Source organism: Lolium rigidum, chromosome 3, assembly GCF_022539505.1.
Source record: "Lolium rigidum isolate FL_2022 chromosome 3, APGP_CSIRO_Lrig_0.1, whole genome shotgun sequence".
NCBI lineage: Eukaryota > Viridiplantae > Streptophyta > Magnoliopsida > Poales > Poaceae > Lolium > Lolium rigidum.
Window position 1 is genome coordinate 312,327,834 of NC_061510.1, and position 64,159 is coordinate 312,391,992.

A 64,159-nucleotide genomic window follows, 5' to 3' on the forward strand; every position below is an offset into this window, starting at 1 on the left:
ACAAGAGTAGTTGTATGCACTAAATTATCCACATTACTAAGCCATAATAGCAAAGGAAGAAATTACTCGATGTTGTATGTACTAAATTCTCCGATGATCGAGATTCATACATCTAAAATAATTGTAGAAAAAAAGGAGTACTAAGTGAACTCACGAGATGTGATGATCAAACACACACGAGATATGGGCATATACAGCAATACAAAAGAACAAGGGTGAAGGAGCGACGTTACCTCCACACTCGAAGGGGGCTGCACCACCACCACCACCAAAGAAAAATTGGAGCAACTCGCCAGACATCTCTGTCCCAACACCTAGCCAGCCCAAGCACCAACAAATGTGCAACATCACCTCAATTGGACCAAGCAGCAGCCAATATGAAACATCGGCAAGAATGTCACCCAGCAAATCTAGACCTCAATTGCACCCCTTCTGAGAAAGAAGAAGATGACATGAACATGAAATTTGTAATACAAATCCATACGGAAATTGAAATTTGGAGTTACTTGATCCATACAGAAACTGAAATTTCGGCCACTTGTTTCCCGTACCAGCGGCAGGTGCAGCAGCCCTCCTCCGATCACTGCTTCCCAATCCTTTCTTCTGAAAAAGAATTAACACAGACCAGTCGTTAATCCTTCAAACACAACTAATCGTTGCTTGGAACTTGCAGTAAGGACCATTGAACAATAAATCTTGCAAAGAAACGAGACAAGCATATGCACCTTGAGAAGCAGCCAAGCAAGCGCACCTCGCCGAGAAACTCCCGCACCACCGCCGCGCCTCCGGGACAGCGGCTTCACCGTGATCTCCTGCCGCCCCTCTAGCACGGTCCGAAGCAAAGCGAGAAGGGCAAAGGAGGTTCGGCAGGTTGCGATGTGCTTGCTTGCCTTGTAGACAGGGCGGAAGCCGCCACGGCCAAGCAGATTATGGTCCGAGAAGCTAGCCTGCGGTGGCGGCCTCCAGCACGGCTAGGTCTACGGATTCACTGGCCCGCCCGCCGCGACGCGCCTGTGCCATCGTCGGCGTTCCCCGCAGATCGAGCGCATAAAAGTTTCACCTTTGACCTTGAAAGGAAGATGGGTATTCCTGGAGGAGAAAGGGGGCGGTGGGAAGGGAGAGGAAGATGCCGGCCGAGATCTGGAAAATAGGGGCGGTGGCGAGGCGGGCCATGGAGGGCGGCGCGGGCGACGGAGAGGAAGCGGGCGATCGGGGAGAAGGGAGCGGGGGCGAAGCGAAGGAGTGAGCGGTGCCACGCGACCATGGAGCGAAACCTGCGGTTGCGGGAGGGTAGAATGGGAAACGCGGAAAATATTTGTTCGTGACAAAATTTCAACGTGAATTCCCCAACGTCTTACATTTCCGCACGGAGGGAGTAATAACTAGCTACATAGTGCTAGCCTTTCGGGTCACATCATTTGTACGTGTTGCCCAGCAGCAGCTAGTGGAAGTGGCCGAAAAGCTGCAGGAGCTGTGGCAATGCATGTGAGAATGCGTCAGTGCTGCGTGATCGGAGCAAATTATAAGAAACTATCATAATTGGGAGGATTAGTATCATTTTTGTTAGTATATTTCTAAAAAGTATACCACCTATGGGACATGAAGTGGGTGGTTAGGAGGATGGTTGTACCTCTAGTCCACCAGAGTTCAAACCCCAGGTTTGACATCTGTGTATCTCATAAAGACGGAATATTCATTCAGTGAGAGGCGACGTTCCCGTCGACAGCGAGACGTCTGTGGTGACTTCGTCAGTTTCAAGATCCGATCCGTCGGCTCAGTCTTCCGGAGATGATCATAGGGGTAGGATGTGCGTGTATGCGTTCATAGGGGTGACTGTATGCGCGTGTATGTAAGCGTCTACGTTTGTATTGTGTTTCCAAAAAAAAAATAGCACTAATCTTTGGTAGACTACGTAATAGCCATAGCGGCCCCAGTCCCAGGGCTAACATGGACACACGGCATCACCCACCGTTTAGGCCCGACCCAACCCGGTGCAAGAGCTCCTTCATGGGGTCGATCCATCCGCCGCTCGCGTCCATCTCGAAGACGGTCACCATGGCGGGTTGAGCTTGTGCAGGAATAACACACAGTACACGACCAGTGTCTCGTCGGGGTGTAGTTCGAGGCTCCTGGAATTATGTGGTTCTTATTATTTTCAAAAGCATTACACGATCATCCAGAAGGAGCATCATGGAGGCCGCTTCGGTCCGTCTTCTTAATGTGTGAAATATTTTTACAAGTCCATATGGCCCAATCCCATCCATCCATCGGCCCAGTCCTACAACGGAGTCCTCGCCCTCCTAGCAAACTGCGCAGATCCTATATGGGGTACCACTAGAAAAAGACCAACCTTCGCGAAGGGAAAGTTGCGTCCCGCGAAACGTACCAAAAGCTGACGCGTGTCCGTCCCGCACGATCCCATCCCGCGCGACGCACTGCGCCAAACTCGCGCGCGAGTACACGCGCGGCCGCACGCGAGCGAGTACGTGGCTAGCTAGGCTCATCCCGCGCGAGCACGACTCCTCCCGCGCGAATACGCACTCGCGCTAGCTAGCTCATCATCGGGCGCGAGTACGCGCGGGTTACCGCGTGAGGTACGCGCATGCAGCCAGTCGTGCACATAAGCAGGTACAGTCACGTACAATACACGAGTACAGTTGAACACACATGCAAGTACAGGTACAGTCACGCACACAAGCAGGTACAGTCACGCACAACACACGAGTACAGTTGAACACATGAGCGAGTACAAGTACAGTCACTCAGACGAGCAGGTACAAAACACGCATACGAGCAGGTACAGTCGTGAACACGAGCAAGTACATGTACAGAAGTACAGTGGCGCACACGAGCAGGTACAGTCGCGCGCAAGTACAGGTACAGTCCCGCACACGGGCGAGTACAGTTAGCGAGTAAAGGGAAAAATTACATCAAATACACTAAAAACAGGAGTACTTATCAGTTGAAACACGAGTACACTTAGATACACACCACAGGTACAATCATAATATTATTGGAAGTACGAAAAAAAAGTATCTCCAAACTTATCAACATGGGATCTAGTTTTGAAGATCTCGACGCGAGGATCTCAAAAGTGAAAACGGTTCGCAATTTGGACTTACGGTTCTCAAGATATTTCATTTTGAAAAAACGAATCTAGAAAAAAAAGGGAAAAACTGACACAACCCAGTCTTCTCTCTCCTCCCCCAACCCCACCTTGCTTCCTCGCGACACGTGGCGAGCAGGGAGACCACTTCCCAGGGATTTTCTGGCACCACAGCGCGCCACTTGTCGCGTGCGGAGCGAGTTGCCTTCCCTTCGCGAAGGTCGGCCTTTTTCTAGAGTTTTCGTCCTATATGCTGACCAGGTCGGCGCATACCGCCCGCCGCATACCCCGCGCGCGGTATGGGCTGGCCCAGTCTGGCGTTGCCTGTTTAGTTTTTTGATTTCTTTGTTTTTTTCATTCCTATTTTTGTGATGATCATCAAACTATTAATGTTAAACATATGAGTGCAGGTTGTATGCTTTAGGGATCCGTTTATCAAAGGCTTACCACCCATTTTGTGATTATGTTGCCGCATGAGTTGCGGAAAAGTCTTCTGAAAATGAGGACGGTCAAATAAACAAAATCCCATAAATTAGTATGAGTTTTTTTTAGTATGATCTCTCACAAATAGTACATATGGGCAAACCTCGGGCCGGGTTTCGGGCCAAGCCCCAAAGAGCCTGAAGCTAAAAGGTCAAACCCGAACCCAACCGTCAGGCTTGTAAATTGCACCTGAACCCGGCCTCAACAAGCAAAAACCCGACCCGATCCTTAACTAAATCGTGAAAACTGCAAGCCCGAGCTCTGTCCAGCCTAACGTTCGGGCTCAAATATCAGGCCCAAACTCGACCTGACTTGCAAGCCCGGCCCAGGATTTCTAGGCCAAGGCCGGGTCGGGTTATCCGGGCCGGGCTGCCCATGCCCAGAAGTAATCAATAGTGCCTCGTCAGCCTTATAGATCACTATTCATGTCAATTCTCGTTTATTGTTTCTTTTTCCACAAATTTAGAATTTTTTTGTGTTTTTTGTAAACGTAAAATAACACTATTCGATAAATTTATGGATCAAAGTGGTGGTTTTATGCTATATACTCTACTGTTGTTTGAGCTATACCATGTTTCTGGGCTTGCATTTTAACAGAAAGGGTTGCAGTTTGTCACGTTACCGGTGACATGATACGCTGACGTTATTGTTGTCTTATTTACAAGCAGTTCAGTCTGATCATTTTAGCTGTTGTTTCAGTAAAATTGTCACCCCTCTGTATTTTTTGCAGCATTGGTGCCTGGAAGGCGATGCTTTCCATTGCATTAAAAAATAGTGCAAATTCCGCTGTAAAGATAACTCGTTTGCAAATTGTAGCGACCTCACCTTTTAAGGTGTCGATCTCTGTGTGTATCTGTGCGTATCTGGATTAATCGCTAGCACACACAGTACAAGATGTAATACCAAGATACAAATGTCTTTATTACATCGTATGATCCAGTGATTACATAAAGAATTACAAATTGCATAGCACAATGCTAGCGTATCATCAGAGTTCTATAACGAATAAACTTAGACAGCATGGAGTCCTTCGTCTTCATGTGCCACAGGCGAGCATGTTGAGGATAGACTCGTAACCCTAATCATCGTGTCTTACTCGTCTATCAAAATATCTGCAACAGGTAAAGTTACAGCCAAAAACATTTGGTCAATACTTTGAATGTATTGGCAAGATGACACTTGGTGGACACAAATGGCGCCTATTAGCTACATGCATATTTGGCTGGTGGAGTTTATGCTAATTTGCAGAAAGCCAATTTTTCCCTATCTTTTGCAAATAGTTTTTTTTCATCATCTCATTATCTTTTGTCACACCAAATCCTTTGTTCACCCACCAAGTTTGAACTTAGGAAATTGGGATGAGGAGATTCTCGATCAGTTTCAAAGTCTTGATGCTCAGAATTGTCCGTAACCGGGGACACGGCTAAGTACTTAGTTTTTTACACTCTCGAGAGGTTTGTGCACTTTCCCCACAAGACTCGGCTATTCCTTCATCCATACTACTTAGGTGTGGCATGGAAAAGAGAAAGACGAGACAAGACTTTTCAGAAGCAATCCCTCAGACCAGCACGGACGCGCTCCATCCTACAACACTACCACCCTCTGTTTGCCTGGCTGAGTTCTCGCAACTTAGTTGGTCAAGGCAGAGCCCATATTGCCATGTGGTTGCACTGGAAGCTTCTCAACATTGAATGTCTCCAATCTCTTTGTTCCTGGGCGGCAATCCCCACCTATGTCTGCACTCCGCTGACTGATCTTACCAATCCGCCCAGGTGAAAGTATAGAGATGGTAAACCTAGAGGGGGGGTGAATAGGTTTCTACAAGTTTTAATTCTTTCTTTGCAGTATTAGGCTTTGCGGAATATAAAGGTGAGCCTAATACAAACTAGGTGAAGCAACCTATATGAGGATACAACTAACTCGAGCACGAAGGCTCTCACAAAGCGGTTAAATCACAAGTAAGGAGTTCAGCTTAGAGATAACCGATAGCACGCGGAGACGAGGATGTATTCCCGTGTTCCCTTCCTTTGCAAGAAGGTACGTCACGTTTGGAGGGGTGGAGGTCCCACGAAGGATTCCCCACGCCACGAAGGCTCACCCTATTCTCCGGAGCCTATCCCACGAAGGAATAGCTCACTCACTTGTGGTAGACTTTGAGGTAGCCTCCAAACCTTCACAATCTTGCCCGGAGCAAATCCACGGCCCGGATGCTTCCGGACTCCTCTTGCCCACCTAGGGTTTCCAAGGAACCCTAGGAAGCAAGCTTCTCGATGAATACAAGGGGAATGAGATTTGGCTTGGTAGAACAGTAGATCGGGTCCTCCTCTAACGATTCCCCGGAGGGATTTGAGTTTGGGTGGAGGAGGAGGGAGATCTGAGGCTTTTGGTGTTTCTAGCAAGAGAGAGAACAGCTTGTAGTGTAGTGCCTAACTGTTCAGAGGTAGGAGAAGGCCTATTTATAGTGTTCTTCGAAATATGGCCGTTGGTCACTTGCCACCTCATCTTTTCTCTCGACAAACCCGGTCAACCGGACCACTGACCGGATTGTCCGGTGCAGAGGCCGGTCGGACCGGGCCAGAGACCGGAGTACACTTTGCGTCGTCCAGGAGCTCCTCCGGTTGGCGCTCGGTTGGCGCCCGGTTGGCGACCGGTCGACCGGACCGTACGCCAGACCCGCCGGTATGTAGGCCGGCAGACCGGGCAGCAGACCGTACCACTTAGGCGCCCTTTTGATGCCCGGTTGGCGACCGGTTGACCGGGCTGCACGCCGGACTGGCTGGTTGTGGGGCCGGCTGACCGGGCGGCAAACCAGATTTCTGCTGTAGACCCCTTTTCGATTGTTGTTGAAGTGGGGGGTCTCCTTTAGCCTTCTTGTTCCTTTGATACACCATTTATGCCTCTTTGCCTAATACCTGAGATTATCCTTATAAACATATTAGGCCAAATACTCTAGCACGGTGTCATTGTTACCAAAATAATGGATAAGGGTAAAATACCCTTACAATCTCCCTCTTTTTGGTATACGATGACAAACCGAGCTAGAGTCACATATAGAAATTATGATAAGCTCTAAACCTTGATTCCATATAAGATATTACGACAGCTCCCCCATAATGTGTGCACTTGGAGAATTTGCGTTTGAATGCAAAGTGCACCATTTGTGGAATATGAGAAGCTCCCCCAATATCTTTAGGAAACAAGCATGGTATGGACAAATATATCAAGATATATAAGCATAAAACATGATTATCCTAATAGAGTGATTAAGCATACAAATAGTCGTCCATACACATCCATACACGAATTATTCGAAGTAGCAAATGGTTCTTGATAAATCAAAGCAAATCAGCACAAGCCATATAAGATTCAAATAAAGCAACACCCATGGCTTGTGACAACCAAAGAACCCCGTGGTCCTAGACTCTACTCTCTTCTCCCCCTTTGGCATCGGAACACCAAAAAGGCGAAGAAAAGAGGAGAGATGCTATCGCACCCATCAGTAGAACTGATGCCCGGAGGAGTATGAGCTCTCGCCATCATTGTGTGCAGCCGCATCACCTTCATCCTCATCACCATCATCATCAGAAGGAGTAGGAGCACGAGCAGTCCGAGGAGGAGGGCCACCATGAGCATACATGGAGAAGTCGAAGTTCTGGATCATCTCATCGGTAAGGAGAGGCATCTCCCACTGAGGTCCAACCACAGGCTCCATCTCAGGTCCAGACGGAGGAACAGGGGCATGCCGTGAAGCCATGAACTCATTCCGTCGCCTCCTTGTCTCCTGGTTCAAAGCAAGACTCTGATGTGCAACATCATTGGTGTTCTTGCACATTTTCCACATGCTGGAGAAGAAGCGAGCGGCACCGTGCTTGGAGCGCCGAGAGTAGCTAGAGCCTGCTGCAGGATCATGGTGTTCCTTGGAATGGCGCTCATGGGAGGGCATCATGGAAGGGACTTCGGGCGACCGTCTCCGAGTAGGGAACCCGAATGGTTCCATGATGACTCTTTCATCAAGAGTGTTGAGAGGAGCAGGGAACAATGTAGTTGATGAGCCGCCGAACATACCGAGCATAGTTGGGAGTCATGCGGTCCATAACTGCACGCTTCAGTTCACAGTGAATAAGATCACAACCATCAATTTTCCTTATCCTGGCAGGGTGGCAATAGTACATCAGATTCAGGTTGTAGTTCCTGACTTCACTAGAATCGCCTGACTTGCTGATGAGACTCTCACGGATCATCTTGGCAAGGACAAGATATGAGTAGTACATCCCAGAGATAGTGGGAGGCCCAGCTGTGGGGTTAGAGGGATAGCAAAAGGAGATGTCACCTCTAGTGAGCTTAGGCCGAGAATGAATTCTGTACCCTTGAGCACGGCCACCACCAAAACCCAGGGCCGCACAGAAATGAGTGTAGGTGCAGGAGTACTTCTCCTCGCCAGTCATCCAAGTCATGGTGCGGTCCGCATCATCATGGAAGAAGACAGGTGCAATGGAACTGACGGACCAGAAGGGGACAATAGGTGGGATCTTCTTGCTCATCATCGGGCTTTAGGCACACAAGGTCATATAGTCCCATACCCTTCAAGGTGTCAACCACAAAGCGGTACTTTGTGGTTTCATGCAAGGCAAGCTCGTCAGGATTGATGGCCTTGGGCATCACAACAGCACCATTCTTCATACACTCTCGAGTATCATAGAAACCATCCCATAGGGCTGCTTGTGTCTTGGTCCAAAAGAACTTGTCCCCACCAGTGTAAGTCCGTTGCTCATAGAGCTACGGATTCACCGTCCTCATTTCCTGCCACTCAACACGGTTTGCATCCGCAACATTGAAATCTGGCACTATTTCATCATCCTCTTGGGCGGCATGCTTATCCTTTTTCTTACCACCAACTGACTTGGTTCTTCCCCCAGCCGAGCTGCCAGTGTCAGTGCCCTGATGAGCTTTAGTGGGTACGCGACCACTAGAACGGCGGGGAGGATTCTCAGCAGTCCGTCCTCTCTTGGCAACAGTGCCACGTGCCTCACCACTCCAACTACCTGTGAATGAGAAAATAGAGCGAGGATAGCAGTGGGGTAAGTGTACATGTCATCAATAAGAGGGAAGCCAAAAAGCATAGCATATATCCAAGTGTATTGATGAGATTGTGCGAACCGGGCGATCCGGCGCACGAGCCGGTCCGACCGGGCGGCAGACCGGACGAGCCGGTTGCCAATCCGGTTGACCGGGCGGCACGCCGGGCCGGCCGGTTGAGAGGCCGGTTGACCGGGCTGGTGACCGGATCTGTCGACTTGTGAGGTATTGCCCAGATTTTCTACCACAAAATCATGCAAAAAAAACTCATAAACTTGAATATAGACTATAGCAATAGAGTGGAGTATGTGCATTGTGTTGTGAGACACTCTAAAGGCATGAGGACTTACAAACCCTAACCCTAACCCTAAAATTTCCTCAAATCTTGTCAACAAATTGCAATGTGTGATGAGGACTAGAGAATAGGGAGAAAGGAAGAGCACATTACCCGAAGACATGGTCCTCCTTGATCAAGAGAGCAAGAAGAACACTAGGTAGGGCTTGAAACCCAAAAACTCCAAAATTTCCCAAAATAGCTTGAGAGGGACCAAATCCTTTGGTGGAGTTGTTCCAAGGGGCCCGATCTATGGTTTGGTGGAGTTTGGGAGGATTCTTGTGGTGGGAAGGTCCTAGAACGTGGTGGAGGTGGTGGAGGCGGCGGCCATGGAGGTTTGGGAGTTGGGGGTAATGAGGAAGAAGACCCCAAGGGGTATCCTCTCCCAACACATATCAGGCCGCACGGCCGGTCGGGCGCCCGGTCGACCGGACCTGGCGCCGGCTGGTCCGGCCCAGAGGCCGGTCCAACCGGGCCAGAGACCGGCCGGAGACAAACAACCCAGTTTTGTCTCATTTTTGCCTCGTTTTTCCCCTATGCTTTGTGTAAATGTGTGTGAATGCTCAGATGATGACATGTACATATAGATAGATAGATGATGATGAGATGAGCATAGACATGGGGTTGGAAACACAAAGTTCTCTAGGCATACCCATTGAAGAGAAAATCCAAACAAGATGTAAATAACAACAATGGGCATGATTCGAAATATATATCAAGAATCATAAGTCATTTTGAAATGAATTTTTCAATAAGATCATTTGGCCTTATATAGTCAAATCAAGTTGTAATGAAAGCTCAATGAGGGGCGGGGGATTACTCCCCCTATGTGAAAGCGCAAATGTCATGAGACCTCGAAGAGACATGCTTGGGTCCCACTAGTAGGAAAACCCTTATAGGCAAAGCTTAGTTCTGTGGCGCACCAAAATAAATGCGCCACAGAAAGATTTTTTGTGGCGCACGAGGAAGAATGCACCACAAAAATAAGCTATTTTTGTGGCGCACTACCGCGCCGTGCGCCACGTAAATTATGTGGGGCCCACATCCCGCCACCACCAATAATTAGTGTAGGTATTTCGTGGCGCACATGACTTGCCGCGCCACGTAGATAAGTGTTTCGTGGCGCACCTGGTCCGGTGCGCCACGTGAGTAGTTGATTCCGTGGCGCACTTGTGCTGGTGCGCCACGGAAATAGCGCCTTCTATAACCACCCGTACCCCCTCCCCCGCCCGTACTTCTTCCTCCTCCACCCCTCTTCCTCTCCCTCGCGCGCCGCCGCCCGTACTTCCTCGTCCACCCCTCTTCCTCTCCCTCGCGCGCCGCTGCCTTCCATGGTGAGCGTGGCTGTCGTCGTCGCCGCCGCCGCCTCCTTCCTCCGCGAGGGCCGCATGCCGCCACGCTCCACCCATCCCCGCCACCCGCCAGCACAAGCCGCCGCGGCGTGGAGGAGGAGGGCGGCCGCCGCATGGAGGAGGAGGGGCCGGCTCCGCGTCAAGGAGGAGGAGCCGCCGCCCCGCCATCATCGTCGACCTCCTCGTCCACCCCTACCCGGCCCCTCCCTCTTCCTCTACCCGGCCGCTCCTCCAACAAAGCATCGTCGGTGAGCTCCACCTCTCCCCTCCCCTCCTCTTCCTCTCCCGTGCGGGCACAAAGTGCTCGACGAAATTACTTTGTCGGATTGAGTGATATGGCTACTCGCTTGTTTTCTCTCCAAATTACCAAGTGATATGGCTACTCGCTTGTTTGCTCTCCAAATTACTTTGTCGGATTTAAATGTCCTCTGGATCATTTGCAATAGTCTGGTGCACTGTTAATTATGCATTTCATTTATCTGGTTAGTTTAACTTGATTGATTAGATAAATGCGATGAACTGCTGAGCAGTAATGATCTCATGGATGGATCTGGATGTAGCTAGAGGGTTGCCAATCATTGATTGGGTACCCTAGCTCATGCTCGAGCCCTATTGGGTTATGATGCAGTGGCTTAGTGAATGTTCCTATGGGTTTGAGGTAGCCCCTGACAGCCTTTATGTTGTCCAAGGGTGGCTCCCCTTTACTCGTGGTCGTTGTTGTGACTCTCTCATGCTATCTGGTTGATCCATGACTAGATTACCGGTAGCTTTTGCTGTTGAAAACAAAATAGACATTTAAATGTCTATATTCCGATGGTATAACTAGCCGTGTGGTGCTAGGTGAGTTTGGATGGCTAGTTAGGGATTAATCCATGTTGGATTTCTCCGGTAGTGTCACCATACCGACATACCAATGTTCCCTTGGTGATTTCCTTCGGCTGATCTTCGGCTTGCTTCCACCAAATGGCTTAGTAGCCGGATGATGATACAAACCGGGTATTCTACCCATTTTGGCCCGGCAAGCATGTCGTGACTCACCGGCTCGTGTGTCGTCGTTGGGCATGCACACCGCCCGGTGAGCTGTTTGGTTGTGTGTGTGTAGCCCGGCTTGGGACTTGGGTTGACTCCAATATTAAAAATGTCTCCCAAATATGGAGACAAACATTTTAACATTACCCCAATGATCTTCAAATGTTTTGCATGCTCAGTTAGGCCTTAATTGATGCCTTATGATCCAAATTACTATATTATTGGATTGAGTGATATGGCTACTGCTTGTTTGCTCTCCAAATTACCAAGTGATGAATATATAATCCCTTTGGAGCATCTCCCCCATGCTATATATGTGTATTTGACCATGCTTATGATGGATTTCTTTTAAGGACTCTAGCTAGATTAGAGGGGAAAAAGTTGCTGCTTTGTTGCCTATGATAATGGATCATAAAATGTTTCCCTTTGTCCCCTGGTTGCCTCCTTAATTGATGCCTTATGATCCAAATTACTATATTATTGGATTGAGTGATATGGCTACTCGCTTGTTTGCTCTCCAAATTACCAAGTGATGAATATATAATCCCTTTGGAGCATCTGCCCCATGCTATATATGTGTATTTGACCATGCTTATGATGGATTTCTTTTAAGGACTCTAGCTAGATTAGAGGGGAAAAAGTTGTCTGCTTTGTTGCCTATGATAATGGATCATAAAATGTTTCCCTTTGTCCCCCGGTTGCCTCCTTAATTGATGCCTTATGATCCAAATTACTATATTATTGGATTGAGTGATATGGCTACTCGCTTGTTTGCTCTCCAAATTACCAAGTGATGAATATATAATCCCTTTGGAGCATCTGCCCCATGCTATATATATGTGTATTTGACCATGCTTATGATGGATTTCTTTTAAGGACTCTAGCTAGATTAGAGGGGAAAAAGTTGCTGCTTTGTTGCCTATGATAATGGATCATCAAATGTTTCCCTTTGTCCCTGGTTGCCTCCTTAATTGATGCCTTATGATCCAAATGACCCAAGTCCCTTGCATGATCCCATTTGTCCCTAATGTTGCTTAAGATGAATAAATTCCCTCTAATCACCATTTGGAGATCAAGACTAGTTCTTGATTTCCATTAGCTAGACTCCAATATTAAAAATGTCTCCCAAATATGGAGACAAACATTTTAACATTACCCCAAGTGATTTACTTGTCGATGATTAGATGGTTGGTCGATCACTCGTACACTCGGGGGTGGAGCAAGTGAGGCTTGGTGTGATGGCACAAATATCAATATCTTGTGCATCCTACCTGGCCTCACTTACTCCATCCCTGGATGTTAATATTTGTTTCGACCAACAAAGTATGAGGCATTCCATTTAGTTGATACCACTTGGCTCTTTCTTCCATTTTAGTGCCGATGATTAGAATGTTCGGTCAATCAGTACACTCCGGGTGTCGCTAGTGAGCCTGGTGTGATGGCACAAATATCAATCTCTTGTGCATCCTACCTGGCCTCACTAACGCCATCCCGGGATGTTCATATTTATTTCGACCAACAAAGTATGAGGCATTCCATTTAGTTCATACTAGCTACTTCTTAATTGCATTGGCCTTTCTTCCATTTTAGTGCCGATGATTAGAATGTTTGGTCACCTATACGCCGCAATATACTTTGTAGACGAGCCCCCTTTCCTCGGCCGCCGTTCCGTGAACGAGTCCTTGATGAGACAACAACGCCGACATGCCTCTCCGGCGCAGCACCACTTTTCTTCTCTCGCTCGTCCGAGTACGTGAACGAGTCCTTAATGCCAAGACGGTGCCGGCCTCCCTAGCATCATGCCGACCCTCGTTGTCGCGCTTCAGGCCGTGTCGATCATGCGCCCGCACTCTTCGCCTTCTTGCCCGGTGAACGAATAGACTAATCGTTGGAATAAGGAAGCCGATGACGGCCGATCGCAATTTAATCTTGCGACCGGCTGTCATCGGTTTCCTTATTCCAACGATCAGCCTATTGGTTCACCGGGCAAGAAGGCGAATGCAGGGCGCGGACACACGGCTTGAAGCGCGGCAACACGGCCCGGCATAATCGTCGGGCAGGCCGGCACGGTCTTTGCATCAAGGACTCGTTCACCGGACAGCGAGGGACCGGCGTGGTTCCGCGCCGGAGATGCGGATCGGCGTTGTTGTGTCGTCAAGCACCCGTTGACGGAACGCCGACCGGGGAAAGGGGCCCTTCCGCAAAGTATTTGTGTTGACCAACAATGTATGAGGCACATATTCTATTTTGTCATTCCATTTGCTTTGAGATTTTCAAAATGCCGATGATTAAAATGTTTGGTCACCGTACACTCGGGGGTGGCGTAAGTGAGCTCGGTAAGATAGCACAAATATCAATCTCTTGTGCATCCTACCCGGCCTCGCTTACACCATCCCTAAATGTTAATATTTGTGTTGACCAACAATGTATGAGGCACTTATTCCATTTTGTCATTCCATTTGCTTTGAGATTTTCAAAATGCCGATGATTAAAATGCTTGGTCACCGTACACTCGGGGCGGTGTTAGTGAGCCTCGTGTGATTGCACAAATATCAATCTCTTGTGCATCCTACCCGGCTCGCTAACTCCGTCCCGGAATGTTAATATTTGTTTCGACCAACAAAGTATGAGGCCCTTGTCATTCCATTTGCTTTGGTATTTTCAAAATGCCGATGATTAAAATGTTGGTCACCGTACACTTGGGGGTGGCGTAAGTGAGCCTGGTAAGATAGCACAAATATCAATCTCTTGTGCATCGGACTTGGTCTCACTTACGCCATCCCTAAATGTTAATATTTGTGTTGACCAACAATGTATGAGGCACTTATTCCATTTTGTCATTCCATTTGCTTTGACATTTTCAAAATGCCGATGATTAAAATGTTTGGTCACCGTACACTCGGGGCGGCGTAAGTGAGCTCTGGTAAGATAGCACAAATATCAATCTCTTGTGCATCGGACTTGGTCTCACTTACACCGTCCCCGAATGTTAATATTTGTGTTGACCAACAATGTATGAGGCATTTATTCCATTTCTCTTGTGCATCGGACTTGTTGGTCTCACTTTCTTCCATTTTCATCATAGTAGGAACTGGATGGAAGGACCCCGATGCAAGCGAGCCCGGTGGGTAGAGATGACGGAGCAAAGGAGGAACCGGATGAAGACTACTTTGTATCTCGAAATTGTGAATTTTGTATGAATTAAGAGTTGTATGCAAAACATTTGACACTTGCCACTATATATGTATCTCGATCGGGCTCTAAGTAATGTGATGATGATGTCTATGTTATATCCGTGCAATGTACATGATATTTATATTATATCTGAATGTTGCTGTATATAACTCGTGTATACGTATTGTGTATCCGTATTGCTGTGTATAAACCGCATATGTATAGCGAGGCAGCACAAAATCGTGTATAATACAAGCAAATTCCGTGGCGCACTAAGAAGCAATTCGTGGCGCACGCTTTTACGTGGCGCACCTAAGAACAAGTGCGCCACGAAACCTTAATTCTGCGGCGCATGGGCAGGTGCGCCACGTAAACCTTATTTTTGTGGCGACGTTTCTGTGGCGCACCTCCCATGCGCCACAGAATCCATTTTTGGTGCGCCACTGATGAGGCTTTTCCTACTAGTGTCCATATAATGATATTGGGTCTATTTATGTTGCACACATAGGTATGCATCATACCAAGACATGGTAGGATGACTATCCCCATATGTGCTATGCCTCTAAGCTAGATAGCAAGATAAACGCAAGAATGTAGTGCAAGAAGTTAATCAATCCAAGTTTTTAGGATCAAGAATACCAAGTTCTCCTCTCAAGTTAACAAACCGGGCTTCATCCAAAGGCTTAGTGAAAATATTCGCCAATTGGTAGGTTGTTCCCACATGAGTGAGATCAATATCCTTATTGGCAACATGATCACGTAGGAAGTGATGGCGAATGTCAATATGTTTGGTGCGACAATGTTGAACCGGGTTATTGGCGATCTTAATTGCACTTTCATTGTCACAAAGAAGAGGCACCGTACCAAGAGACACACCATAGTCTTTCAAGGTTTGCTTCATCCATAACAATTGAGTGCAACAAGATGCCGCGGATATGTATTCGGCTTCGGCGGTGGATAAAGCGGTGGAGTTTTGTTTCTTGGATGACCAACTCACCAATGACCGGCCAATAAATTGGCAAGCCCCGGAGGTAGACTTCCGGTCAACCTTATCACCGGCCCAATCGGAATCCGAATAGCCGATGAGTTCAAAGGTTGACCCCTTTGGATACCATAGCCCGAGAGTAGGAGTGAGAACAAGGTATCTTAGAATCCGTTTGACCGCCATTAAATGGCTCTCCTCGGGAGCGGATTGAAAACGAGCACACATCCCTACACTTAGCATGATATCCGGCCTAGAGGCACAAAGGTAGAGCAAGGATCCTATCATGGAGCAGTATACCTTTATGTCCACATCCTTCTCACCGTCAAATGAGCCAAGTTGCCCCTTTACGGGCATGGGTGTCTTCATTGGGCTTGCATTGGTCATGTTGAATTTCTTGAGCATGTCCTTCACATACTTTTCTTGAGAGATGAAGGTGCCTTTTGCAAGTTGCCTCACTTGGAAGCCTAGGAAGAACTTCAACTCTCCCATCATGGACATCTCAAATTTCCTAGTCATCAATAGCTCAAAAGCTTTGTTATGATTGGGGTTAGTTCCACCAAAGATAATATCATCAACATATATTTGACATATAAATAGGCCACCCCCTTTAACCCGCTTGGTGAAAAGGGTGGAATCGACCGTACCCATGCAAAACCCATCATGTAGTAAGAAATCCCTAAGGAACTCATACCAAGCACGTGGAGCTTGCTTGAGACCGTAGAGTGCCTTATGGAGTAAATACACGTGGTTGGGTCGGCATGGGTCTTCGAAACCCGGGGGTTGAGCCACATATGCGGTTTCTTTTAGGGGACCATTCAAAAATGCACTTTTTACATCCATTTGATATAGTTTGAAATTGTGGAAAGATGCAAATGCAAGCAAAAGACGAATAGCTTCAAGACGGGCTACCGGCGCAAAGGTATCCTCAAAATCCATACCTTCTATTTGGGCAAACCCTTGCGCCACTAACCTTGCTTTGTTTCGTATGACAATGCCATTCTCATCTTGCTTGTTCTTGAATACCCATTTGGTCCCAATAACATTGATGCGATGATCTTTGGGTCTCTCAACTAGAGACCACACTTCATTACGAGTGAAACACTCCAATTCTTCTTGCATGGCAATTACCCAATCCGGATCAACCAAGGCTTCATGTACCTTGAGTGGTTCAAAACTAGACACAAAAGCATGGTGTTGACAATAAGTTATAAGTAATGCATGGTGTCTACGAGTTACCACTCCTCTTGAAATGCTACCAAGGACTTGATCTACTTTCATGTCACTTGCCCTTGTAGCGGCCTTGATCTTCCGAATGGTTCCTTCATGATCAATGAATTCATCCCTTGCTAGTGCTTGATCATGAGGGATCACTTGAGCTTGATCATGAGTTGTGGATGTCTCTTGATCATCATCATGGTCTTGCTCAGTGGAATGAGGACTTTCTTCTTGTTCTTCAGAATGTGACTCATCTTGAGTGGAGGATGGTTCTTGAGTTGCACTTGATGGTTCGGCTTGAGTTGAGCTAGGCTCCACTTGAGCTGTGCTTGATACTTCTACTCCATCATCTTGATCATCATTATGAACTTCTATGGGCCGGATGTGTCCAATGCCCATATGCTTGATGGCACTAGATGGATCATCATTATTACCTGCAACACATGGAACAACTTGCTCCACTTGGGAGCCATTATCCTCCAAGAACTCCACGTCACAAGATACTTCAATAGTCCCAGTGGACCGGTTGTAGTACCTATAGGCGTGAGAGTTCTCCGCATAACCAACAAATATGCCCTCTATGGTTCTAGTTTCAATTTTACCGAGCTTTCCTTTGTTGTTCTTAACAAGACATTTGCATCCAAAGACACGAATGTACATGACATTAGGCTTGTTACCGGTAAGAAGCTCGTATGGAGTTTTGTTGTGGAGGGGACGGAGGAAGAGCCGGTTGGAGTAGTGGATGGCCGTAGAGATGGCTTCTCCCCAAAAGTTGTGGGGTGAGTTGAATTCACTCAACATGGTTCTTGCCATCTCAATGATAGTCCGGTTCTTTCTTTCAACAACACCATTTTGTTGAGGGGTGTATGGCGCCGAAAACTCATGCTTGATGCCCTCATCATCGACAAACTCTCGCATGGTGTAGTTCTTGAACTCGGTGCCATTGTCGGTTCTTATCGCCTTGATCTCGGATTCATACATACGTTGAGCTTTCTTGGCGAAGATGATGAACTCCCTATGAGTCGCGTCCTTAGACTTAAGGAGAAAGACCCAAGAGTATCTTGAGTAATCATCAACAATGACGAGTCCATACTTGCTCCCACCAAGAGTATCATAATGTGATGGCCCAAAGAGATCCAAATGAAGGAGCTCCAAAGGCCTAGATGTGGTGACGATACTCTTGATAGGATGTCTCTTCTTGAGTTGCTTTCCGGCTACACATGCACTGCAAACACGATCTTTCTCAAAAGAAATGCCGGTTAGTCCCACAATGTGTTCACCCTTTAGGAGTTGTTTAAGATTCCTCATGTTGACATGACCAAGGCGGCGATGCCACAACCAACCTTCGTCATGCTTGGTCGCCATTAGACATGTGGAGTGAGAGGAGCTCTCTTTCGAGAGGTCAACCACGTAAAGGTTGTTCTCCACATATCCAACGAGGACCAATTTGAGATTGTCACTCCTAAAGACTTTCACACAATAATTAGTAAAATATGAATTGTAACCGGCATCGGCAAGATGATATATAGAAAGCAAGTTATAGCTAAGGGATTCAACAAGCATGACCGTCTCAAGGCACAAGTCCTTAGAGATTGCCACCTTGCCGTACCCAAGTACCTTTCCCTTTGAGTTGTCACCAAAGGTGATGCTTGACTTCTTGTTGATGTCTTCAATGAATTGATCAAGCACACCTCTTCCTTCGGTCATATGATTGGTGCATCCACTATCAAACACCCATTTTGGACCACCGGAGGAATACCCCTACAAAATCAAGTAGAGGATTTAGGAACCCATCGATTAATGGGTTCCTTTGCAATGGCAACAATATCTTTTGGTACCCAAATTGAGTACCCTCTATAAGCATAGCCATTACGAGGGCCAACATAGTTAGCATAAACATCACCATAATAATCAACAAATAAAGCATAGTGATTGTTTGGTCCCGTGCGGTCACCACTAGTGGCTTTGCCCTTTGAGGCTTTGCCATCATTAGTGACCTTCTTGTTCTTATCTTGAGCGGGCTTCTCCTTCTTGTAGTTGTTCTTCTTGTAGGACTTGGGAGTATATCCAAGTCCAAACTTTTGATTGTTTGACCTTTGCTTACTCAAGAGGTCATCCAATCCCATCTTGTTCTTGGCGGTGGTGAACTTTGCAAGTTCCTTTGTTAACCTAACATTTTCCTCAAGAATAGATGCTTGCTCACAAGAAGATTCATTAGGATGATAGTCGAGACCATATTTGGTCACCAAGGATTCAAGATATGCATTGGCCTCAACATGCAAAGAGAGTTCCTCTTGTAAACGAACATGTTCCTCAACAAGCTTGGCATGCTCACTAGTAAAAGAGGTGGAGGAACTAGCAAGCTTTTCAACAACAATGGGATCCTTCATTGATTCAAGTGCCTTTGTGTAGGTTTCTTGGAGTAGGTCATGGTTCTCTCCAAGTTTCTTGAGCTCATCCTTAACAAGCTTGTTAGCTCTTTCAAGGTGGTCAAGATCCCTAGTGAGAGAAGCATGAGCAACTTCAAGTTCCTCCTTTGAGGCATGGAGCACTTGAGTCAAAGATTGAGCCCTATCAATAGTTTCTAGGTCCTTAACTTTATCAAGTTCATAAGTTTCAATTTGTTGCTTAAGACCTTGAGATATGCACCTTTCGGTTTTTAGCTCTTGTCTTAGGAGATTGAATCTCCGTTCCTTCTCATTCAAATGATATTCTAATTCCTCAATGGACTCATCCTTTTCCTTGAGTGAGTCCATCAAGAAATCAAACTTGACAAGAGCTTCACCACGAAGGGTGCATCTAACATCATAGAGTTCCTTAAGCACAATTAATTCTTCTTGATTTTTGTTTTCATCATCAAGAACACTAGATAGGGAAGGTGGAGGTTCCATTACCTTGGTTTCCCTTGCCATAAGACAAGAGCCAACGATTGTAGAGGAGGGAGAGTCATCGGAGTCATCATCTTGAGTTGTTCTTGCCATGAAGGAAGATCCAACATCATTCTCCATGGAGTAGTCCTTGGAGTAGTCATATGTGAAGAGTGACCCGGGCTTAGAGAAAGCCAAACCGGCCACCCCGGCCTCCTTCTCCTCATCTTCCTCTTCATCATCGGACAAGTACTCGGCCCCAACAAAGGCTCTTCCCTTGTTCTTCTTGTATCGATCGTTGATTGGGTTTGGCTTCAATCTTGGCTTGACCCCTTTGATGAATCTTGGCTTGTCTACCCTTTTCTCATAAAGGCACTCATTTGCAAAGTGGCTATCTTCATCACAATTGTAGCAAGTTCTCTTTTTCTTCTTGTCATTGAGGAGCATTGGGAACTTTTCCTTGTATTTCTTGGCAAAGAAAGCAAAGTCGGTAGCAATATCACTAGTTGAAGTCATCTCTTCTTCTTCTTCTTCAATTTCATAGTCTTCTTTGCTTCCATGATAGGCCCTAGCTTTGAGAGCAAGGTTGTGTGGCGCTTCATGGTTGTGTGAGGCTTCATCAACACGGTTCATTGACATGAGCCTCTTTCCCGCTTTGGCCATGTTTTCATTGGCGGCCACATAGGAGACTAGATCATCGGAGTTGAGATCGGCACTCTTGGTCATGATTTGCAAGTTGAGTGCAAGGTTGGTGTCTTCTTATTTGACGGCAATCATAGCAATGACCTTGGACTTTATGAATGCTTCATTCATCTCGAAGCCGTCACTGTACTTCTCAACTCCAAGTCCCTTGACCCTCACTCTAAGAGCACCTAGCCTTGCATAAGCATCGGCCACAGATTCTCCTTCTCGGATCATGAATTGATGGGCCTCTTGCTTTGCGGTCTCATAAAAAGCTGATTGGATCAAATCGGTTCCCTCTTGGAGTACTATGATTCGATCCCACAACTCTTTAGCGGAGTCTATGTCATTGACTTGATCAAGGAGCTTGCGGTTGATGCCACTCCTAATCTTGTCACGTGCGGAGGCATTGAGTTGACGGTTGTAGAATTCGGTGGAGGTCAACCGAATGGGATCTTGTGGCTCCCGGTATCCATGAACAATGATCTCCCATAACTCCACACCTGCAGCTGCGAATATGAGATTCCATAGAAGATTTCCAAAAAGGAAAGTGAGTTCCATCAAAATGGGGAACATTCCCACTATGGTTTATATTAGGCATGGGTGAAGTGTTTTTGGGATAGTCATGGTTGACTTCACGATAGCTCCCTAGAGAGGCCGAAGTCGTACTAGGAGACCCATTAGTCAAGTTCTTAAGCATGGCAGACATCTCTTCCATTTGGCTTTGTAGTTCATCCTCCTTTTTCTTCTTCTCGGCATCATATGCCAAGAATCTAGATTTCATCTCTTTAACCGAAAGGTTAGAGTCTTCATCTAGACCCTCGAATAGTTTATCCATCTCACTCTTAAGGCGGTGAAGCCCTTAATAAGAGTCCAGGCTCTGATACCAATTGAAAGTATAGAGATGGTAAACCTAGAGGGTGGGGTGAATAGGTTTCTACAAGTTTTAATTCTTTCTTTGCAATATTAGGCTTTGCGGAATATAAAAGGTGAGCCTAATGCAAACTAGGTGAAGCAACCTATATGAGGATACAACTAACTCGAGCACGAAGGCTCTCACAAGCAGTTAAATCACAAGTAAGGAGTTCGGTTAGAGATAACCGATAGCACGCGGAGACGAGGATGTATTCCCGTGTTCCCTTCCTTTGCAAGAAGGTACGTCACGTTTGGAGGGGTGGAGGTCCCACGAAGGATTTCCCACTCCACGAAGGCTCACCCTATTCTCCGGAGCCTATCCCACGAAGGAATAGCTCACTCACTTGTGGTAGACTTTGAGGTAGGCTCCAAACCTTCACAATCTTGCCCGGAGCAAATCCACAGCCCGGATGCTTCCGGACTCCTCTTGCCCACCTAGGGTTTCCAAGGAACCCTAGGAAGCAAGCTTCTCGATGAATACAAGGGGGAATGAGATTTGGCTTAGTAGAACAGTAGATCGGGTCCTCCTCTAACGATTCCCCGGAGGGATTTGAGTTTGGGTGGAGGAGGAGGGAGATCTGAGACTTTTGGTGTTTCTAGCAATGGAGTAAGAGAGAGAGAGAGAGAGCTCAAGAACAGCTTGTAGTGTAGTGCCTAACTGTTCAGAGGTAGGAGAAGACCTATTTATAGTGTTCTTCGAAATATGGCCGTTGGTCACTTGCCACCTCATCTTTTCTCTTGACAAACCCGGTCAACCGGACCACTGACCGGATTGTACGGTGCAGAGGCCGGTCGGACCGGGCCAGAGACCGGAGTACACTTTGCGTCGTCCAGGAGCTCCCCCGGTTGGCGCTCGGTTTGCGCCCGGTTGGCGACCGGTCGACCGGACCGTACGCCGGACCCGCCGGTCTGTAGGCCGGCAGACCGGGCAGCAGACCGGACCACTTAGGCGCCCTTTTGACGCCCGGTTGGCGCCCGGTTGGCGACCGGTTGACCGGGCCGCACGCCGGACTGGCCGGTTGGGGGGCCGGCTGACCGGGCGGCAAACCGGATTTCTGCTGTAGACCCCTTTTCGATTGTTGTTGAAGTGGGGGGTCTCCTTTAGCCTTCTTGTTTCTTTGATACACCATTTATGCCTCTTTGCCTAATACCTGAGATTATCCTTATAAGCATATTAGGCCAAATACTCTAGCACGGTGTCATTATTACCAAAATAATGGATAAGGGTAAAATACTCTTACACCAGGTAGTTCATTAACTTAGTTGTTTTTCACCACGCCAAAACATAATTTTTCCAACACACACACATGTATCATGAGATCCCTCCCACGTATCTATTCAGCGCGACTAAGCATTCTACACTTACGTTGTTTCTTCTAACAGGAAAATCAGGGATACCCTAAATAGGACAAAGCAATGCATAGAACCTACTCATGCATAGTACCGAAAGAAAATAAATACTACATGCATAGTAAAACATTGGGACATTAATGAACAAGAGTGTCACTTGCCTTTTTGGTAGTCGAAGAGCATTCTCGTTTCTTTCAACAAAACACATCGCTCTTCAAACGAACTATAAAATAAAATATAACACAACATAAACACACAATTCATAACAACATAATACAATCAAGAAAAACAATTTGGAAAACGCTCTATGGTACTATGGTGTGGCATGAGGTTTGGCTTGCAAGGTATGATTTGATAGATTGGAAGGGTTATGTACTTTGAAAGAAAAAGATTATCCAAGTCAAATGCTTAGGAGGAAAAGATTGACAAGGGCATGTGATCAAGGATTGTTTGCTACACCGGAATAAATAATTGGAATGATTCATGTGATAGAATCATATGAGTCTCATATGGCGTAAAGCAACATACCATTATGGAGAGTGTGACAACACTCACCAATGGCACAAGGAAAAAAAATTAGATAGGAACTAGTGATATGAAAATTTACTCAAATAACTCAATTGATATTTGAATAATATTGACTAACATAATATGTTGTGTATAGATGTGATCATGGAACATGATGAATGTGTCTAGATGATATTCATAGTCGAAGAACGATATCGCGGACCATAGAAATACCGCGAAAACAAAGTGTGTGAAACCGACATGTAAAATGTCCAAAATAATCTACATATTTTACTGATTCCAACGGTATAAAGTTTGTCGAAAACCGATGTGTAGAACTCAAGATATGAATTTTTTAATTTGCGGTTAAAATTCTAATGGTGTCCGAAAAGTTGTCCGAATAAGTTGCTCGGATAGAAAAACTTCCTACATGAAACTTGTAGAGGATTTAATTATGAACTTAACTTCAGAGAAATCATCTAAAACGGAAGTTTTAATCTAAAGATATGGAAATTCAAAGTTTATTTATGTGAAGTAGCTAGCCCACTCCAAGGACGAACTGATCGATCAGTTCTCGCGCGCTGATAGGCTAGTGATACTAGTACAATACTGCAAGACTACCGATCGATCAGTTGTATGAAAAAGAAAAAGAATTATACGTGGCAGATCTTGAGTGGAGGATACCTTCCATCTTCCAACGATGTCAAGAGAAAAGGACGACGCCATGCTGTTTTAGTCATTGAACACGCACACATGCATCGGCGGCCAGATCGGTTGCTCCGTGTCGTCGATGGCCTCCAGACTTGGGAGAAGTGTGGAGGACGTATGGAGGTTGAAGCTGAATACGATGGCCCAGATCGGTTCCGTCCATATGCTAATTATAAAGCCTGGAAGCGGCTGCGATGTTGGGGCGAACTCCGGCTGCGAATATCCATCGTTGAACCATCGATTTGAGAGTAGATGAGTGTAAGAGATAAATCAAAAGGAAAAAGGACCAATGCCTGCTTTGCCTCGTCGTGGTCGTTAGAAACTCGTGGCGGCCGGCGAATGGAGTGGCGGAGGCATGACCAACAGAGACGATGTGACGCACGAACATGTCCTGGATATAGGCGACGGATTGGAAACTATAAGGTTGAAAGGAATCAAGTTATAAGCTACTGGATACGACGTACCGTCGAGATGAACTCCGATGACGCCACGGTCAACATCGACAACATGATGCATGGCCATGTCCTGGAGGTAGCCCTTAATGAGTATAGTAATCTGGCCGAAGGAATCAGCGAGGTGATCACCGAGGGCGTCGGCATCTACCGATGAACTCGATTTTGGGGGTGGTGTTGGTATGGTTGGTGTGGGCTGTACAGAGCATCTCAATACAAACTTTCTGAAAAAAAGTGGTGGAGGAGAATAAGGGGCACACGGTGCTCTCCTCGGTTCGTGTTGGTATGAGCTGTGGAGGAAGATCGGGAGGTGTATGCCAACCGATGGCATTCGGGCGCTGGTTTGGTTTGGAAGATTAAGACAATTAAATGGAATATAAATTTCCTGAACGGATTTTCCATCAAATACTGAGTAATTTTCGTGTTGAAGTCGAGAGGAAACGGTCAGAGAATTGATGGGGAATTAGAGAGAGGGAGAGATACAGCATAGCCACGTAAGTGCTTTTTTTTTTGTGAGGGAAGACGAACGAGGAGGGGCGGCTCGTCTGGTTTGTCTAGATGGGCCAAGTTTGGTAGATCGGCCCAGGTTTGGGCTGGAAAAAAAAAATAGGCTGGGCGGCCTGGGCTGGGCATAGCGGCCGGGGCAAGCTGGGCCGCGGGGTGGGCCGGGGAGCGGCTTCCTTAAAAAAAACAGAAATTGTAATTTCACTTTGGGCCTCAAATAAGATCGGAAGAATGCAAATGAGGTATCGTTGGATTAGTTATGAAAAATCCTTTAATATGAAACCAAATTTGGGAGAAAAAAAATAAACTTTATAAAATTAAAATTTGACATACATATCTATGTGGCTATAGTGCTCTTTTAGGGTTTAATATTTTCTCAAAATAATAATTTTATAATTTTTAAAACCTCCGAACAAAATAGGGTATCGTTGGCAAATATTTTAAAAACCAAGGTTTATGAAAACTCTATTTTTGACAAGACTTTGTCAAGCCAGAGCCATAGTAGCATGTGGTTGTACGTGAAGCTAATGAGCAAGATTTGTCTACAATTTCTTTAAGCCAGTGTGACTTTTCGCAAGTGTGCACTAGCACAGTATTGCTGCTAATTAACAAAAAAATCAAGTGTGATCGCACAAAGCGGCCGCTGAAAACGCAGCAAGAACTCGAACAAACTCTCACGCTCATCACGCGCGAGAGATTGACAAGCTACACCAATGAGCGACGGCGTTGACCAACACTTGTATCGTACGTAGTAAGTAGTAACTACAGAATATCGATCATCATATATCACCCACGACCAAGTCTCTGATCTGGCATTGCTTTGCGTATCGTCACCAGCTTTTTTAATAGCCAACAACTTGTTCCGTTTCCTGCTACTATCATTAGCCCATACCACAACACGTAGAGAAACAGCAATTAAACTAGACCATGAATAAGAAGAAGGAGAGAGTCGGTATAGAATAAGAGAGATAGAGGATCGCAAGTTGGCAACAGGTCGAATAAAATACAGGCGCTGGCGCGAACATCTCTTTCACGCGAAGATCGCGCAGACAGAGGCGACATCTTGGTATGCATACAGACATCCAGTATAAGTATCTCCCTCCCTCGTGCCCATCCCATTCAAGCCAGAGACCCATCACCGGCGGCATCTCATCCGTTCCCACAAAAAACTAGAAATCAAACGGCATCCGCAGCTCCTATTCCCGTTTTTATCCCCATCTCACCTCGTCCACCTAACTCGATCCTCTTCGCAGTTCTCCTCACCATGCAGAGAGGCAAGAACAAGGCAGCGCCTCTGCTCTTCTGATTTTCGTTTGGACATTTGGTCTCATCATCTCATCTTGGTCTGTTTCTCTTTGTTGGCGCGCGCGCAGATGGGCTCGGCAGGCTGCTGCTGCTCCACGTCGCCGCGCTGTCCACAGCCGGCGCGGTGGCCGCCGCGGCCGTGCTGCGGCGCCGCCACCAGAGGAAGATGAAGGAGCTTCTGTCGGCGCCGGCCATGACGGAAATGCCCAAGGTGGTGATTGCCGAGCATGGCCACGTCGAGCACATCGAGAAGTTCTCCCACTACGTCGGTCAGTACCCGCCATTTTTTAACTCTCCTCCCACTGCGTAATTGCCTTTCTGCGTGCAGGTTTCAGTTCAGTTGCTCATCTACACCCAATCTCGATCCGAAATTCTGTCTATCCGATCAATGACTGGAATTTTATCACTTGGCCATGCATTTTGGGCCATGATTTTGGATATTTTTTCCCTTGTCGTGAAAATTGGGAAAACAATTTGTTCAGGCATCAACCGGAACTTGTTTTTTCTAGTCCAAGTGTGTGCTTCAAATTTCGTATTCTCGAGCGATTCCACTAATTCACAAAAGATAGTTTTCGAAAACAAGATCCAAAATAAATCCAATTTCCTCAAAAAAGAAAAGGCAGTATCCCTTTTTTTTTTTTGCGAATGAGTATCCCTTTCTGATTGACATGGGCACTGCCGCTCTAATGGAAGATTAGCATGTAGCCACTGAACTGGAGTATCTTCGCCTGACTGACGTGTGTACTGATTTCTCCATGAAAAATGGAACACATGGCATCTCCCAAGATAAAAATCAGTTAGTGGTAAGAAAGTGGCTATCCGATCAGGCATGTACGCACGAGTACGACGCCACACACCAATTCCTGGCACATGTCGGCTCCCAGGTCACGCGAGATGAAGTAAAGTGAATCGTAGTGTTTGTAGCAGTGCTCAGGATTAAACTCTCCTGGCAGCGTCCTGAAGGAGACAGATGATAACGGCACTTTTTTTTTGTAGAGCGAAAGGTCGTAATGGCACTTGATTTGCTTGGCTGGCTAGTGGCCCGAGCTTGTCCTAGCTGGCTGGGTCGATAGGGCCATAGGGGTCTGTCGGGATCAACTTGTACATGCAATGCAACTTGTAATGCATGGCGACAGCAGCCAGATTGGGCTCACAGATGCCAAATTTCCATGTACTGCGACAGCTTGGGCTCATTCATATGCGATTTAAACTTTTAGTGATCTTTTGTCATTAAACCCTAGAAGAGCTGATTAAGAAGCATGGTTGATTGTAAATCAGTTAGCTAAAGGATTCATTTGTATGATGCAACTCCAGCTCGGCAGATGGGTTTCGAGGACATAAACGAGTGCCCCCAGCTCTGCAAAGTGGCCAACAACTACCTTAAGAAGACGAAGAACTGCATGGACGACATCTACGACCTCCTATCCAACGCCCCGGACGCGGAGTCGCTCTATGTCAAGCTCATCGAGGAGCTCGACAAGTGCATCCTCGGCTACTTCGCCTTCCACTGGGATCTCTGCACCACCCTCATCAGCCAGGTACGTACCTAATAATGTTGGTTGATTCAGACATTATGTCTTCCCACTTTTTGGCAAATTAAAGGCGTCGATTCGATGCCCGAATCCGAAAGTCGTGCACCAAATCATTGTGTGTGAGGGGGGCAAACAGTACAATCAAGCTGTTAGAACTTAGAAATGAAGAGATTGTGCCCAATGCCTGTCCAATCAGAGAGGATCGCATCATCTTCAGCGGATCTTGAAGCAAAGTGGATGTGTGCTATGCAGACACGTACATTTTGTACGATCTAACTGATCTCGACGTGCCCATTGCCCTAACTTCAACGTGATTGCGCTTAATTTGCAGGCTTTGACCGTGGACAGCGCCACCAAAAAGAAGTTGAGGAACCTGGTGCTCGAAGCCACCAGGTGAAAGTCAAACCCAAGTGCAACCTTTTTTTTACTTCCTTTCTGACATGTCTCCCTTATTTTACCCTAAGTATATTTATCCTTAAAAAAAGCTAGTACGCCCTTCCACCCATATTAGTTGCCGTTAATTAAGTCAAATCAACGGCAAGTAATATGGATCAAAGGTGTACTCTATTTAAATCCACTTGTCAACATGTTGTTGATTGTGTGTCTATGCCAAAAATAAAATACAACTTGATAGAAGTAAGCATGCATATACAACCGATTTGAATAATTATATATCAAATGGAGTAGGTTCATGATGTTTACAGCTAAGTATAATTATAAGGTGCAAAAAAAGCACACAAAACACTTTGAATAATGAATCTCTGGTGTTGGATATATTGTGTCTTTGTTATTTTTTGAGTATGCAAATGAAAATGAAATTATGTCTCAAGCATAAATAAAGGTGTCTATTTGTTACTTTCTTTTGGGTAGACGAATCCCGATTTGGACTGGTTTTATTTTGTACATAGCACATATAATATATCCAATATCATGACCAAGACTAAATTATATGGCCTATCCATGTAAAAAAAATTATATGCCCCGCAAGAACATCATTCTGATTGAGATCTTTCCAGAAGAGACGTTTATTAATGTGTTAGACATACATAATCACATACACTTTTCGAACTACACACGTACCTGTTGTTTGTTGGATGTTGGGATTGCTTATGATTTGACTTCCACCATAGGTCCCAAATGGAATCTTGCAACAAATTCAACTTTTATTAAGAGCATGTATAATGATTGATAAGACATGCTTCTCTAATGATTTGCATTTCGCATAGAGAAGAAAAAACATATTAGTATCATATAATAACCGTTATTTCATTTGTAACAAAATCATCTCGTAGCTAAAATAAGATAAATCATCGTCCCTTTTGGATCCGTCTCTTTCATATCATCAATCATCGTACGTGGAATTGTTCCGACATCACTATATATTATACATGCTCTAATGAATTCACATGCACATGGGTAACAACATGTTTGACGCATGCATTTGCAAAACTCTAATCTTCTATTGGATGTCTACATCACCAAGTGTGCCCTTAATCAAACCACCATTTGAATATTTATAGGTTTACCTTGATTTTTTTATTATTGGATATAAATTTGATCTACCACCGCTAGAACCCAAAGGTAGATAGAACAACCGGGGAAAGCTGTGTTCTCATTTTCCTCACCTTCTCATAGTGCATTTTTTCCCGAGGACCGCAAAAAATATGATAATGAGCCAAGACCCTTTTTGTTCGATTCCTACCCTAATGTCATTAAGAGTACGCCTAGGCGCGATGCCATGCGTTGATACGCAATAGGCTAGTAAGTGGATTAAGGATTTTTAGTTAGTAAACTCCCATATAAGACTACTCATAGTGAGAGTAACTAAGGTAGTAATATAGAGCTACTTGCATTGCTAACTAGACAAATTAATGATATGACATGCTATTAAATGAAGAAAGAGATGGTTGTGGTAACTACTAGCTATGTTACCATAACATCACACTTTTCAAGATATAGAATGAGTCTACAAGCTAATTAATACACTCGCATGATACTACATCTAACTTATTATGCATTATGAAGGTACTGACATGGAGTAGTATCATATGCATGACACTACTGTATGTTACTCCCCACTATGACTAGTCTAAGAGCAAGAACAATAATAAAGCCCACTGCTGGCTATATACACATGCCATGTCACTTAGAGCAAACACAAATATACATCAGTACAATAGAACTAGCTATTAGGTTAGCTCTACCGATTATTTAATTAATTAATGCACCGCATGCCGGTCGTTGCATGCAAGAACCAGGCGGCCTGGTACAGCCAGCTCTATAGCCCGTGTCAGGCTGCATGCAAGCGGTAGCTTCTCTTTTTTCGCGCTGTAGCTCGGCGACCGCTGAAGCGTCTGCTCTCTTCTGTCTTCTCGTTTCTCTCTCTTCCAGCTAAGATTTTGCTGATGTGGACAAACTTATAGCCTGTTGAGTAGGATCTATTGTACTTGCTCTAAAAACCAACCACTAAGCTAGCAATGTGTAAGCATCATGAAGTGGGCCAAGCTATAGGTGGATGAGCAATCGTCATCGATGCTAGCGATCCATCTACTCGATGCTAGCGATGCTAGCGATCCATCTACTACTCGAGTAGTCTATTTCAGTCGTTGCACCTAACTTCAATTAAACGTCTCAAGATACCGCTAACAACAAGTAATAATGGCTAGTGCGATTGCAGCGAAAAAAATCACCACGTACTAATATTCATGTGCATGTCAACGGCTTGACGAAACGTAAAAGTGTAGTAAAGCTGGTGGGCCCCGTGGGCACCTACTGTGTAGTGTGCACATGCAGGTCAATGCATCTGGTCCTAGTCACAGGGTTAACACATGCCATTAGCCGTTACTCTTACCCTTAGGGATTACTACTAGTATAAGAGTACCCGTGTACATAATATGTCTCGCGGTTCGGTCAGCTCGGACACCACGCGCAGCAGGTCGACCCGTTGGGTTCGGAGCTAGCCAGATCATCTTGCATGAACATTTTTTAAATATTGCATACATATTGGCAGATTTGGTTGAAGCAAATTAATATAACTTAAGTAAAAACATAATAAAAACATAGTAGAAGACTACATCATCTTCATCTTAGCGTCTCCTAGCCGTTCTCGTCGGAGTGGTAGTGGTGGCGGCACATGGTCCCGTCGAAGACCTTAACACTGAAGTCGATGTCGCCGTCGTAGTTGAAGACGACGAAGTGCCCGACCTCAATGTCGTGCGAGCGGGCGAAGCGCCTCCAGCCGTTGTGGAGGAATATCTGCCCTTCGCCGTCGAACATCACCTATGCCGGCCATAGGCCGGTCATGTCACCGGAAACGCGCAGGAGGACATGGTGGCGCTCTTGCCCCTTGACGATCGAGGCGAACCTCTAGGGCAGGCGCAACCTGTCCTAGCTCATGCCTTGCTGGATGGTCACGCCGAACTCAAAGCCGGAGAGGTCGATGACGACGTGCTCGAGCGATGATGGTGGCGATGTCGACGCTGGTGGATGACTCTGGCCTCTCCCGTTGTTCCTTCCTCGCCGGCCTCGGCTGTGGCCTCTCCCACGCCCATGGCCCGGAGGCCGTCCTAGGCACCCTCCCCTCGAGCCGATGCCGCCAGCCATTGTTGCGGTGATGCATGTGTTGGTGGTGGTGGGGAGTGAAAGATGAGAGCTTGTGGAAGAAAACGGCGGCGCTGACCTGATTATAAAGGGCTGGAGCATTGGATGCCGGCGCGCAGAATGAAACTCTGGCATTAATGGATGGCAGGCGGCGCGGCCAGAGTAGGAGCGCCTGCGTTGGACGGTGCGGCCAGAGTACTTACATTGATGGCCAGAGGTACAAGGCCGTTGTATCGCTTCCATACGGGCCCTAGGTGCATGCGGCGGACACGAGGATACGCTCGTTGTCCACGCCGACGCATTGGTTTTCAAAATTTGGTGAACGGATGGATCGAGGCGGACGAGTCGATCCGTTTACATCGTATCGCTGGAGCGTGCGCGGTCTGTCTGCTCGTCCGCGCAGTTCCTTATGGGTCGGTCCACTGGAGATGCCCTAAGTCATTGCAGAATTCTCCGCATGAGTACTGTAATATTTTTTGCATATCAAATGATTTAAGCCACGGGTTAATTATATATTGTTAACGAAATTTCAATCGCCTTTGGCGTACCACAGGAAGCAGAGGTTTGAGCGCATTACGAAGGACCTGAAGGTGACGCGCGTGTTCTCAACGTTGGTGGACGAGATGAAGGCCATCGGCATCGTCAACGGGATCAACGGCGACGAGGAGGCGCACTGCACCGACGTGATGGCTCCGGTGGCGCACGACAACCGGTCCCCGGTGCTGCTGCTCATGGGCGGCGGGATGGGCGCCGGCAAGAGCACCGTGCTCAAGGAGATACTTGAAGAGTGCGTGAAGCTCTGCTCCCAGACTCCCACATCAAGTTTTAACGATCTCGAATTATATCTGATATATGGCCATGTTCAATATATATTGCAGGCCATTTTGGACAGAGGCAGGAGCAAATGCATTGGTCGTTGAGGCGGATGCCTTCAAGGAGACGGATGTGATCTACCGCGCCATCAGCTCCATGGGTCACCACAACGACATGCTCCAAACAGCAGAGCTGGTACGTTCCTTATGAATCTATATTCACAAAAAAAAAAAGTATACCATCATCATCATCACTATCAATGATTCATTGCTATACAAATCCGAACGGCATTGGTTCCAGTTCGCCCCGACGTTGCAGTTAGCAAGTCATACATCAGTTTTTTTCTCGTTAAGTATGCTCTAACTATTAGTCAATCGCTAGGTAGAAATTATTTATGGATATCGACGTGCTCAGACCACATGGATGCCCCTCCACTAGGCTAGCTTAGAGCATCTCCAGTCGCGTCCCCCAAACCGTCCCCCAAACCGCGCCGGATCGAGCGTTTGGGGGACGTGTTTCGTTCGTGCCGCGTTTGGGGGACGTCGCTCCCCAGCCGCGTCCCCCAAACGCCGCCCCCAAACATTTAAAATAATTTTTCTGGCATTTTTATTTCAATTTCCACAAACTAATACATAATTTGGAACGTGGTTTACACGAAAACACAGTTTGGAACATGGTTTTCCACAAACTAATACATAGTTTGAACCATGGTGGACACAAATATAAAATATTGCAAAGAAACTAAACCTAACTAGGCCGTGCATCGAAAGTTTCGTGTGTTCGCTGCTAAGAAAGAACACTCGAGGGCACACTCGATCACCTAAGCTGGAAAATCCAGCGGGAGGATGGTGCCCTTGTTGGTTCTACCGATGAGGCGAACAGGCGAAACCTCCGTGCACGTATTCGCTGCGAAGAAACAACACTCATTCGGTCGTCCTCCTCGTCGGTGCTGTCGTCGTCCCCGTCGACGTGGTAGTCCCGGAGGCAGCGCCTCTCGTCGAAGACCTTGACGCTCATGTCCCCGTTGCCGAAGTAGGAGAACACGAGGATGAAGCCGGCTTGGAGGCTGTGGTGGCGCGCGAACTTCTCCCGGCCGATGTTGAAGTACATCTTGCCGCGCGCGTCGTAGATCGCCTTGACGATCCGCCGGCGGTAGCCGCACGAATGCTCCCGCGGATGCATCGTGCGCGGGCGTACGCCGCCGACGTGCTCGGCGAAGGAGTCCGGCAGCCTCGCGGATGCCGCGCGGGTCGCCCTTGAGGACGTGGACGAACTCGAACAGGGACGTCCGGCTCCACGTCCATCTCCGACGATGATGAAGGCGGCGGCGTGGAAGGCGACGGCGAGCGTTCAGCTATGCCGCGGCCACGACCACGACCACGACCACGGCCGCGGCCGCGAGGTCCGCCTCTACCAGACATAGCGTCGAGTCTTGTTGAGAGATGGTGGCGGCTAGGGTTTGGGAGAGAGGCGCTAGGGTTTGTGTGTGAGAGGGACGATGAGAGCGCCCCTTTTATAGGCCGGAGGGAGGCGGAGGAGCGGTGGCGCTCATTAACGCCGGCACGCGGAGCTAGGCGCGACGGGACGCGTCGCTGCGCCCTCTGCGGGAAGCTGCACCGTCGGCTGCGCGCCAATAACTTCCGTCGCGAGGTAGGCGACGGTTAGGTTTAAGTTAATTGTGCCGCCGACGGGTCGGCCCCGCCACTCCCCGCCTCGCTTTTCGCTGTGTCCGGCGTCCCCGGTGCGTCCCCGTGGGACGGGGACGGGCTCGGGGCGCCGGACACCGAATGGGGGCGCGCCGAACAAAAAAGGGCTTTGGGGGACGCGGCTGGAACGCTTTTTTTGTCCGGCGCGCCCCAAATCCCTTTGGGGGACGGTTTGGGGGACGCGACTGGAGATGCTCTTAATCTGTACTCGTCCTGCTGCATTTGTCCGACCGACACACGTACTTTTTTTCTTTGAAATGGGGATTGCCTCAGAGGACTCGGCATTAATCAATGCACACAATTTTTTTTATTACGAAATCGTTAGTTTTAGAGTTATGATCATGGATCGCACAGGGTGGACAAAAAGATCAGCCAGCGGAAAAAAATAAAACAAGTCACCTTATACATCTTGTAATCTTCTGGAAAAAGCCGCCAACCATCCTGATTGAAGATATCACGGATGCACCCAGAATCCATATGCGCCTGTTATGCGAGGAATGACCACTCTTGGATCCAATGAGTAGTCATATGGATAACATGTAGAAAATGAGCAGTTCCTTCTTTGTTAAAGATAATATCATTTCTACAATTCTATAAAGACCACACGATAGCACAAGTTCCTACTCGGATCCGTGCCTTTGTATCTTTATCAATCCCATTCAACTAATTACCAAACATATTTGTACAATTAGTTGGTGGTGAAATGTTAAAGGTAAAGAGAACTACTCTCCAAACAAGACGAGCAAAGGGACAATCGAACAATAAATGGTTAATGGATTTCTCATGATCACGAAAAGCACATTTCTTACAACCATGTCAATTTCGTTTTGACAAATTATCCTTTGTAAGAATTATTTTTTTGTTGCAAGAACCACATAATTTTTTTAATCTTTAGTGGAACCTTGAGCTTCCATATATACTTCTTCAAATAGACCGTATGTTCATTCATAAGATCAGTATGCATAGACTTGACAGAGAAAGAGTCAGAATCATTAAGCTTCCAAACAAACTTATCCTCATCATTATTCAAATTTATAGCCATAAGACGCCTAGCTTAATGAATCCACATCTCCCATTTATCATCGGAAAGAATCCTTCTAAACTCAACATTTAAAGGATTGTTTGCTAATACATCAGCCACCAAGACATTTCTTCGGCGCGCAATTGTATAAAGCAAAGGATATTGTTTAGAAATGTTTGATCCAACCAAGTATCTTCCTAGAACCTAGTGGATCAGCCATTCCCAACAACAAAAGAGCCTCTATGAAAAAAAACTCATTATTCACTCGCATAAGGTCCTTCCAAAAAGGAGAATCAGAGGGCTTCATCGGCACTTGTGACAATGTCTTATTATAAAGGTACTTGTTGTACAATAGCTTTTGCCATTATTAAGTAGCTTAAAAAGCCATTTACAACCCCGTCCCCATAAGCGACGATCAATTGAAGGATGTGACTTTACGGTGTTACATTTGTGGCACGTTTAATCCTAGCCGTGTTCTCCAAAAACGTTAGCAAACAGAGATGTCCAATAAAAATATAAATCAAAATATGATCGTCGCGTTCAAAAAGCTAGAGTTTAAAGTTTCAGCCATCATCTCGTCGCAATCAATATTACAAACCAAGGCGCAAATAAGCCTATAGAAGAACTGGTTGTTGCCAGCCGCGGACGACAGCTCGGCCTCGTTCAGAAACTTTGCTTGTTGGTCCTATAACTGTTCTCGCTCCGACAAATGCATTCGGTGAGAAAGCTGATGTGCGTCAGAGCACTACGCTTAATCAGATGGATCTGATTTATTTGTGCCGTGTAGCACAACTGCACAAGGTGGGATCTGTCTCTGCTCGATCGCTGCCGGGTCGACATAACAGAGATATATAGTGCTGATATGTGTCGGCGGTCAGGACATGAATAGGGAGTAGACAGATCTGTGTCTGTCACAGAATGAATGTTTTGCTACTAGTGCAGGCAGGCATCATTTTTGTTTTGTTTTTGAGCTGAGGCGGGAATTGTTGCTGATGCTGAACAATCTAACAACTGTCTGAAAAACTGAACTTGTTCCACTCATGGTATTGCCAGTATACAGAGGCCTAATCTCGGCCAACATGCAATTGCACCCCAACTTTCTTAACGCATGTAGGCTGCGAGACCATACAGCAGCTAGTGGGCTGGGCAGCAAGAAACTTTTCGAAATATTTTCTGAAACAACAGGAATTTCGGATTCATGAAACTGGAATTGCCTGGGTAATTAACAGGTGCACCAGTCGTCGACGGACGCGGCGTCGTCGCTGCTGGTGACGGCGCTGAACGAGGGGCGCGACGTGATCCTGGACGGCACGCTCTCGTGGGAGCCCTTCGTGGAGCAGACCGTCGCCATGGCCCGCGCCGTGCACCGCCAGCGACACCGCATGGGCGTCGGCTACAAGGTGGAGGACGACGGCACCATCACCGAGAACTACTGGGAGCCCGTCCCCGAAGACGAGGACTTCGTCACCGCGGAGGGGACCAGGAAGCCGTACAGGATCGAGATCGTCGGCGTCGTCTGCGACGCCTACCTCGCCGTCGCAAGAGGGATCAGGTAGGTACATGCATGCATGAGTTACCTTGGTTGGTTCAATTTTGTGTGCAAGTGCTGACGGCGAGATCGTTGTTCTTGCAGGAGAGCGATCATCACGGGGAGAGCGGTGAGGGTGAAGTCGCAGCTCATGTCGCACAAGAGATTCGCGGCGGCGTTCCAGAGATACTGCCACCTCGTCGACGGGGCCAAGCTATACAGTTCCAACTCCCTAGGCTCTCCACAGGTGCGTGCGCAGTTTCTAATCAACTAGTCAGGACAAATTAAGTTCAACTTTTGTACAGTTACTGATCAGCTCGATTTGCAATGTTATAGCTGATCGCGTGGAAGGGCGGGATCAACGGCAGCCTCCTGGTGGAGCCGAACGAGATCGAATGCCTGGACAAAGTGGGCAACCTCAACGAGAATGCCACCTCCCTCCACGAGCTCTACCCCGGCGGCGCCACCACCTGCGGATCACGCTCCATCTGGGACGACATGATCGTCGCACCGTCTCGTGCCGTCATCCAGCAAGAGATCCGGGAGGCCATCTGCCCCACGACCACCGAGGCAAGGAAGACACCAATCGCCTTGTAGCATCAGTCATTATATTCTTGAGCCTCGATGATTGATCGTGGCAAATTATAATTGAGGCAGATTGTGGAAACTCTAGTTGTTTTGGAAACTCTCTTATGGTAATAATACGTGCGAATATTCAATTTATGTAGTAACATTGTCTGCAGCTCGCAATTCAAATGAAATGTATGTTGCGACATTACTTGAATAAATGTTGTAATTAGGGTGTCAAGGTGGGATCCCGGTGGGATATCATTTTGTACTATGTAGTTCAAATTTTGATGTCAAAATTTGTACTAAAAAAGTCAAATTATACTACAAGTGGGACAAAAGTGGGATCCCACTTGACACCCTTAGTTGTAATTAGCTGATGAGTAATAATATCTAGAGTGAATTTCACTTTTACCCCATATTTGCAAATTTTTAACAACTTGACCAATGCGTGTATGTTGAGCCTGAGTATAGAAGCATATTCAACAATGTTTTCTCATTCCCACCCCGACTGACAACCGCAACGCGCTTCCAGCCCACCCATGAGTTGGATGCACCGCATCCTTAGGTCTCGCAGCCGTATTTGTTGTTGCTCCGAGGTTGATTGACCATATAGATCTAGCAAATTTGTATTACTCCCTCCGGTCCGAAAAAAATGTCGGAACAGACGATTTTGTAAAACAACCCTTGAGCTTTTTTGCAATCAACCCGCACTCCACATCTGCACGGTCTCTCTCGACTCATCCTTCCCCGCACGCGCACCATCCGCACTCCTCTCTCTGCTCCTCCGCGCTCCGCTCGCCTCGCCGCCGCGCTCCTCCCGCACGCGCACCTCCCGCACTTCCTCTCTCTGCTCCTCTGCGCTCCGCTCGCCTCGTCGCAGCGCTCCTCTCCGCTCGCTGCCGCTCTCCCCTCCAACTTCCATCGGCTCCACTCCACCAAAAAGGTTGAACTTATGGTCCAAGCAGGCGACGATCAGCGGCGGGCCTAGGATTTGAAACCCGGGTATTCAAAAAATCCAAGCCTAATTTTTTACACCTTAAAAGAGCTTACTTTTTTACCGGGACTTCACATTTAGTAATGGTACCGAAGGAGAGATTGGCTGTGTTGGGACAGTGAGAGAGATGATGTGAGCTAGCTTTTATCCTTTGTTGAATACTTGAATAAAATGTAGTTTTTCATACATGCATGCAGGCAGCAGCATACACTATATGCATGTAAATGATTTGGCAAAAAATAAAGGGTATTCAACTGAATACCCTTGACTTGAGCTAGGCCCGCCCCTGGCGACGATTCGCCGGATCCGGCGTCGGCGAGACCTGATCCGGTGGATCCGAGGCTGGATGCGCCGGATCTGGTGGCCTAGAGGTCGGACGCAAGGAAGCAGCGCAATAAACTTGCTCGAGGGAGTAGGAGAGCAGGCGGAGAGTAAGGGGAAGGAGGATGGCAAGAAGAAGGGGGGAGGGGGCCGCCGTGCACGCACTGATGCGCCGCAGAACCCAGTTCTCTCACCGCCCCACGAGGGGCTCGCGGGGGTGGGTGGCGCTGTCGCGATCGTGGACGCGGAGGCGAGCCGGAGGCGACCGACAGCTGCTCGCAATCGTGGAGGCTGCTCGCAATCGTGGAGGCACGCGCTTCATTTGATTAATCTAGAAGGAGTTTATTGTAAAACGTAATTATACTAAGGGTTCGGACACTTTTTCCGGATCGGAGGGAGTAGAAGAATAAGTGGTTGATAGTCCTGTCACGGTGACAGAATACACATTTTGTACTTTCATGTCAATTGCTTTTTGCATTTTCATAACTCGTGAAATGCCGAGTAGGAACGAATTCCCCTAATTTGCGACTTACCATCGGATTTGTTATGTAAATAGGTATATGTTCCTTTCCATTATGAATCGCAATTGTATGGCCAACCATTATGGGTAGAATGCTAGATGCCCGGGCGCCCTGGTTAGTAATAATAGGAGTGATCCAAATAATCTATGCAGCTTCAACTTCTCTTGGTCAACGAAATTTCAAAAAAAGAATAGCCTATTCCTCTATATCTCACATGGGTTTCATAATTATAGGAATTGGTTCCATAACCAACATTGGACTCAATGGAGCTATTTTACAAATATTATCCCATGGATTTATTGGTGCTACACTTTTTTTCTTGGAAGGAACGGCTTCCAATAGGATACGTCTTGTTTATCTCGAAGAACTGGGAGGAATATCTATCCCAATGCCAAAAAAATTACTATGTTTAGTAGCTTTTCAATGGATTCTCTTGCCTTACCAGGAATGAGTGGTTTTGTCGCAGAATTAGTAGTCTTTTTTGGCCTAATTACTAGTCCAATTTTTTTGTTAATGCCAAAAATGCTAATTAATTTTGTAATGGCAACATGAATGATATTCATTTCACAAGGTTGTCTTTAGCGAGCATTACCCCTCTATGAAGATATCATGCAAAAAAAAAACATTAGTCTTTAGCGGAATATTCATTTTCCAAATTATTTTTATTATTATCAACCGGCGCGTCTTACTGAACTAGTGCGTACATAGAATCCGCAGATAATTTGATTTCAGCGAAACTTGTCGGTCCCTGTATTGCAGGTCCGGGTCCATACACTTAAATAACTAAAATCACTCAAGAGCAACAGCGCTTTGATTCAGGGGTACATATATATGTTCTCTTCATTTAAAATTATTTTGAACATACTTTGAGATGTCTAAAAAGTACAATGCGGATATATGTATGGGTAAAATATATTTTTGGACTCTTCTCCACATTAAAACGTGTTTTTTGGGTGAAGGCACTCATCAAATGAATGAAGATACAAACTAATAATTGATATTTCAGGAAGCAACGGTTCGAGCGGATAACCAAGGACCTGAATGTGACGCGGGTGAGAGTGAGAGAACCTGCTCATACGTTTACACATTTCGTCTAATCTGTTGATATCAAAGCCTTGACGATCCTAAATTAAATGTACTAGATTTAAATGTGCGCCTTGGCGCACGATCCCGTGGCTCTCGTATTTTTTTTTATATTTTGTATGACCTACCAAAACACATGTGAGAAAACAATGATGGGTTTATGCTTTATGAGCGGACTTAAATCAGCATGATCACTCTAATCACCAATAGACATCTGCATGACCCTTCAAAATAAAAATGTGCACGTTTGTATTTTAGACCTTAGTTGTTCAGGCCCTGTTTTGATAGACATTAGAATAGAGCAAACAGAATCATGAAGAGAGTAGCAAACGCTTATATACAACCATCAAAATAAAGAAATATATTGGATTAAAGCACTTCCGTCTAATAATTAACCATCCAACAAACTATCTGCAGTACTAAAATAGCAAACCATGTTTGCTCCGGAAGCAATAAAGCACCTACCATATGCGTATATAGCATATTTTTGCATGTTCTTATCTAGCAGTGCACCACCCATCAGTGTACATGAAAAATTATCTACAGAACACACACTGCTATATGGAGATCACTAACATATCCCATGTCATCAGAGTACATATACTACCATAAAGGCTAGTCATCCAAATGTCACGTATGGTAGGCAGGTGACCATAACTTTCTGAGTGACTCCCGTAGTAACCACGGTACTGTTCACCATCAGGATATTTTCCCACGTTCTGCAGAAAGCATCGATTTAGCAATGTTTGAGAAATCATCAGGGTACTTATCCATTTTCTGTAGAAAGAATCGATTTAGCAACACTGGAGGTAGCGATGTTTGAGAAATCATCATTGGCATTTGAGATGTACTACCATTGTTCCAAAATATAAGTCATTTTTAGCTTTCTAAGATGGCTTATATTTTGGATCAGAGTAATAACTAACATACATGAAGCTAACATATATTCGTTTTTTGGATTACCTAAATTGATCGCATGATTGTTTAAATGAAAACAATACCTTTTAGTCTTTGATGGCCAATTAGTGCAGCATCTCCCACATCATACACAGTATCATGTACAGTCAATAAAAAAGATTTTAATCCATCACAACCGTTACAAAGAGGTAGGAGAATCAAGAAAATTACATAGTAGCAAGCAATACAAAAACATTGTGGACTTGTTCATTTGAGGCCATAATCAATGCGAAGATTGTTTTGTGTAAATGGCAAACTATTTTGGTGTCAATGAAGCTATCACAGTTCAAAGCGTACAAATAAAGGCAGAATTGACCATAAGCTTAAGGGTATGCGTAGATAGGAATTGAACATGGTCATATTTATTATGCCACTAAGCTAACTATTCATTAGAACACATCCTAGTAGAAATTTTGTACAAATCAAGGTAGGCAAAACCAAATATTTTCACACATCATGCTGCATGAGAGTAATTAGTCATTTTCTCACATAAAAATGCTGCAATCAATTTCTCATAACAATTTCGCACCTGTATTATACCACCAAAAGCTCAATTTAGTTAGTGACCTGCAATTATCTTAACTATTACAATGTTGCCTAAAAGATCCTAAAAGAAAAGACCAGCTAGTAACTTATATTGTTTGGTATTTCACACTTTAAAAGAAATATGTGGACATTATATCATATTTTTATCGAAACATAGCCTCAACATGTAACTTACATTTCTGATATCAAAAAGGACTTTTGATGGAGTTGTGCAAGCAATTGGAAGGGAGAGAGGCAGTGGCGGTATTCCGATCCTCCCACCGACGGCGACCGCTTTTGCTCCTCCATAATAGTCATGTTGAACACAAGCTTCTCGGGGGGTCAAGTCCGTGTCCAAAGTTGGCCAAAGTAGCCTGGAATTAAATCGAAGCATGAGAGTCAGTTGCACCAAGAGGTACAGGGAGGAACCAAGCCGCTCAAACTGAAACTTGTCACCTAGGACTGGTCGAGAGCGATGGTATCACATAGGCGCCCTTTAAAATGTCCTTTACAATCTGGAATGCATACCTAGTAATTAGATATACAAGTACCATGGTGTAAATATGCTAGCTCACAGTAATATTTTGAGTCCTTAAGGCGAAAGTCAGTTCCAATGTAGACAGTTCTTGAGAAAGGAGCATGTAGATAGGTAGCGCATAACAAATTATGAAGCATGGACATAAGGTAAAATGTATAAAGAATCAAAATTAATCAACTAAATATTTCTGCTACTGTAAATTTTATTGTATTCTTCTGAATGTATTTTAAGCAAGTCGCTACATAACAACAAAACGTATTCTTCTAATCATATAGTGAACAAGAGAGGCACCTTGCAGTAGGATGAAGCTGTCATTAGCAGGAGCATCAGGCCACTTTTTCCATCAAGGTCTATGACTTATCCATCCTTCAAGTTTACAACCTAATTTAGCAAATGGAAGCAGCATCAGTTTAGTGGAAACTTCTAAAGACTGAAGCCATATAGTGGTTTGCACTTGCAACAAGAACAGAATGCCAAACCTATAGAGGATGCAGAATAAACATGGTTTGAGAAGCTGTTTTAAAAGGTTCTTCTCTGGTATGATATTCAAGACGGCCATATAGTGGTTTGCACTTGCAGCAAGATTGCAAGGAAGCAATAAAGCAGAGCAATAGCAACATGGTAAAAAAATACGGAGGTATCTCCACAATGGCTATAGTTGGTGCTCACATAGTAACCCAATAGGAAGAATATGAGATAGGTGAACTTTACTTAGATAACCAGCGCAAATATCCATGCCATATCCAGGTCATATCCAGGTCTATGGAGGCATACCCGTCGCTCATGGTTGGGCCACCAATTTCAGCAGAGACAGCTCCACCTCGCTGCTCGGCTCTTCATCTGCATCATGCCCTGACTGAGTTGCGGGAACAAAAACAACGACAAAGAAATAAGAGAGAAGTAAAGTCAATATGATGAAGCTATATCTAAACATACACAATCAGAACGGAGCAAAATTTTAGAGCAATAGAAGGTAAGAATAGCAAAAGTGATATCTACCTAACTTCGCTACAATGCAATATTTAGAGATTGTAAAGAATACCACATCGTAACATACATAGACAAAAATAGGTACTGGTTAAGCTAATACTAATATTGTTCTAAGTCTATTATAGTATAACACAACCGATAGAATTCCTGGGTACATTCTACGGCTTCCTTCAGCTTTTGCATAGCCAAAGTTTGTGGTACAACAATTTTGTAAAAATTACTCAGCTTATGACAGAACCGTGGCTTAATTTTGACATGATAGTCCCCTCATTGTCTCTTAAGGCAGAACAAGCTATACTTACAACAGCGAATCAAAACATATGTAAACAATACCGGTGTACACAGAGGATACTGACCAATAGTTTTTGCCATTCATAGAAACAGATAAGAGTTCAAGTCTAGGAAATAGTCTGTGCCACGTATACAAATATGTAAGGTTGAGCCCATAGGCTGTGCGTATGATCTTGCCAGGGAATGATCCATGTTAGGTCTGCGCAACAGAGAACATACGTCAGTGGAAGCATAGAGGCAGGAACCAAAGGCATCACTTTAGCTTGACTTTGTAGCACAGTGCCCAAAGGGAGCATAAGTGTGCGCCAAGGCGGTGAGCCGTATCTGTTAGCTCCACAAAGTAGTAAGGGAAGCACACTAAATACCATCGAACGTCGAGGTAGCGAAAAACAGTAAGATAACGATAAGCTCTCCACCCGGTACCCACAAATTAAACTCGTAACAGGAATCATCGATGAAGATAGGGCCATACGGAGAAGTACCTTCTAGCTAGAGATAAGAACGAGGACAAAAAAAAATCAGTTTACCATAAGAAATTAGATTATACCTTATGTACATAGGCTGTCCACAAGAATGGTCATATTACCTTATAGTTCACAGAGGTGGCATTACTTCTCCACGAAAAGCACCTTACCGTAATAGAAATCAAGCAACCATGCCAGTGACCAGATAGGCCATAGAAGACTGAAATGATCTGTTTAGATACCGTAGAACTAACCTGGGGGAGACCTTTTACTATGAACTCGCTGTCTTCTAAAAATCTGGGTGCAGACATTACTATGCAGCTTTAACCTATTGCCTCACCACTGACAGAAAAGGCCACTGACAAGTATAGATGAAGCTGACTTAAGGATATACAGTGTAGTCGACCATTAGTTCTTTTGTAGCAGAAAAACCGAACAAAGTAATATCTATGTGCATTGATTAGAAGAAGAAAAATAAAATATAAATGGAAGCTGTGAGCAGATGAAGCAAATGCAATGTATTCAAAGAAAGAGAGGATAGCATGAAAATCAAATTTGTCAAAAACGGATAATAGACTGTGGGTGCGGCCTGTCATGCGCCAGCCGCAATGCCAGGAAAATATAGATGATTAAAAAAATATTTATAATCATCAAGAAAAAGCAGAAAATAAAAATAATAAAATTATGCTCCTAATATAAGAAAAGGAGTAGGCCTTACTACATATTAATCAAAACTTATAAATTAACCGGCACCGTACCTACTACCAAAGTACCAAGTACCAGCCCAATCTAAACCTATAATTAACCGGTACCGTACCTACTACCAAGTACCGGTAAGGCCTACTCAGCTTGACACCCTTTGAAGGCGTCATTTTTACAGATGAACACCTGCTAGCTATTTTCCGTTGCAAACGCCTTGAAGCTTGATAAAATGGTAGGAGGTACCTGTACTATAATGATGATATAGCACTCACAGACACAATGCAATTCGGATTGATAGAAAAATTCCAATGATCATGTCCCCAATGATGAGCCCAGAGCAAGAGAATATGCCTGTGCTTGAAAGCTAAACCTGAAATGCCCATATGACATAGAACCAATCTGGTATGCAGAAGCAATTCTCTCTAATAAGTCCTGCACAGGGGCATCTGATAATCAATTGCACACAAAGAAATTCCTAGAAAGCTAGGAGAAGAATATAAACAAGTGCCTTTTCTGCTGGGTTATCATATAGTTGAATAGTACAAAAAGGAAATAAGCTGATATGAAGCTTACCAAAGAACATCTCCGTCGTCACTATTAATCTCAAACCAAGACGACCTACTAATGTTATCCCTTGCCGCCGTTCATCTCTTCTAATTAAAGCTGAAAACACACGCTAAGCACTTGAGCAAAGCAATATCAAACTAAGGGATAAAAAAGGAATTAGGAAAATCACACAAATATGTCAGCAAAAGCACATGACAACTGCTGCCCCCACTACTTCTTTAGTAGCACTTGCATCTTATATAACTGTTTGGCCTAGATGTGAAACCCAATTAACATAGCTACGTGCAGATTTAGGTTTCTTCTTCAGAGAGGAATTATTCTACAAAATTGAGAAATGAATGGCTCCAACAAAGCAATGGTGTTTTACTTGTGTATGGTTGGCTGGTCTGCACAATTCCATTATGGTTCCCTATGATCAAAGCAAATTTGAATATTAAGTGTCGAAGAAAGAAAAAAAGAATAATCAATAGCCTGTGAAACATCCAAGCACCTTGTCCACTTCATTTAATAGGTAGTACAAAGCATGTGCAAAGTTTATTTGAGGAGGCTAGGTATACTCATGAATTGGCAGGAATGAGAATGATCTCTTTATGTAACCGTGCCATAAGTAAAATAAACTATACAGTGTGGGAAGCATGATTTTGAAGGCACTGCGGTGACATATATTCACAAATATTGTTCAGATGCAAACGGAAGCTCGAAGGCAGATAATTATGTGCGAGAATTGCTTGTTGCTGAAAACATTAATTAATGTGGGAAGCTTGATAGCGTGTAAAGTGTAAGACAGCGTAACATGCTGATACAAATAAGTAAAGGTACGTTCAGTACATGCAAGGCAGAGTTCAGAGGAAAAAAGAGGCTCAAATGCATATTACTATCTATGTGAATTGATATGTTTATTTTGGAATAATTATTGTTAGATTGAAATCAGAAAAGATATTGTGAGGTTCAATTTGACATCACTAATGGTTTATGTTTATCTTACTTATGCTAGTCACTGCAGGGGATGGTGAGGTTTGCGGCCGTCGCCGGCGCCACTCCCATCACTGTTGCTCGGGTCCAGCGCGAAGCGGAACTGCTCCTGCCGATGGCGAGACAGCACTGCTCCATCTCCAACCCCACCTCTATCTCCTCCCCTATATGCACAAAAACAAGACATTTAGCTGCTTTAAAAGAGCCTTCTCAGTCTGCAGAAAACAGAGAATGACATCAAAACCACTGCGTTCTGTGATACTAAACATCATGATCAAATAGATGACGAAGGGCTACATTTCCAGCAACACATATACCTATATATGAATTGGGCACTACCATGCCAGACAACTCATTTGGTTATTATTAGAGATAAAAATAAAGGAATTCAGTTATAATTTTATACACATAGATGGCATTCAGTTTAGTAAACTAATAAGAATGCGTCATTAAGAAATTTTATTAGAGCAGGCATGTATCCGACGAGTGCAGCCACATATTCAGATTAAGAAATTGTCTCTACTTTTGTCTCAACCTTCAGGAAGGAGAGGGCAGCTGAACCACCTCAACCTCCGTCTCTGTAGCTTCTACCGGTTCCTCCCTTGCGTGAACGGAAGCCTACTAACATGAGAGAGAGAGAGGAACCTGTGGGTCGAGCAGTTTTCTCCGGATGACAGTGTCGTTCAGCCAGTTCTTGGACAGCACGAGGCTCTTCAGCGAGCTGCGCGGGGACGACGCCGTAGAGGTAGTTGGCGCTGAGGTTGAGTGCCTGTAGCACCGCGAGGAGGAGGAGCTTGGCACCCGGGAGCTGGCCCCAAACGCTGAGCGGGGCGAGGAAGAGGGCAAGGAGGCGGGTGCGCGTGGTGAACAGCGCGTCGGCGGATGGAGACCGCCGTGATCTGGCCGCCGGCGCAGGCGATGGAGAGGGACGACGTGGGGAGAGTGGCACCGTGGCGAGTGGGAAGAGGAGGGGGCAGGAGAGAAATCTTCGGTCGATTGGCTTGGACGAAGCTCGAGAGGGGATTGGGGAGAGAGGCCGCACGGGCCCTGGCCAGAGGCGGGCGGCTGCCGCGCAGATCGGCGATGCCGACAACGAGGCGACCGGCGAGAGGCGGGCGGCTGCCGCGCAGACCGGCGATGCCGACAACGAGGCGACCGGCGATGGCGACGACGAGGCAAGAGGGGATTGGGCCAGGGAGGGGCTGGAGGTCGGGCAGAGACGCGATTGGCGGCTAGGGTTTCTACGGTGGGCTTCTTCCTTTTATATGACACAGCGAAAAAAATGTACGGCCAAGATTTACTGGTAAAATTGATCCAATGGTTCAGAGTTGCTAATCTCTGTGAGGCCCCCTATGGGGGGCATCATATACAACGTTAGATTTTCAGGCCGTTCTGGACGTACGGAGGCAGGTGCGAACGCGCTGGAGATTGAGACGGACATGATCTACCGCGCCATGGGCCACCACACAACGACATGCTCGAGGAAGCGTCCTGCTCCTCGCGTCGCACCCCACGCGACGCCGGGAGCCCACCCTCGCCGCGCCGCCAGCAGCCGGCCTTCGCCGCCCCCCTGCCGCCGCTGCCGCCGGCCCTTGCCGCGGTGGCGGCGGGCCTCATCTTCAAAGGAGGTGAGGTGGGTCCGAGATCTTCGTCGGGGTGGCCGGCCCGTGTGGGGCGTCGCCGGCTGGGAGGAAGGAAGCCAGGGCGGCGGCCCTGGGTCCCCGTCTGCTGCGGCGGCGGGTGGTGCGGCTGGGCGTTGCGGGCCGCGGCGGCGTGGCCGTGGCGCGGCAGCAGGTGGCGGCGGGCGGGCCGACCCGGGCCCGATCTGGGCCTTGGTTGGTTGTCCGGCGAGCGGGGAGCCAGGAGATGGTGCGACGGGCGGTGGGCGCGGCGGCAGTTGCTGTTGCCGGCGGGGGCGGCCCTGGAGGCGCGCTGCTGCTCGGGTGGTCCGGGCGGGCGCTGTGTGGCCCTGTGTGGCGCGGTGGTGCTGGGGGGGGCGCGGTCTGGGCGTCGTGACGCTGCTGCGGCAGTACGTCGTGGGCGAGGTGCTGCTGGCTGCTGCGGAAGGGTTCTGGTGGGGTGCCGGTGCGGCTGCCCCGGGCAGCGGCGGAGTATTGGTGGGCGAGGTGGTCGACGGCAATGGTTTGCGGGCTGGCCTATGACTGTCCTGCCGGTGTAGGAGGCCTCGACGGGAGGGGGATTGCTCCGGGTGAAAGCTCTGCCCGACTAGATCGGTGCCAGCGATGGCGACGCCCCGAGGCGCCGTTCCCCTTCTTGAAGGCATCGTTGTGGAGCTCGTACCTCTCCTAGCTTCAAGGCTTCGTGCTCTCCGGGTGAAAACCCAAGCTCTTGCCTCGGCCGGAGCGGGCGACGGCGGCGATCTCGTCGCTTCCCTTCTTGGAGGCGTCGACTTTGGAGCGCATGACCTTCACTCGGCGAGGGTGGCTTGTTTGTCGGGCTGTGTTGCCTTGCCGTCTGCGTTGGAGGATGCCGAGGCGGCGGCCTCGGATAGGTGGCTGTGAGCCGGGGCGGCGGCCCCGGAAGGCGATGCGGTAGCATCTCTATGGTGCGGGGATGTGGCTTGCCACAGCTTGGGTGGCGACCCTGGCCGTGTGGGCGGCAGGGCAGTCGGCTCGGTCGGATGCGTCCTGGTGGGGACGGTCGGACGTTATGTCGGGGCGGCTGCCCCGGATGAGTTGGTGTGATGCCCGTGGTCTGCGGCTGTTTGCCCTGTGCAACTTGGGTTGCGGGTGGACGAATCGTGCGGCGTTGCAGCTCGAGAGCGAGCAGTGGTACGTCGGGGCGGCGGCCCCGGAAGGTGGTGGCCTTGGTGGACGTGCAGGGCGCGACGGAGCAGCGGTATGTCGGAGCGGCGGCTCCGAATGTTCGTCATCTTGACAGTGTTGAGGACATCGACTTTGTGTCGCGAGGGCGACAAGGTCGTTTTGGCGCAGTTCTCTGAGAGGTTCGTCTTCTTCAGCTATGTTGGAGTGTCCCGTGTCTGCTCCTCCCATAGTAGGCACGGCGTCTTCGCTCCGGTTTGGTTGGATGGCAAGCTAGTCTTGGCGAGTGTGTCGTCGTCCGCTTGTATCAGCAGTGTGTCGAGTGGGTTTGCTCTTGTGGAGTGGCGAGTGAGGCCTTGGCCCGTGGTGTCTTTGTATGGTTTTCGCATGGTTTTCTCCTAAAAACTATGCACTTTCTTCTTAATTAATGGACGAGGCAAAGCTTTTGCCTCCGTTTCAAAAAAAAAAAAATAACGACATGCTCCAGACAGCTGAGCTGGTACTCCTTCCTTCACATCTACGCAGACATCACTTTATAAAACCATAGTCGCGCGTTATGGATCAGCTAGCGTCAACTGTTTCCAGTGGATAGACATTCCAAGTTTCCAACATTGCAGTTAGCAGGTCATACATCAGCTGTTCTCTTTCTTGAATACATACATTAGCTAGCTGCTCTCTCGTTGAACCTGCCCGAATAGTTGGTAGTTACTTATGCATATTGGCATGAGAGAGATCCCCCTCCAGGCCTCCACTAGCTAGGAAAAAAACACGAGTGACCAGCCGGCCGCTGGACGGTACTAATCAGAAGGTATATATAGCCCACATGGGCTATCGAGCTACCCTAGCTAGCTTAATCGAGACTCCTGCTGCAGTTGTCCAACCGACAATTTCTCCAACCGTATGTGAAATTAGTTAGAACATCTCCAGCCACGTCCATTAAAGCGTTCCCTAAAGGGATTTGGATCGCGCCGAACAAAAAAACTTTTCTAGCCGCGTCCCTAAAGCCGCTTTTTGTCTGGCGGCCCGATGCGGCGTCCGACGGCCCTGAGTCCGTCCCCACCCCACGGGGATGCTCCGGGCACGCCGGACACAAGGAAAAGCGAGCCGGGCTCCCACATGTCGACGACTATTTCCATAAACCGTTGGTTCGCGTCTTTTTTCTCGTCGCTCCTTCCCTCCCACCCCTCCATCGCCGCTGGATTTACCGGCCGTTTCGACGGCTGATCTCTTCTGAGAGTCGGCACCGTCGTCGCGGCTGGCACTCTCGCCGGTCGTTCCGCCGCCGCCGCTTCGCCAGCGCATCCTAGAACGCGGCGTCAAATCCGTCCCACCTCCGCGCACACAAGGTGCTTGACGACTTGCCAGGTAGGCGCGATTGGCCGCTGTTCGTTGCCTCGTCTGCCGCGGCGCAATTTTATACACTGATTTTGCTTTAGACATGGATGGCGACGACGAGATGCTTCCCTACTGTTGGAGGACGAGTAAGCCTTCGACGACGACCTCCGAGAGCATTTGCTGATCATTGCGTCCCTCCAGGACACGCTTGACACCGAGGCGGAGAAGAGGAAGAGGCCACGCCGCGGAGGATCAAGGCCGGGGAGAAAGAAGTCGAAGCCCCAGCAGAGGATGGAGGGGCATACCATGCTGCACAACGACTACTTCGCAGATGACGCAACACATGCCGACAATTTTTGGCGCCGGTATAGGATGAGCAAGGGTCTGTTCATGAATATCATCCACGGCGTTTAAGAGTTCGGCCCCTACTTCAAGCTCAAGCATGACGATGTAGGTGTTGTCGGGTTCTTGTCGATTTAGAAGTGCACCGCCGCCATGAGATGCCTGCATACGGAGCACCTGCCGATACACAGGACGACTACCTTCGCATGAGTGAGTCTACTGCCATTGAGTGCGTGTACAATTTTTGTCAAGCTGTGGTGGGAAAGTTTGGCAAATACAACTTGAGAGGACCAACTAAGGAAGAGACTACAAGGATCATGGCACAAAATGTTGCCAGAGGATTTCTTGGAATGCTTGGAAGCATCGATTGGATGCACTGGTTATGGAAGAACTACCCGTTTGCTTGGTGATGTCTACGCACGCTTCTATTCCTATAGACAGTGTTGGGCCTTCAAGAGCAGAGGTTTGTAGAACAGCAGCAAGTTTCCCTTAAGTGAATCACCCAAGGTTTATCGAACTCAGGGAGGTAGAGGTCAAAGATATCCCTCTCAAGCAACCCTGCAATTAAGATACAAGAAGTCTCTTGTGTCCCCAACCCACCTAATACACTTGTCAGATGTATAGGTGCACTAGTTCGGCGAAGAGATAGTGAAATACAAGTAATATGGATGATTTTAAGTAGTAATTGCAATCTGAAATAAAAATGGCAGCAAGCGAACATGTAGTAGAACTTGTTGGAAACGGTGTTTCAATGCTTAGATACAAGGCCTAGGGATCATACTTTCACTAGTGGACACTCTCAATAATGATCACATAATTGAATAAAGAAATGCTACTCTCAAACACTCTCTTGTTGGATAACAAGCACCATTCACTGTGTAGGGCTGCAAAAGCACACCTCAAGCCGGAGTAAACAAGCTCCACAACGTCATAAAGGAATCACACACGATGCGCACACTGTCACCATCACACCGTGAAGAGTGACTCCGGAGTTCATATTAAAGTAACCTCTAGAGTGCATAATAGACAAGAGTAACATCTACATATTCAACTAGATTACAAAGCTCATGATCACATAAAGATCACACCATGGGAGAGAGAGATGAACCACATAGCTACCGGTAGAGCCCTCAGCCTCGGGGGAGAACTACTCCCTCCTCATCATGGGAGACAACAACAGCGATGAAGATGGCGATGGAGTCGATGGAGATGGCTCCGGGGGCAATTCCCCGTCCCGGCAGGGTGCCGAAACAGAGACTTCTGTCCCCCCGAATTAGGGTTTTTGGTGGTGGCGGAGCTACGGAACTCTTCTGGAGAAACCGTCGACCCCCCTAGGGTTTTCACGGAAGGAGCTTAATATAGGCGAAAGGGCGGCGCGAGGGGGTGCCCGAGGGGCCCACCCCATAGGGCGGCGCCGCCCCCCTCCTGGCCGCACCAGTGGATGGGGAGGAGTCCGTGGGCCTCCTCTGGCCTGGCCCTTCTGGCTCCGTGGGTCTTCTGACGAAATAGAATTTCTGTAATTTTCCTAGATTTTTCCGAGCACTTTGGTTTTTGGACCTTTTCTGCAATAAACAGACATAATAAAGAGAAACTGGCACTGTGGCATCTTGTTAATAGGTTAGTCCAATAAATGCCATAATATGATATAAAGTGCATATAAAACATGTAGCTATTGGCATAAAACTAGCATGGACCATAAGAAATTATAGATATGTTGGAGACGTATCAAGCATCCCCAAGCTTAGTTCCTACTCACCCTCGAGTAGGTAAACGATAAAAAGAATAATTTCTGAAGTGACATGCTACCAACATAATCTTGATCAATACTATTGTAAAGCATATGAGATGAATGAAGTGACTCAAAGCAAAGGTCTATAGTTTGCTAACAAAAAGATAGTGACTAAACAACTGAATCATATAGCAAAAAACTTTTCATGAATAGTACTTTCAGGACAAGCATCAAAAAGTCTTGCATAAGAGTTAACTCATAAAGCAATAGATTCTTAATAAAAGGTTTTGAAGCAACACAAAGGAAGATTTAAGTTTCAGCAATTGCCTTCAACTTTCAATATGTATATCTCATGGATAATTGTCAACACAAAGTAATATGATGAGTGCAATAAGCAAGCATGTAAGAATCAATGCACATAGTTGACACAAGTGTTTGCTTCTAAGATAGAAAGAAGTAGGTAAACTGACTCAACATAATGTAAAAGAAAGGCCTTTCGCGAGAGGAAGCGAGGGATTAAATCATGTGCTAGAGCTTTTCAAGTTTTGAAACCATAAAGAGAGCATAAAAATAAAGTTTTGAGAGGTGTTTGTTGTTGTCAACGAATGGTAGTGGGCACTCTAACCCCCTTGTCAAACAAACTTTCAAAGAGTGGCTCCCATGAAGGACGTTATCTCTACCAGCAAGGTAGATCATCCATCTTCTTTTTTGTTTACACATGTATTTTAGTTTTATTTATAGATGACACTCCTCCCAACCTTTTGCTTTCACAAGCCATGGCTAACCGAATCATCGGGTGCCTTCCAACATTTCACATACCATGGAAGAGTGTCTGTTGCAAAATTAAGTTGCTTACTGATAAATCAGGGCAAAACATGTGAAGAGAATTATTAATGAAAGTTAATTAATTGGGGCTGGGCACCCCGTTGCCAGCTGTTTTTGCAAAATTATTGGATAAGCGGATGTATATGCCACTAGTCCATTGGTGAAAGTCTGCCCAACAAGATTGAAAGATAAAACACCACATACTTCCTCATGAGCTATAAAACATTGACACAAATAAGGAGTAATAAAGTTTTGAATTGTTTAAAGGTAGCACATGAAGTATTTACTTGGAATGGCAGAAAAATACCACATAGTAGGTAGTTATGGTGGACACAAATGGCATAGGTTTTGGCTCAAGGTTTTGGATGCACGAGAAGCATTCCCTCTCAGTACACGGCTTTGGCTAGCAAGGTTGTTTGAAGCAAACACAAGTATAAACCGGTACAGCAAAACTTACATAAGAACATATTGCAAGCATTATAAGACTCTACACTGTCTTCCTTGTTGCTCAAACACTTTTACCAGAAAATATCTATACCTTAGAGAGACCAATCATGCAAACCAAATTTCAACAAGCTCTACGGTAGTTCTCCACTAATAGGTTTAAACTACATGATGCAAGAGCTTAAACATGATCTACTTGAGAGCTCAAAACAATTGCCAAGTATCAAATTATTCAAGACAATATACCAACTACCACATGAAGCATTTTCTGTTTCCAACCAAATAACAATCAATGCTGAGGCTTTCAGCTTTCGCCATAAACATAAACAATAAGTGCTGAGGCTTTCAGCTTTCGCCATGAATATTAAAGTAAAACGAAGAACACAAGTGTTCAAATGAAAAAGCGGAGCGTGTCTCTCTCCCACACAAGCATGCTAGGATCCAATTTATTCAGAGAATAAAAATAACAAAACGAAAATAAAAGCACACAGACGCTCCAAGTAAAGTGCATAAGATGTGACGAAATTAAAATATAGTTTCACTAGAGATGACCTGATAAATTATCGATGAAGAAGGGGATGCCTTGGGCATCCCCAAGCTTAGACGCTTGAGTATTCTTGGAATATATGGGGATGAACCACGGGGGCATCCCCAAGCTTAGACTTTTCACTCTTCTTGATCATATTATATCATCCTCCTCTCTTGATCCTTGAAAACTTCCTTCACACCAAACTCAAAGCAATCTCATTAGAGGGTTAGTGCATAATCAAAAATTCACATGTTCAACAAGGACACAATCATTCCCAATACTTCTGGACATTACCCAAGGTTACTGAAATTTAATGGAGCAAAGAAACCCACTCAAACACAGTAAAAGAGGCAATGCGAAATAAAAGGCAGAATCTGTCAAAACAGAACAGTCTGTAAAGATCAATTTTTCGAAGCACTTAACATGCTCAGATGGAAAAGCTCCAGTTGAATGAAAGTTGCGTACATATCTGGGGATTACTCATGATTTTTTTCAGATTTTTTAGATTTTTCTACAGAGAGAAAAACTCAAATTCGTGACAGCTAAAAATCTGTTTCTGCGCAGAAATCCAAATCTAGTATTAACTTTCTATCAAAGACTTTACTTGGCACAACAATGCAAGAAAATAAAGATACAAAGGTATTTCTACAGTAGTAACAAGCACCTTGACTCAAAATAAAACAAAAATTGCAGAAATAATACAATGGGTTGTCTCCCAAGAGCGCTTTTCTTTAAAGCCTTTTAGCTAGGCATGATAATTTTCATGATGCTCTTATAAAGATGAGAGTTGAATATAAGAGATCATCAAAAAGCAAATACCAAACACATTTAAGTCTAACCCACTTTCTATGCAAACAAATCTTGTAAGAAAACAAATTATTGAAGCATGAAGCTACTATCATAGAAAGACAAAGCAAGTGCAACTTCAAAATTTTCAACAAAAAGAGAGGTGACTTAATATTATTGAGATATATAAAACCATGTCTCCCTCTCTCATAATAGTTTTCAGTGGTATCATTGATAAACTCAACAATATAGCTATCGCATAAAGCATTCTTATCATGATCCACATGCATAAAAGTATCATTACTCTCCACACAAGCATAATCAAATTTATTTGTAATAGTGGGAGTAAAACTATCACATTCATCATTATAATCATCATAAATTGAAGGCATAGAATAATCATAATGAATTTTATCCTCAATAGTAGATGGACTGAAAATATCACAAGCATCATTCGAATTACCACATATTGGAGACAAAGCATTATCAAGGCAAAATACTTCATCCAAAGCTGAGGAGCAAAAAAGATTATTTTTATATAAACTAGCTTCCCCAAGCTTGGGTTTTTCCATAGCATTAAAAATAATGGTGTCCAAAATATTTATACTAATAACATTACTACCACTATTATGCAGACAAACTTCCATATGTTTTTTAATTTTCTCTTCAAAAGCATCATGTCCTAATTCAATATAAATTTCATAAAGATCTCTAATTTTTTTGTTGTTTTCCATTAAGCCTAACTAGTGAAATAAAAACAAGAAACAAAAAGATATAATTGCAGAATCTAAAGGAAATAGCTTCGAGCACTCACACACCGGCAACAATGCTAAGAAATAGCTTAGTAGTCGGAGGATGTGAATACCTTTTACCTTACCTCCCCGGCAATGGCGCCAGAAAATAGCTTGATGTCTACGCACGCTTCTATTCCCGTAGAGCAGTGTTGGGCCTCCAAGAGCGAGCTTCGTAGAACGAGCAGCAAGTTTCCCTTAAGTGAATCACCCAAGGTTTATCGAACTCAGGGAGGTAGAGGTCAAAGATATCCCTCTCAAGCAACCACCGCAATTAAGATACAAGAAGTCTCTTGTGTCCCCAACACACCTAATACACTTGTCAGATGTATAGGTGCACTAGTTCGGCGAAGAGATAGTGAAATACAAGTAATATGGATGATTATAAGTAGTAATTGCAATCTGAAATAAAAATGGTAGCAAGCGAACATGTAGCAGAACTTGTTGGAAACGGTGTTTCAATGCTTAGAAACAAGGCCTAGGGATCATACTTTCACTAGTGGACACTCTCAACAATGATCACATAATTGAATAAATAAATGCTACTCTCAAACACTCTCTTGTTGGATAACAAGCACCATTCACCGTGTAGGGCTGCAAAATTACACCTCAAGCCGGAGTAAACAAGCTCCATAACGTCATAAAGGAATCACACACGATGCGCACACTGTCACCATCACACCGTGGAGAGTGACTCCGCAGTTCATATTAAATTAACCTCTAGAGTGCATAATAGACAAGAGTAACTAGATTACAAAGCTCACGATCACATAAAGATCACACCATGGGAGAAAGAGATGAACCACATAGCTACCGGTAGATCCCTCAGCCTCGGGGGAGAACTACTCCCTCCCCATCATGGGAGACATCAACAGCGATGAAGATGGCGATGGAGTCGATGGAGATGGCTCCGGGGGCAATTCCCCGTCCCGGCAGGGTGCGGAAACAGATACTTCTGTCCCCGAATTAGGGTTTTTGGTGGTGGCGGAGCTACAGAACTCTTCTGGAGAAATCGTCGATCCCCCTAGGGTTTTCAGGGCAGGAGCTTAATATAGGCGAAAGGGCGGCGCGAGGGGGTGCCCGAGGGGCCCACCCCATTAGGCGGCGCCGCCCCCCTCCTGGCCGCGCCAGTGGATGGGGAGGAGGCCGTGGGCATCCTTTGGCCTGGCCCTTCTGGCTCCGTGGGTCTTCTGGCGAAATAGAATTTCTGTAATTCTTCTGGATTTTTCCGAGCACTTTGGTTTTTGGGCCTTTTCTGCAATAAACAGACATAATAAACAGAAACTGGCACTATGACATCTTGTTAATAGGTTAGTCCAATAAATGCCATAATATGATATAAAGTGCATATAAAACATGTAGCTATTTGCATAAAACTAGTATGGAACATAAGAAATTATAGATACGTTGGAGACGTATCACTTGGCAAGGTATATACAAAGGTGTAAGGGTACATTGCTCTTATGTGTGGTTTTGGTAATTAATGACAACCCCTATGGACTAATGTTTTCATTGAGTTTATATGAAGGAATATTCCATAGATACTACTTGTAGTCCATGTGTTGGATTCAAGTATGGATGCCATGAAGATAAAGATATACCTTGAGTATTGGCATCAAGATCATCGATTTGAAGACATATATGTGATATGATCAAGAAGAAGAAATAAAGTGGAGTTCTTATGTGGAACTCAATATTAGCCATGCTCTACCTTATGTGATAAGCAATGAATGATCAAGATCTTGAGTGCTTGATTCCAAGTGAAGAATTCAGGTTATGACTCTAAGTCGGTGTCATGATAGTCTCATGAGTTGAGCTATGGTTGACTAGGATTTAGAGCATGCAAACAAATGAAGAATTCTTTATACACCTCAAGATAGCATGATAGAGCATGAGAAGATACAAGGTTGACTAATACAAAGAGTAAATAACAGATTCAAGTTTGGTCAGCACATGAAACATGAAGAATGTGCCACGAGAAGGCATGTGGTATGGTAAGCCATGTCAATTATGCTTTATGAACAAACCCATCATATATGTTCCCTTGTGTTGTCTATGTGGGTTAGGTATCTTTCCATGGGCATGCATCAAAAGTGAGATCTCATATTGCCCATGAGAGGATGACATCAAGTGGTGATCGTCATCAAGGTTGAGTTGGGCAAGTTCAAGTTGAGAATCTCAAGAGGATCATATGCTTGAAGCTTGCCGTCCATTTGGTGATAATGGACATCTGAATATGTGCATCAATGGAGCTTTCCCATCATGGTGTATGGGGGAGCATTTGTGAGTCTTCGCGAAGTAACGATGATTAAGTAAGGCATTCCGGCTTGAGTGGAGCTTAAAGAGTTATAATCAAGATCAAGTGAGATGCGCAAGGCAAAGGTATGTCCTTGCTAGGTTTTCTTTTACCGGTCTCAAGGTGGTTGTTGGGAGACCGGATTATAGGATAGATAGCCGCACTATCAAAAGAGGCTTTCGGTTGGGTAAATTAATCGCATTGTCTTAGGGAGCTCAATCCTTTGCATACTTTGCATATCCCTATGCTTATTGGTGTTTCTCTGTGTGAGGTTCTTGAGCTTGTTGCTAGCTTTACAACAATCCCAAGTTCATCGAAAACGGAATCAGCATGCATCTTCTATTGTGTTTTCGAGTTTGGATGTCTTCACCGTTTCTTCACCGTTTTTGTTGGGGTTCTATTTGTCGTTATCTTTCCAAAAAAATTGGGTTCATATCAATCGGAGTTCGGGAGCATTTTCTGTTTAAAATGAAGAAAAGCTGTTTAGCCCCTGGCCGGTCTGTGGTCCGGTTGGACAGGCCGTGGCGCCGGCTGGCCCGGCACTGACCGGCCCCTGGACCGGTGCCATCCGGGGGCATGTTTTGTATGTCTCTGATCCGCTCCGGTCACAGTCCGGCGCCAGGTATGGTTTGGACCGGATGGTCCGGTCTGACCGGCCCCTGCGCCGGATAGCCCGGCCTCAAGCCCGGTTGACCGGCCTCCTTGACTCTTTGCTGAGCTGGTCACTTCCCCAACGGTTAGATTTTCCCTTGGGCTATAAATAGCCCTTCTTCCACCTTGGGCAAGTTAAGTTCTTCCACTCTCTCTCCTCCATTGTTGACTTTGAAGAACTTGCCGTATCTCTTGATTCCCCCCATGATTCTTGCTCATTCTTGAGGGTTCTAAGAGAGGAGATCTAGATCTACAATCCCCACCAATCCTTTTCTCCTCTAAGTGAGGGGAACCCTTTGGATCTAGATCTTGGAGTCATTTGTTGATCTCCTCTTTGTTCTTCCTCTGTAATCTCATCCTAGCATTTGTTGCTTTGGTGGAATTTGAGTGTGAAGGATTTGAACACCTCTAGTGTTCTTGCTTTGTATCGTTGCGTAGTGTTGAGCTCTCCACCACGATTAGTTCGAGTGAGAGACCGTGAGCTTGTTACTCTTGGAGGAAGCCCTCCTAGTTGGCTTGGCGGTTGGTGCTCCGATGATCTCTTCAAGGAAGATTGTGAAGAGGCCCGGGCTTCTCCCTTGTGGAGCTTGTGAAGTGGTTTTGGAGCTTGCCATCTCCGGAGTGGAGGAAAAGCTAACCATAAGAAAATGACCTTTATCCTTCGTGGGTTTGGCTCGGAGAATAGGGTGAGCCTTCGTGGCGTTGGGGAATCCTTCGTGGTACCTCCACCCCTCCAAACGTGATGTACCTTCTTGCAAAGGAAGGGAACACGGGAATACATCCTCGTCTCCGCGTGCCTCGGTTATTTCTATACCCGAGCTTACTTTCCTTGTGGTAGCTATCGTGCTTGAAGTACATATATCTTGCTATCACTTGTGCTACATATATCTTGTGCCTATCTTGCTTAGCTCTAGTTGTTGTTGTTGCACTTAGGTGAGCCTAGCATATTTAGGTTTTGTGCTTGTAAAAGGGTGTCATGGATATGGCAGTGTGGTGCTTGAAGCTGTGGCAGATTATGACCTGTGGATTTGGCATTCTTTTTTTGGCATGGCAGGATCACACAATGACAACAACGTGTTGCAGCAGTCTCCGGTGTTCAGCAAACTAGTGGAACGACATGCTCCACCATGCAACTATGAGATCAATGGTCACCAATATACCAAAGGCTATTATCTAGCCGATGGTATATATCCAAAATGGACCACTTTTGTCAAAACAATCTCGTCTCCATCAGATCAGAAGAATTCCCAGTTTGCTGCGAGACAGGAGGCTTGTACGAAGGATGTCGAGCGGGCATTTGGTGTGCTTCAAGCTCAATTTGCAAGTGTCCGGTTGACAAGGGATTAACTTATCAATACCTACGTACTGTAGACTAGGGTTTTAGTCGAAAGTAGAGGGCAAGTAGATCTCAAAGGTTTCAGCCGAAAAGTACTCGACGATCTAAAAACTAGGGTTGCGTGAAACAATGAATCGATCCTCTCTTTTTCCCTCGACTCCCCCTTATATAGGAGGCGGAGCCGAGGGATTTCGTAATACACAAGTTACAGAGTCCGGGAGGGTTTCTAACCCGTCCCGTAAGATTACAAGTGGTACTTCCTAATACAAATCTATCTTTCCTTAATAGTAACTTGGGCTTCCGAATCTTCTTTATTCTTCGAGTTATGGGCCTTCAGTAAACCCCGGGTACCATCTTCGGCAGGCCCATTGGGGATGCCTATGTCAGTAGCCCGCGAGATTTTGCTTGAATCGAAGAATCAAGGATAATCTCCAACTTTAATCATTCAATAATTCTGTCGAATTTATCACATATCTTTGGATATGCAATTATATATTGTACATGGATGATGGTAGTTGGGGCTAGTTCATCTGACGGATCAGGTACTAGTTAACTGCTCTAGTGGCAATCCGCAAAAACCTACTTCAAGATCACGTCCCTGGACATGATCTCAGGATACTGGTGTAAACTTCGACAGGTGCCGCTTAAGGTCTTACCATTCTGTCGAGTCCCAGTCATATTTTTTCGGGTACCTAACGCATCCGTTAGGATTTTTCTTCGTATCTGTTGATACGTAAAAAAGTAGCAACCAACGTCAGAGACGGTGTCACGCCGCTCAGAACGGATCTGGGGTCTTACCTTCGCAAAGTTTTGCGGCATTTAGAGATTATTCGCGACTTTGGCGCTCTGAGAATATATTGTCGAGTGCTTTTTTGGCTGTTGGAATAACACATTTTATTGAGTCAACGGATGACTTATTTTGCCCTCCCGATGGGAGTATACGTAGAGTTATTTGTATAACTCGAAATATGCTCACTTTTTCCTTCTTCATTATTTTTATAATTTCATCGGGCACGCGAACAGCGTTCCCGATGGGAGTAGCCCCCGAGGCTACAACCAAGGACTAGTGCTTGGTTGTAGGCTCAACACTTTAATGCCTCATGTCGCTATATTGTCATTCTTTCTCGAACTTTTCATATCTATCGGGTGCGCGAACAGCGCTCCCGATGGGAGTAGCCCCCGAGGCTATGAACGAATGCTTGCATTTGGTCATAGGCTCTCGCCATTTCTATTTTGTCATACTCGAATTTTTCTTCTTTTTTTTCCAAAGTAGCCCCGAGCATTTGAGCAAAAGCTTGTATTTGGTCAAAGGCTCTCGAGATTGTCAGTCATCACCCATTGTCGCCAATTTTTCAAATTATCAAAGCCGATATTTTTCCATTGATAAAGTGACGTTGATACGTCCAAAACGTATCTACTTTACCGAACACTTTTGCTATTGTTTTGCCTCTAATTTGTGTATTTTGGATGCAACTAACACGGACTAACGCTGTTTTCAGCAGAACTGATCTGGTGTCTCGTTTTTGTGCAGAAATCCAACTTTCAGGAAAAACCTCGGGATTTTGACGAAAGGGCCTTTTATGAAGATGTTGAGTCGAAATTTTCTCTTGTTAAGGTGACATCACTCGCGATGATAGCCACGACCGCTGTTCCTGGAAAGCGCGAGAAGTTCTCTCTCCCACTGTCTTGTGGGCCCAAATTACGCATCGTATTGACACGTCGTGCAAGTGGGGGACACACGTCCTCCGCTTTCTCGGCGCACGCACCGTAGCGCCCGTTCGTTCCTTCTCGTGAATTTGCGATTTTACCCCTTGTCCACGTGTCAACCATCTATCCCACATTTTCTTCATCCAACGACGCATCGATTCACCGCACCTCTATTTAAGGTCATCGTCTTCCTCCTTAGATACTTTCGCTGCGCCGCTCTCGCTCTCTGCTCTCCTACGCCAAAATTCTCCCTCGCGCCCTACGCTTCTCGAGCTCAACTACACTCCGCACTTTGCTCGGGCGCCCATTGTTGATGCCTCCGGCGCAAACTCACCGAGCACAACACGCCCGAGTCCAAGATGGCGACCCGAAGATGCGGGGAATATGGAGTGGGAGAGATCCAAATCTCCCCTCAGACATCAACCTACTAAAGAAACTGGGGATGCAGCAAGAAGGAGAGGCGTGCTTCGCTTCCCCAGCGAAGAAAGCTACCCAACCCTCCAATGGAGTATCGGGTCAGTTTCGCCGACCACCTCATCGCGTGGTCTTTCCGCCCCCATTCACAATTTCTTACGGGGTTGCCTTTTATGTACCGATCTGCAAGCGCATCATCTTACTCCCAACTCCATCCTCCATATCTCAATCTTCATTACGCTTTCGCGAAGCTTTCATTGGAGTCCAGCCCTAGCTGGGCTCTATGGAAACGCATTTTCCTCTATCGCCGTAATGGCTCTCCCAATGTTTCCTACAACATTGGCGGCGTTGTCATCTGCATCCGCCCGACGTCGAGTACTTTGACGTCAAATTCCCTCACTCGCATACAAGGGTGACGCAAAAGTGGTTGTACATTCATGAGGGAGAATCATGGCTCTGTTGAAGACAACATCCCTCCTTTTGATGGTACCGAGAAAATCTGTCGCCGTCGTTCCTGGGATGCGAGGCTACCGACGAAGAAAAAGCGGCGACGTAAGCTTTGATGACACGCATCCACCAACTCCAAAATACCCGAGGACAAGAACCGCTCGGGTATCCAAATCACGGCGTATTTCCTTAGGATTAGAGTGCAGCCTCTGCAAGCTCGCAAAAGTCCCTCCGGGAAGTATGCTGGCGACAAAGATGTGGATACGCTTGTCGGTGGATTTGTCGGTCAAGGATTTAGAAAAACTTGTCCGAAAAATCTCCTCCCTCAACAAGAAAGATCTTGTCCCCTCGTCTTGTCGCGTAAAGCCGTATAGCGCCACCAACGCAGCTTCCGCGAGGTAATTTTTGTATGAACTATTTTTCTCGAGTGCATATTTTTGTTCGACATCCTTTGCATAACTTTTTTGTCGACATTCTTCTTTTTGTAGAACCATCCAGATATTGTTTCTCTTCCTCCTCTTCCCGAAGGTGGAGAGGTCGAAGAACGGGCCGTTGTCACCGACGACAACCAGGGTACTTCTCGCCCTGAGAGTGAAGCCACGGATTCTCGAAAATCTGCGGTATCCTCTGAAAAGGAAGTTGAGTCCGAGGCTACCGGATCGGCACAGTCTCCTCCCCCAGCTGTTTCTCCCAAAAACAAAAGAAAAAGGGAGGAGAATTGTGCGACTTCGGCCCTTCCAAGACCGGCACACCTCCGCCGCAGAAGAAGTTGCTCCTCTGCGAAAAAAGGACAACTTTCGACCCTTACCACCGATGCTCTATCGGTCCTAGTAAGTTCTCGTCGTTGTTTGTTGTTTGCCATTGATTGTGTCGACTATATTTTCTTACTTGTCTTGTTGCCTTTTTGTAGTGATGATGATGATGAAATTCAACCTAGCAACACGGTTGCTCCCGAGCATTACGTCTCGTACTTTAGTTATTTCGGAAGCTCATCCCGATGGGGATGAAACTTCGCCTCCTCAACAAGATATAGAGCATCCAACTCCCGTTGCAAGCCCCAGAGCCTCTTCACCAAAGAGAGCTAGGGGTAGAGCCAGCCAGAGGAACCTCTCCTGCTGGCTAGTAGTTCCACAACTCCTTCATTGGATGATGTAAGTTTTTCTCTCTGTTCTTTCCTAACATTTCAACATTTGTCGACTCCCCTTTGTTTCTTGCATAGCTTATCGTCGAACTTTTCCTTCCTATATTGACTTTTCTTTTTTCTTTTGTTTTCTCTTCAGCCATGATGAAGGAGTTTATTCGCCTCGGTACCCAATCGTCGAGATGCACGTGATCATGCAAATAAACTTGAAGGTACTATTTTTCCTTGCCCTCTCTCGTCGTATTACTCCTTTATTATTTTGTCGTGTCGTTTACCATTGTTTATTTTTTCCGAAACTCTTGCCGAAGCCAACAAACACGCCTGACGCTCTTGCTCGTTAAGTTAGAGCAAGCGAAGCGGCCTCTCAAGAAAGATGAAGGCGATGCGCCGCCGTCGAAGACCTTGCGAAAAAAGGCTTCATGAGGCGGAAACCTCTTTAAGTGAGCATATAACCCAAACAATCGCTCGCGAAGAGGCAATTATCAAGCGCTTGGAGTCGCGAGGCCATCGCTTTGTCAGTAAGTGCCCAAACTATTTTGATTTCCTTGAACTTGCTTTTCTTTTCTTGCTTATTGATCAATAAAATTTTGTCTTAGCGGGAAAAACGTGTCAAGAATATGAACTTGAGAGATCTCGACAATGATCCCCTTCTTGACGCGCTTTCTCTCCTTGAGATTCATGGAGACGAAGCACGCGAAGGCCTTCGTCGGGAAAGCTCGGGCGGGACTTATCGCAGCCTCGCACCCTTTACTTCTTCCCGAAGAAAGAGGAACCCCGCGCCTTTTCTTGCTCTCGCCAAGTGCTTCAATACTCCCGAAAATGCGTGAGGCTCCAAACTTCGCCAAGAAAGGTTTGAAGGTTGGCG

General features: G+C 46.0%; 1 protein-coding gene across 1 annotated transcript; it reads left to right on the forward strand.

The window, feature by feature from the left end:
- The first annotated feature begins 25,854 nt into the window (after positions 1-25,854).
- LOC124703721 (calmodulin calcium-dependent NAD kinase-like) lies at positions 25,855-37,021 on the forward strand. Its single transcript, XM_047235943.1, has 9 exons — positions 25,855-26,012; positions 26,112-26,312; positions 27,358-27,581; positions 27,907-27,968; positions 31,729-31,962; positions 32,054-32,183; positions 35,945-36,267; positions 36,349-36,490; positions 36,580-37,021. The coding sequence occupies exons 1-9, from the start codon at positions 26,003-26,005 to the stop codon at positions 36,838-36,840; spliced, it is 1,587 nt and encodes a 528-aa protein (XP_047091899.1). The 5' UTR covers positions 25,855-26,002; the 3' UTR covers positions 36,841-37,021.
- Positions 37,022-64,159: the final 27,138 nt, after the last annotated feature.

Excerpts from the sequence above, each read along its gene's own strand:
- LOC124703721 (XM_047235943.1), top strand. Across the intron at positions 26,313-27,357 it reads GAAGTTCTCCCACTACGTCG|CTCGGCAGATGGGTTTCGAG; the intron begins GTCAGTACCCGC and ends ATGCAACTCCAG. Across the intron at positions 36,268-36,348 it reads GCCGTCGCAAGAGGGATCAG|GAGAGCGATCATCACGGGGA; the intron begins GTAGGTACATGC and ends TTGTTCTTGCAG.